This window comes from Lactuca virosa, chromosome 4 (assembly GCF_052849685.1).
Source record: "Lactuca virosa cultivar CGN04683 chromosome 4, Lactuca_virosa_CGN04683_v6, whole genome shotgun sequence".
NCBI lineage: Eukaryota > Viridiplantae > Streptophyta > Magnoliopsida > Asterales > Asteraceae > Lactuca > Lactuca virosa.
Genome location: NC_136429.1, coordinates 531604335 through 531676423, shown reverse-complemented (window position 1 = coordinate 531676423; position 72089 = coordinate 531604335). Strand labels below are relative to the sequence as shown.

Below are 72089 nucleotides of genomic sequence, written 5' to 3'. Positions count from 1 at the left end.
TGCAAACAATTGAGAACATGTAGAACTCAAATGTATAGCCAACTTAACTGGAATGGGCACAGAAATGTCAACACGATAGGTTATAAACCTCTAGTTGTGTGCTAGTGATGAAATACAGGTTTTATTCTTGATTACTTCTTGAAACCCTTTCAGGATCTTTTAGACTCCCACTGTCTCCTTGACCTATAAGACTTTCTTGCCAAATATTCAAGAGATAGTGTGGATTCTAATCAAGACAAACACTTAACACAATTGGCCTAAGTCGGTCTCTGTTTTATCCAAAACATCACAACTTACCAAATTCAAATGTACAAGAGTAGAAAACCTTTTACTCTTACATTTCACTAGTGTTAATAAACCTTCTTTAAGATGTGTCACTCAAGTTACATTTGTGGTGGGCTTGATCAGTGCACAAGAATGTGTACTCGATCCCTTAGTCCTTTACTTGACTCACACATCCATGTGAACAAATAATTAGTCTTAATTTTCCAATGCTTGAAAGTTCTCATTCATCATACTATACAACTTGCATGATTCCAAGTTTCTATCCAACTGAAACTTGAGTGATGAGAATCTTTCCTTATTTGGAAAATTTAGACACTACCATAAATGAAAGAATCAAATTCATATTTCCACTCTTGCTATTAATGGAATCATATAAGCAACAATTTTTTTTCCTTTTCACAAATGCCATTGTAAGGATATTTTAAAATAAATAAAATCAAAATTTTTTTCCTTTTATTTTAAAAACTTTGTGGAAAAACTATCCTTACAGTGCAAAAGCACATGAAAAACTTTGTTGTTATCTATTCCTAAGCAATATATCATAACTCCTAAGCAACAGCTCAAAATTCTGATCACAGAACCATGCGATCGAGATCCATCTTCGCAATCAGAATCAGCATATACTTCCTTTAAGTTTCTTCACTTTTCTTTGATTCTTAAAACATCAACATGTGACCCAGTCACATCATGTAACAAGAATCTCATAATAGAAACTTAACAGAGTTAGATAGTGGACTTTACCTGAAGTAGAGTCAATCTTCTTGACTTAATCAACCTTATGATATTTCAGTTAATAGGCTGCTTCGCAATCAATGCCCCTTCCTTTGGCAAGAGAAACATAGGGACTCTTTGGGAATGGTACATGGGACTATCGCAGACTTAGCCTTTCTCTTTACCATTTGGTCAACCTAGTTGACTATGGTCAATCCCTTTCCTTGGGAAGACAAGGTTTTTCTAGATATCCAATGTTACCATTGTCAATGTCCATGGTAGTTTGGGAAGTTGATCTACTAATCAAATTTTCTCTCCCAGTGCTACAAATTATTGCTGATTCAGCAGCACCAAGCAAATAGATAAGATCATTAAGGGTCATGTCATAGTCTGTTTCATAGTAGTCCCAAAGGAATTCACTATGTGACTTAGAAAGTGATTGAACCAACAACTTTCTCAAGAGTTTGACACCTAACTCTCCCGGCTTGTCAATATGTGACTTCATCTCCAAGATGTGATCACACATAGACCTTGCTTACCAATAGGGCTTGAGTGACCTTGAACTTGTGGGTTAGGGAGAATAATTGGAGGAGGTGGAGGAAGTGAAGTTCCAAGAGATTTGGTAGGATCATAGATGTCTGAACCAGACATCTTTTTGGGAGATATTCAAGATAATTGATCTAAAGTCCTTAATATAACACCCAATATGAAATATTAAGGCTAGGACCCAGCAAACTATTTTATAACTTGGAAGAGGGATGCCGTAATCCAAGCTATAAAATATTTGAAGGTAGGTGAATGACGATTCACCAATTTCCACCAAGATAAATGAAATGTATTATTAGGTTTTAATTGGTTTTGAAACACATAGATTCTTTTGAGATTCATTGAACTTTTCAAAGACATGTTTCAATCTCGAGTTTGCCCTTCAGATTTTGTGACTGGGATGCCGAGGATCACAAAACATGGTGTGAATAACCATGCAAATATACTTGGTACCCTTAATATTTACCCCTCAATCGATGTGCCGGTTAACCACACACGCTCCACCGATACTATGATAAACATTAAGTTACCATTTGCCTACCTTATTAAATCAAGCTAGTGTGCCGGTTAACCACACACGCTCCACTAACTGACTTAAGCAAAGTGAAAAGTGTAATTTCATGGGTTAGCACCAAATTCACATTTTCCTAAGTAACTAAGATTGGGTATTATTAAGAGTTTAGTTACTTAGTATTTATCATTAATACTTTTAATGAAGGGAGAATTATAGTCCTTGTTCTACCCGTTCGGCTAACGACCCTCCACCGGTCAAGGAAGCGGTGGGTGAGAGTGGACACCCATTAAACTGCCATTTTATAGGCAGTAACCTTATACCCCACTTATAGACCGGCTTCGTGAATGAGGCCTACTAATGGTAAGACGACTTTACTCTTATACATATATATATATATATATATATATATATATATATATATATATATATATTATTAAATTATAATATTATAAAGTATAAGGGTTGAATTTTAACTTTTAAAATTCTAAGGGCTTAACTTGGAATTAAAGTATTCATAAGTGAAAACTTTACAAATTCCAAAACTTGAGGGCAAGTTTTTGAAACTATTCAAAACTTTTCATTTCATAACTTATGAGTTTAATGGTTCGTTAAAATGAAGACTCTTCTTTTTTTATGTAACCTCTTATTCTTTAATAACACTTTTAAAGAAGTGACTCTTAAACATCCATAACTTGAGGACAAGTTATGGAGTCATAATACTATTTAATGAAAAAGATTCTTCATTTTTTTTATGTAACCTATGGAACTTTTATGAGTTTTAAGATTCATAAATGTGACCTTTTATGTAACTTGAGGACAAGTTACAAAAACACATTTTATGAACTACCTCTAGATTAATTAAGATTGAAAACAACTAAAACACAATTTTTTTTCCATTAATCTAAACTAACTCATAAATCAATGAAACATAAACACTTTTGGTAATCCATAACTTATGAAGTTAAATGCTTGTAAGCTTGTTTTATGATGAAACTTTACATGTTCCATAACTTAAGAATAAGTTATGGAATTCTTTAAAACATTAACACCAAATTTTGTAACTCCATAAAAACTTTGAATCAATTTTTTTTTAAAACCTTTTCATATCCATAACTTATGGAGGTTTCAAAACACTTAAGATCACAACTTTTAAAAAACTTTTGAGCTCCAAAATTTTATGACAAAATTTGTAACTCCTTAAAACATTTAGATCAAACTTTTAAAACTAATAAAATAATCATATCATTTTATCTTTTACTAAATTTGACCTAATTCAACTCATATAACAAATGATTCAAAATTTACAAATAATTAGTTTTTCACAAAACAAGTAATTATCTTAAAATTTGACAAACTTCATGTTTTTTTTCTTTTTTTTCAACTTTGAAAATTAAACATTTGCATGAATATAACAGAAAACAACCCATGTCTCTGATACCACTGTTGGGTTTTTGAGCATTCTAACACTTCTAAGTGTACATGCAACCCTAAATACCTTGGATCTATGTTTTCTCTATTATACATGCAAATATGAATATTCCAAGGTATTACCCTATTTAACATACAATCCTTGATACTTGGGTAATATAACAAGTTAGAATACATACCTTTTAATGAAGCTTGAAGTCTTGAACTTTAAGAGCTTAGCCCCAATAGTGTGGAAGCCTCAAGTGGAATCACAAATCACCAAAACACCTTGGAAAACCTTTAGAGAATATGGATACTTGGCTCACACTTATGAAATCGGTTATTGCCCTCTTTAGTGTATCCACACTAGCCACTAGCCTAATTTCATGAACCATAAGACCCTTTATATAGTGTGGAGGATTAGGGTTAAACCCTAATAGACATGACCTTTCATTTCCTAGGATCCATGGGTTAAAGCTCAATGGACTATCCATGAAGACTTAGCCCAACCTAAATGAACTTGGCCCACTACACATATATATCTAAGAGTCCATATTTAATTAGTTCCTTTTGATCACTTAATTAATTATAAATTAATTCTTGATCAATACTAATTAAATAATATGATTATATATTAATATATTAGAACTTATAATATAGTAATATAAATCATAAATATACTATTCTCAAAAGACTATCCATATAAATTGTGCCGGTGAAGTGCAACCCAAATGGACCATGCCGGGTCGGGTCAAGTACATACCAAATATAGTTATGGACTTAGACATTAATCCAACACCGAGTTGGACCATGATTATTCGTGGCTAAAATCCCTTTCGACACGAAGAGTTGGAGCTTCCAACTCGTCGAGTCCATAATGAAAAATACAATTAATTAGAGAATTAAGCTTATACTAGAAACGAGCGTTAAATCTGGAGGTATTGTCACACCCCCGGACCAGAACGGCGGAAACGTCCGGAGGCATCAGTAAGCAAATCCAACTTTTACATCAATATAAATGAAACCTAGCAAACCCAAACATCATACATCAATATAACAAGCTTACATTTTTTACATCATGTTCATGTTCTCAACTTTTACACAAAAGAGACATCAGTAAGCAAATCCAAAAATACATCAAAATAATCTTGAGTCGGCGATCCACAACCTTCTTATTGGTTTCCAGAGAATACAAGACGTTTGAAGAGCGTCAACATAAAATATGCTGGTGAGTTCATAAGCATTTTCGTATAAAACTTAATGATAATTTAAAAATCCAGAAAATCCAATATTTTCTTATCAAAATCGTTGTAAGTCTTGTTTCAAATCGAGTATAGTTGCATGTGTGTCTTAGTTCTTTGTTTTCAAAATTGAATAAAATCGTTTCCTCCAGAAAATCCGATATTTTCTGATGTATAAAATAGTAGTTTTTAAAACAACAACACTTGTGTGAAAAGTCTCATTTGAGGTAATTCAAAACACAGTTGATTACAAACCCGAATGTAAAATCTGGATAATAACATTTCTGATATATTCTAGTGAGTCGTTATAACCATACTAATACGACGGAGTGCCCGTTATGACGTTCTTCAGGCGTCGGTTTCGTTTTAGACATTTGTCACCCTAGACTGGCCGGTCTAGCTGTAGCGAACAACGAAGGTGCGGGGTGTCAACCCCGTATAGATCTATACACAAATTCCCGTTCCCCCTCCAGGAGACTCTGGTTATAACTCTTACAGGACTTTTAGGCATACACTATTGTATATAATATATGTACTATGAAGATTTGTCTTACTAGAATACTAACAGTTTCGAGTAAATCATTCAAACCCATTATTTGCTAAATAAATAATAATAGTTGTACTCGTTGACTAGATATTCCGTTTCGTTTTATTTGTTGAAAATAATCCGCTTTAAATATTTATCAAATCGATTCAGTATTAACAATGTTGGCAAAAATGGCCCTCCTCTCTATATATTACTTAAGTGAGACCCCATTTACCGGAAAATGTTAAGTTATGATTTGTGTAAAACTATGACTTGTGTGAAGTTATGAAAGCAACATTATGACACACAAATTTTTCTGTCATAAGGGCTCTATTTGCATATATTCTTGGTGAAATAACATATATCAAAGTTTTATACATATCCCCCTAACAGTTTTCAAATAGTCATATATGGGACACAAAGTTCCAATTTCAAATTTCTAGACCTAGTATCAACATCTCAAGGTCTATTTCAGCAACTTATATTTCTAGTTATGAAAAGCATGGATACAAGGGTGCATGTTGAACACTCCCCAAAACTTGGGAGGCTCCAGTTGTAAATTGTATTGTTCATGTAGTGATTTAAAATATTATTTGTTTTCATGGGTTCTGTGAAACCTCACGTTCACAGAGAGTTTGCATAAAAGAAAATATAATAATATTTCAACATACATATCAAACACACGTATTCATGCAATCATTCAAGAATTTAGAACAAGAGGTGACCTGTACTCTCCCCCAAAATCAATAAAAACTTAGGAAAAAGGGTGGGGTATGAAGCTCACCTTGGTTTGTTTGCTGGGTGGATTTGAAGAGTGATGAGGAAGTTTCCAACTCCAAAACTTTGGAGATTCTTAAATCTCTAGAGTATTCTAAAAATAATTTTTGTGTGTAAGTATAATGAAATCTTAGAAATAATATGAAGAATCACTAGTAAAAGGGGATGGATACTTACAAAAATTCTGGAAATATTCCTTGAAGAAATGAAGCTTAAGTCTTGAAGGAGTTTGAGAGAATTCTTATGAGTTTACTGGAGGAGGAAGTGAGAAGTGAAGTATGGGGGAAGGAGGTTCACGTATTCTAAAGGAAGGATAAGGGGTGACTTGACATTTGCATGGAAAACTGGTGGGTAAAGCTTAGTTTCTAAGGGTAATGTGTGTTTAACTGGGATTTGTATGGGAAAATGGAGGATTTAGCATCACATCATAAAGTCAAAACCCTTTTATTTGCTTAGAATCTCCTTAAAATCTTGGGTTCTATTTTATATAAATATATTAAAATAATTGATTTTGGCATAAAATAGTGATTTAAGGGGTCTAAGATAGGAAAATATGAGTTTGGTGTGATTTTCCGGCGTCAAAATGCCTTAAAATGATAAAAAAAAAAAAAAAAAAGGTCCGAAAATGGCAAAAATCCGGAGTAAAAACTCAATTTCCGGAGGCACATAAAGAATTCTGAAGCTACTCCTTAAGTTCCAGAGTGGAGGGTCAGGTCTGCGAGGTTCCGAAGGTCTTGAGAAGGATTCCGGAGTCACTTTTCAATTTCCGGAGTCATTTATGAAGTTCCGGAGTCATCCTCGGATCCGGAGTTAGGTGCGAGATCAACAGGTCCGGTCCAGCCAGGGATTTCCGAAGCGACACGAGGCTAGAAGATCCGGACTGAAGATTCCGAAGCGGGTCTATTCCGGAGTGAAGCAAGAGGGTCCGAAGCAAGGCTTCACCCTTCCGGAGCAGGTAAGATCCGAAGCAACGAGGGGGGGGAGGGGGGAGTTCCGAAAATGTGCTTCCTCTTGGCTCCTAAGAAAGCATTCTGGACAAGAGGTTCCGGACCAAGAGGGTTCTGCACCAAGAGGCCATTTTTGGGTTTTCCTCTCCGGTTTTGGGCTGTTTTCGACTGAGGAAGGTACATAGGGAGATTTGGGAGAGATTTCACATACTTGGAGAGATTTGGGAGAGATTTCATATTCTTGGAGAGATTTGGGAGAGATTTCACATACTTGGAGAGATTTGGGAGAGATTTGATATTCTTGGAGAGGTTTGGGAGAGACTTCATATTTTTGGGAGAGATTTGATATTCTTGGAGAGATTTGGGAGAGAGATATAGTGGGAGAGATTGAGAGAGACTTTGCCGGGAGCCCTTATTATTGTTTTTCTTCGGAGTGCAAGGTCCTTAGACTTAGTTTCATTCTATTTTGAGTGCCATACACCCCCGAAGGGTACTTAATAGTACTTTTTAGAGTCGTTACTTCCCTAGATCTGCTTAGGGTTTTAAATTTTGTATATAAGGGACCCTCAAGTGTTACTTTGCATTAGAACTTATAGTCATACATTAATAAACATAAATAAATCCCTAACATATAACACTAGTTGAGTTAACGAAGTTGACTTGTTGACCTTGACTTGACTTTGACTTAACCCAAAGCTTGCCGGTTGTTACATCATCCCCCGCTTGAGGGAATTTTGTCCCGAAATTTTGCTTTGAGGCCGTCTTCAAGGTTTAGCGAATAGGTGGGGGTACTTTTGCCACATTTGATCTTCACGTTCCCAGGTGAATTAAGGCCCGCGTTTGGCACCCCAACGAACTTTTACAATTGGGATGCGACTTTGCTTAGTACGTTTTACTTCTCTGTCCATGATTTCAACTGGTTCTTCCACGAACAAGAGATTTTCGTCTACCTCGATCTCTCCTAGCGTAATTACAAGGGTTTCATCTGATAAGCACTTTTTCAATTTCGATACATGAAACACGGGATGCACGTTGTTGAGTTCAGAGGGTAGCTGTACCTTATAGGCCACAGGACCGATTCGGGCAAGAAGCTCGAATGGTCCGATGTAGCGCGGGTTTAACTTTCCTCGCTTCCCGAAGCGGATCGTCCCTTTCCAGGGAGAGACTTTCAGTAACACGCGGTCTCCCACTTGGAACTCCAGCAGCTTACGTCTTTTGTCAGCGTAACTTTTCTTTCTATCTCGGGACGCTTGAAGTCGTGACCGGATCTGAACGATTTTCTTGGTTGTTTCCCGGATGATCTCAGGCCTGGTGAGAGTGCTATCTGGTAGTTGCCCTCTTGCCAGTTGGGTGTCACCCACCTTGGCCCAACAAAGGGGCGATCTACACTTCCGGCCATACAAGGCCTCGAAGGGGGCGACTCCTATGCTTGTGTGATAACTGTTGTTGTATGAAAATTCAACTAGGGGCAAGTGGGTATCCCAAGCTTTGCCAAAATCTATTACACATGCATGGAGCATGTCCTCTAGAGTCTGAATTGTTCGTTCGCTTTGGCCATCTGTCTGGGGGTGGTAAGCGGTGCTCATATCCAGTCGGGTTCCCAATGCTTTTTGGAGCGACTGCCAAAAACGAGAGGTGAACCTACTATCCCGATCTGAGATGATAGATATGGGGACTCCGTGTAGTCTTACAACCTCCTTCAGGTATATTCGCGTTAGTCTTTCCATTTTGTACGTCTCCTTTATTAGCAGGAAATGGGGGATTTTGTCCATCGGTCAACGATTACCCAGATAGCATCCAAACCGTCTGCCGTCTTGGGTAATTTGGTTATAAAATCCATTGTGATCCTCTCCCATTTCCACTCGGGTATTTCGGGTTGTTGTAGTTGACCCGAGGGCTTCTGATACTCCACTTTAACCTTGGCACAAGTGAGACACTTGCCAACGTAAGTAGCAATTTCTGCTTTCATATTCGACCACCAATAATGTTGCTTGATATCCAAGTACATCTTGTCGGAACCCGGATGGATCGAGTACTTCATTTTGTGAGCCTCATTCATTATCATGTCCTGAAATCCACCGAACTTCGGTGTCCAAATTCGGTCTATAAGGTAATAGGCTCTGTCTTCTTTGACCAACAGATTCTTTTCCATTCCTCACAATGCCTCATTGGTGACATTCCCCGGTTTCAAGGCTTCCTGCTGGGCTTCTTTGATTTGCGAGGATAGATGGTAATGGATGGTCATTGTCAACGTCTTTACTCGGCGACCCGAGTATTCTTTTCGACTTAAGTCATCGGCTACTATGTTTGCTTTCCCTGGATGATACTTGATTTCGCACTCGTAGTCGTTTAGCAATTCGACCCATCTTCGTTGCCTCATGATCAATTCTTTTTGATTCAAGATCTGCTGGAGGCTCTTGTGATCTGTGAAAATAGTGCACTTTGTACCATATAGGTAGTGCCTCCAAATCTTCAAAGCAAAGACCACAGCTCCCAGCTCGAGGCCGTGGGTGGTGTAGTTTACTTCGTGGGTCTTTAGTTGTCTTGAGGCGTACGCTATCACCTTTCCTCGCTGCATGAGTACACAACCCAATCCTTGGTTAGAAGCATCACAGTATACCACGAAGTCCTTTGTTCCTTCTGGAAAGGACAGCACTGGAGCACTGCAGAGGGCTTGTTTCAAGGTTTGGAAGGAAGCTTCTTGTTTGTCGGTCCAGTAGAAAGGCGCACTCTTCTGGGTGAGAGCGGTGAGGGGTTTGGCTATTTTGGAGAAATTTTGGATGAACCTTTGGTAATAACCGGCGAGGCCTACAAATTGTCGGATTTTGGTTGGGGTTCTTGGGATCGTCCAGTCCTCAATAGCTTTGATCTTGGCAGGGTCCACATGTATTCCCTCTTTGCTGACTATGTGACCCAAAAATTCCACTCTGCGGATCCAAAATTCGCATTTTGAGAACTTTGCGTAAAGCTTTTTCGCCCTCAATGTTCCCAAAATCTGTCGTAGGTGTTGGCTATGCTCCTACTCGCTCTTAGAATAAACGAGTATATCATCGATGAAAAAAATCACAAAGTTATCAAGAAATGGCCGGCAGACTCTATTCATCAAATCCATAAAGGCTGCTGGCACATTGGTGAGACCGAAAGGCATGACTACGAATTCGAAGTGTCCATAACGGGTTCGGAAGGCAGTCTTTGGGATATCCTCCTCTTGGACTCTTAGCTGATGGTATCCGGATCTCATATCTATCTTAGAAAAGTAACTGGCTCCTTGGAGTTGGTCGAATAGATCATCGATTCGGGGAAGTGGGTACCGATTCTTGACCGTGAGCTTATTTAATTCTCGATAATCTATGCACATTCTGAAAGACCCATCTTTCTTTTTGACAAACAGAACCGGAGCTCCCCAAGGTGAAAAGCTCGGCCTGATGAATCCCTTATCAAGAAGTTCGCTTAGTTGACTAGATAACTCTTGCATTTCGGCAGGAGCTAATATGTAGGGTGATTTGGCGATTGGAGTGGCTCCAGGTACAAGATCGATTCGGAACTCGACCTGGCGCCCGGGAGGGATTCCTGGCAAATCTTCGGGAAATACGTCAGGAAAGTCACGTACTTCAGGAATATCATTAAGGTTCTTCTCCTCCTTTGTTTTATCAATGACATAAGCAAGAAAGGCGTGATTCTTTTTATGCAAGCACTTTTGTGCTTGGATGCAAGAAATGAGTCGGAGGTTTGAACCGGGTTTATCGCCATAAACTATTAGGGTTTCGTCGTTGGGTAGGTGAAAGCGAACGGCCTTCTCGTGACACATAATTTCAGCATGGTGGGGGCTCAACCAATCCATGCCAACAATCACATCAAAGCTCCTAATATTAACAGGCATCAAACTGATTGGGAAGGAGTGTTTTATTAACATTAATGTGCACCCTACATAGACGTCATTGATTGATTCAGTTTTAACATTGTCCATCTCCACCGTATAAGTTTCGTTCAGTTTGTGAGGGTTTTGATTTAATAAGTGCTTGAATTTATGGCTTACGAAGCTTCGTTCGGCACCACTATCAAATAAAACGCACGCATAAGAGTTGTTGAGGGGAAACGTACCAGTCACCACTGTTGGATCTTGGACCGCTTCTCCTTGCCCCATGGTTAAGACTCTTCTTGCGTTCTGATTATTGTTCTTGGGGCAGTTGCGTTGAAAATGGCCGGTTTACCCGCATCCATAACATGAGCGGCTTGCTCCGACGTTGTTGTCGTTGGATTGTTTGTTTTGTTGCGGGGGCATCTTGTAATACCGGACAGTGTGTCCTTTTCAATTGCAGTTGGTGCAGTGGAAGACTTTGCATGCCCCATAGTGGTGATAGTTACACTTGTCACACTTGGGATTGGATCCCGCGTATGGCTTTGTTGGCGCAGTTGTGGTTGAGGCTGGTGCTGCTGGAGCGGTAGCAGAATGGACCGCTACTGTCTGTGGTTTCTTGGATGACCCAGAATTCTGTCGTCCTTTACGCTTGTTGTCTCGGTTCCTCTTGTTCTCTCCTTTATGTTTTCTTCCTCCCTCGGTTGTTTTGGTACCCTTCTTGTCACCATGATCATAGAGCTTTTTCGCCAGTCGCTTTGCACTGTCGTAGGTCTCGGGTTTCGAGGAAATCACGTTACCTTGAATGGGAGGCGTCAACCCCCAGATGAATCTCTCGACCTTCTTCCCTTCGGATGTAATCATACCAGGACACAGAAGGGATAGTTCATTAAACCTTGAGATGTACGCGTCAATGTCCGAATTCTGCACCGTAAGGTTCCACAATTCTTGCTCGAGCTTTTGTACCTCCCCTCGGGGGCAGTATTCAGCGATTAACATTTCTTTGAGTTCTTCCCAGGACAGAGCGTTTGCAACGGGAAGTGTCATGGCCTCGATATGACCGTTCCACCATGACAGTGCCTGGTCGATGAAAGTGCAGGCCGTGAATTTGACTTTACTTACTTCCGGGCATTCACATATCTCGAACACCGACTCTACCTTCTCGATCCATCGTTTTAAAGCTATGACTCCTCCAGTTCCGTTGAAAGTGCGTGGTCTCGCATTGGAAAAATCCTTGTAGGTACAGGCGTTTACGGGTCCTTGATTCATCCCGTGATGGGAGCTTCCTGTCCCTTGGCCTTGTCCACCACCGTTATTTCCGGCTTGGATGTGGGCTAGAGCTGCTGTCACTGCGGCTGAAACTACTGCTTGGAAGGCCGTAGAGTTCATTTCTGGCGGGGGCGGCGGTGGTGGTGTTGTGTTGTTGTTCTTTCGGATTGGTCTCCTCGGCATCTTTCTGTCATTGATCAGAAGGACAGTGAGTTTCCATTGTATTTTAATTCACGACCTTATATAATAGTATCGGTGATTTAGTCGTATATAAGCAAGTGTGGACATAGACTTAACATGCAATAATAGTAATAGAGCACATCACAGATAAGACATCGTAAGAAACATATATATCCGCTTTTCATTGATAACAACTTCTTGAGTACATGAAAATTTTACCTTATAATGACATACATTACACATAGTAAAATAAAAGCTAACACGAAAGTACATAGGGTAGTGCACAGACAGAAGTCGATACGGTAGCGAGTGAACAAATGCTAGTTGCGGCGAGTCGGTTCTGGTGGTGCAGACGATGAGGTGGACGCGCTCTGAAACTCAACTAACTTGCGTTCGGTGATCTGCACGCGCTCCTCCAAAGCGGTGTGACGCTCCTGGTACTCCCTGACCTCTGCTCGTGCAGTAGCAAGATCCTCCACGAGTCGTTCCACCGGATAGAGGTCTCGCTCTAGGTCCCGCGTGCGAGTATCTGTGATCTGCATAGCTGCTCGCATTTGCATTACTCGGTCGGCGGTCACTTGAGTTTGGGCACCGATGTCCCTAATACGCCTGACCACGACAGGGAGTGCGCGATCTGCTGGTCCCCCATGCCAAAGATCGTAGTAACCTCGGTTCATTTCAAATGGCGGTGGCTGACCCTAGCGTCGGCTCCATCTCTCGATATCATCAGTCCACGGACGTATAGGGCCATTGTAGCCCATCCTATACGGTGGTACTCTTGCCATGTAGGGAGGATCGATAACCTTGGACTCTGCGTCCGATTCCTCGTCCTCCTCAACCTCTTCCTCGTCATCTTCCTCGACTTCTTCATCAACGTCCTCTTCTTCAGACTCTGCTAGTTCTTTGGGATCCTCCATAGGCTCCTCGGGGTCTTCTTCTGGGTCTTCTTCTTAATCTTCTTCAATCCAACCTCCATTTCCTGGGTTGGGAAAGTAGGGGTCTCCAGGGTGGTGAAAGCCTGCCATGTTGTTTGTGCAAGAATAAGTGAGTACGAGAAAATAGATAGAATATCAAAATACTCCTATAGTATTTTACTTAGTTTAGGGTTGGTTGTGAAGATTTCTGGATAACAAATTTGGAAACTCTGGACTTGTTGCAACACCACTACCACTCCTGAACACATGTTAGTCATATCTCAAATAAATATAGTTGATCAGGCTATATTTATCCCAGATATGATTACATACTGTCCAGGTTTGACTGTAGTGTTCAACTTCTGAGTTATTTTGTTTTACTTCTTGTTATGATACATTCCTAGCAAGTATGTGTTCTTTTTGTCAGAGTGTTTTAGTCCCATTGTATTTATAGTTGTATATCCTGTATGGATGGATATACTAGTTCACTATAAACAATGCTCTAATACCAATCTGTCACACCCTCGGACCAGAACGGCGGAAACGTCCGGAGGCGGGTGACTTCATTGTGCAGTATCATAATAATTGTATATAAATGAAACATAGTAAACCCAATGAAACACCGTAAATTTTCAAACAATTTTTTTTAATTTTTATTTTTAAATTCACATAAATGACATCAACACGTTTTACAAAATCTCAATATATCAATTATCAAAACACATGTTCACAATTATTTGAATAAAATCCAGGATCCTCAAAGAATAACTCTTTCTCTGGTGTGTACAATCAAGTCGGCGCCTTACCACGATCCTGAGAGAACCCGAAACACATATCACATAACACGGTAAGCACGAAGCTTAGTGAGTTCCCCAAAATACCACACACAAGTAATTAGCCACTCGAGGCTATAGCTCTGTGGGACCTTCCGGTCAATGTGTCTCAGTGGAACCCTCCAGTCCCATAGCTCGTTGGACCCTCTGGTCCGGTCATAGCTCGTTGGACCTACTGGCCCGGTTATAGCTCATTGGACCCACTGGTCCGGTCATAGCTCGTTGGACCCACTGGTCCGGTCATAGCTCATTGGACCCACTGGTCCAGTCATAATATCACATAGTATAGTACACAACACAAATCCCATAGTAATATGTAACTCAAGCAAGCACATAAGACCCTCTGGTCACACCAATTTACCGCTCTAGGTAAAGTATACTGTGAAGACTCACCTCGGATAACGAACAGATCCTATAAATGCTGCTGCTACACTCCGGCTTCTATCACTAAGCCAAACCCACAAATAACCCCATTAGAATCTAAGACTAAACCTTCATATATTAAGTTTAAATATGGTCCACCAATCCGGTCCATAAATAACCCAAGCCTAATGGGCCCACTAAGGTCTAATACCAAATGGGTCCATAAAAGTCCACTAATGGCCCATCCATGGCCCAATTGTCCAAATTTGGCCCACACCCTCATATGGGCCTTACCCTAAAGCCCATCTAAATATTCTAGTCCACATGGTTGCTCTTGGATGACCCATCAGTAGTCCAGTCATCAAAGCCCAAAATAAAGGCCCAACTCAGGCCCAAGCAAAATTAGGGTTTTCTCATGAAATGACGATTAGGGTTAAGTGCTCTCACTTAACCCATTAAGTCCATTATTCCACTAAGCCATCACACAATGGAATCGGGATGAGTCACAACTTCAGTCCACTAGTCCAAACGCGGGTCCTAATAGGCCCAAACCAACAAACCCAAAATTAGGGTTTTCTAACCCAATCACAAAGCAGCCCAATCCAAAATTAAGTGCTTAGGCCCATTAGGGTTACACTAGATCGGGTACCACCCACCGTGACCCCGGGCGGTGGTGATCGGCGGCGGCTCATGGAGGCAGGCGGCGGCAGCCACCATTCCAATGGTGGTGGTTACTTTTCCAGCCAAAACATCGCTCAAACAACATAATACGACCATTACACACCCAAAACACACACTAAACGCACACACACAACCAACCACACGGTGGCAGGCAGTGATAGGGAGCGACAGCTACCACCTCACGGTGGTGGTGGTGGATTCTCTTGGTCCCCAGTAGAGCAAACACACCCATACGCTCGTAGACATGAGCTGAACACCGAATTTCACTAAACTCAGCCACTTCAGGTGGCAGATGACGACTGGAAGCACAAAAACGGCGACCTAAGTCCACCGGCGACCACAGCCGCTAATCACAATGTCGCATTCATAGCGAGAATGAAAGAGAGAGGAGGTGGGTGGCGTTATACCTACCGGCAACTTCTCATTCGCTCACACCCAGCACAGCGACTCCACAAGGCTCAACACTTCGGTCTCGATGGTTCATTCAACTGCCCAATTGCGTCTCCGGCAGTAGGGGTCGTGGTGGCGGCGATCAATGGTGAGATAGCAAGCGGTTTAAGGTGGCAGTCGGGCTTGGTGAATCGATCGGCGGTTGAGGAGTCTCACCTTGGCGGCTGAAGAAAAGATACTCTAGGGTTAAGGTTTCCCAGCGTACATCACTTGAAACGGGAAGGAAATGAGCACCGGGTCTATACCCGTGCTTATTCAAACATCCATCCATTCTTTACATATTTGACCCCTACTCCACCAAAACTTCTCAATATAAGTACCATATTTACCAATCAGCCCCCACCTTTAATAATTCGTTACAATACAAGTCCCAAAAATTACCAACCGTCCCCCGCCTCTAGAAATATTTACGAGGTGGCCCGAAAATTACACTTTAACCCTCGAAATCCATAATTTAAATCAATTTGCTCCCCAACACCAACACCCCGCTCAATATTATTTAATTCAGGACTATTATAAATTTATAAATCTCTATCTACTCATTTAATCAATAACGGGATGTTACAATTCTCCCCCACTTAAATTAGATTTCGACCTCGAAATCATTCCTCGCCATCCCTTACATGCCTGCCGACTTGAACGGCATGGGCACAAGCCCGAGCATAACTCCAGCCGTTCAATCCAACAAAGTTATCTCAGCTAATCACATCGTACATGCAACCAATAAGTTCGCTTTACTCCAAGCAAATATTACAACCGCTCCGTAGACACACGTCATTGCCTACCTCTGTCGTCTAAGACTCACTAACTTCATGCGTGATGCGGTCCTTCTCAAACTCTCCGAACCGACCCTCCCGGGTCAAGAACATCGGATGCAAACCATACCACTCAAATGAAATCCATCAGGGACCTAAAATCTCAACTCATCTATCCTTTACACAGATAGGGCCAGACTCAACTTGAGAGTCCGGTTCAACAGCAGAGTTGGAATCACTCATCTCCAATCAGATACTCAACTCATGACTTGTGATTCGCGAATCTACGCGTACATTACTCTCCAATTCCTTCCAAATTACGACAACCTCTTCCCAATTCGAGATATAATGGATCCCGACCATTATGGAGACCCGAGTCTCGCTCCTGGTCCGGCCACCAGGTTCCCAAACACTCAGTCGTCAAGGCTACTTAAGCCTCAAAACTCCTCTGTGTCATGCCCTAACCAGGGAATACTACGGATTTCCGTAGTCTTACGATACTCTCACACTGACTCGTGAATGCTACAGCTCCCTGCAGGCTAACATCACTTACTCACTCATCCGTGAATGCTACGGTTTCCCGCAGGCTTACATCACTTACTCACTCACTCTTGAATGCTACGGCTCCCCGCAGGCTTACATCACTTAATCACTCATTCGTGGATGCTACGGCCCACCGCAGGCTTACGTCACTTACTCACTCACTCATGAATGCTACGGCTCCCCGCAGGCTAACATCACTCTCTCACTCGCCATGGGCTCTCCCCATGGGCTCTCCCCATGGTTTTTCCCCGATATTACAAAGTGATTACTCTCACCTGGATCCTTCCACTCTCTTACCACCCTAAAATTTCATTATTAAGCCATTACCATATTGCGCTCATTGAACTCATGCTCCGCGATCCATCATGGATAGGTGTACCCACCCTTTTCTGACGACAATTGTCGCAACAACGCACTTTCTCTCGATACAATTCACATTCTCGAACCAACCCTGACCGATGACAATTAGTTGATGGGTTCCCACTGGAACAATAACTATTTGATACTCCACCTATCATATCATAAACTCGAGTCTCAAAATAACCCAATAACTTAGGGCATCATACTCGGACACCCCGGTACACCATCACAGAATCTCGCAGTTACTAGCTACAACCATTTATCTTATTCTCGCACAACTCATAACCTCATAATACTCTACTCACAAATTGAAACACGGAGAAATCATCAAGGACCGAGATCACGTTAACGATCATCCGAAACCCCATCCTATTACTGATCAAAACCCATGCGAAGCTACTCATAATAACTCTGAAACTAATTAACAAATCAAGTGCTGCTCCTCCCGGAGTATAGATACAATCTATACATCAAACTATCAAATCTCAACAATCGAAATTGGACCTCGACGAACCAAGCGCCTCGAACTCAACCATTGCAACCCTGAAGAGTCCTTCACCAAAATAAGATCCTTGACCAACGGCTACTCACCGTGGATACACTCGTTCTTTCCTGGACACGTACAATATGCATAATCTCGCTCTGCGCCTTGCCGCATCCACCACTAAACCCAAGTCTCATATGACCATACCACAGGTTCCTGACACCCAATCCTCTAATCCCCAAATTGAACAGAGTGATGATCCTCCCAACACAATACCACGTTCTCCCCCACTTAGGGTTCGAACCATCGCCCAATGTCATACCCAATTAACCACACTACAGACTGGCTCTCCAGATGTATCATTCCCAACTCAGGGGACGTACCACATATCACTCGATGACTTTCCGGAAAAAGACCAAATAACTCCAAGTACCCCGAACCCCATATGTAAACCTCGGAATCCTCCCCATGTGACTGCCCCCAGTCACCTTGAAGCCTCAGACCGACACACCGTCAGATACCCCACTGTCCTGCATTAAATCTGACTCAAAATCTGAAAACAATGCACTATCATGCACTTTGACTCTGACTCCTCGCGCCGCTTCCCAAATCGGGAATTATTCATAAAAGCAATAGACCTCATTCTCATTGTCGATACACAATGTAGACCACGAGGGCCACCGCCCCGATATACTCCTTTTAACCACCGGGAACTGCTAATAAAAGTACCTCTCCCCCAATAAGGCGCCTGATATGTGCATATTTAGCCATGTGTTTAGTATAGATTTTATCAATTATTAGCTAATTATTTGCATAATATGGACAAAAGGTACTTAATAACGTCTAAATTATATTTTCAGTCCAGAAGACATGCTTGGAAGCAAAGAGGAAGAAGGAGAAGCAATCAGAAGCTGGAGAATGAAGAAAGAAGAACAAACCTGGAGCTACTCGGCGAGTCCAGAAGCTACTCGGCGAGTTCCAATGAATGTTCGCGAAGTAATGTCCAGAATCCTTGCCGTACACGTCTTTCTCAAAGGAACTCGGCGAGTTGGATACCTACTCGTCGAGTTTCCCCTGTTTTGAGATAATTATAAATAGAGGATCTAATTCCGAATTGGGGGAGTTTTTTGGCATCTCTGGAGAATAACTTGCGACTGAGGAAACCCTTGGAGACCTGAAGAACCCTAATCTTTGATCTTTAGAAGACTCAAGGTGAATTAGGTTAAATTTTCCACTTATTCTTAGAAGTGAATCATGTTTAGATCAACTAAATTCGTTTTTAGCTTCTCTTTTACTGTAATCATGAGCTGAATTTTCGTAGTTTCTGTTTAGGAAAGACCAAATTACTCCTATGGTTTGATTTATACTTTGATTGATTGATTATTGGTGATTTTATTAAGTTAAGTTTGTTAAAGACCCTTATGCATTAACCATAACTATTTTCTGTTAATAGGAAGACAATTAGGCTGCATGAACATCTCTTAATTGTTAACCTCATATGATTTATGTGAACACTTCATTATATGCCTAGGATTAGTGAATATGAAACTAGGATTAATTAGAGGATGGGTAAATTAATGTGTGAGCTTGTTTGAGACACCAACAAACAAGAGGTTAGTTGAATTATTAATTTGATTAACCAATTACAAATCTTATTTAATCCAAATAATTGAACTAGGGAGTTAATTAGTTTAAACACTTGATCACTACTTGAATTGATTAATTTCCTAAGGGTTGGTAATAGCGAATGCGAATCTAATCACTATAGTTGGTAACCAATAACAATTAATTTATCACTTTATCATAAAATTAACCATAGGAGTGAATTGGTTGGACCTAAACAGAAACCCTTTTATCAAATTTGGTGAATTTTTACTTGCTTTAGTTGATTAGTTAATTACGTGTTAGGTGGTGTGTTTAAGTTTCTAGTCTTGTAAAACTAGAGAAAACCCTTTACTTTTATTACTTGTTTAGTTCAAATTAGTTATTAGTTTAATTTCCGTTCCCTGAGTTCGACACCCTACTTATTCAACTATACCACTAAAAGACAGGTTCACTGCCTTTGTGTGCTAAATCTATATTTTTAGAGTAGGAATAAAACCAGTGCATTTTACACACATCAGCGCCTCCTTGTTCTCATACATCTCAGTCCCACTAATGACTCTTTCCTGGTATAAGAATACCTCGCAGCTAACATACTGCCCAAATACTCTGGTGAAAAGGTCACCACTCTTGCTACCCCACAGGTTTACCTCCAACTCTGGACCAAAAACTCAATATCCCTTCTGCTCCTCACAGAATTAGCACACTGCAATCACAGGAAGTGACATTTCCGCTACCAGCCGACTGCGTAGATCAAATAGTAATCCTCCATGAAGTACCACCTCTACTCATCCCTGAGTCTTGCGACTCCGACTGACATCTCATTTTCCCACATCAAGGTACACTCCCTTGAAGCTCGTCAACATGGCCCTCTGGCCTCACACTCTATCATATTTGATCTCAATCAGAATAACCAGTAACACCAGAAGCACTAACCGCCACGAATCATGGTACTCGAACCACGTGATAACCTCTCATTCTGCTACTTAGAACCTCTGAAATTTTCCCCGTATCGAGTATGGGTCCTCTGCTTTCAGTAGTACGGGCCCATACTACCTGCCACATCTACCCATACTTTCCACACGGATCATCCCAGATTTCCTAAGTAGCTGCTCAGCCTCCTTAATCACCAATCCCGTCATACCTGAACTCTCTTCCACGAATACTCTCCTCTATCAGCATACTCATCTGACAAGGTCACTCCCTAGGCTCTTCCTAGGTTTCCACACTTCTCTGCCATCAGCTGCTGAAGAACTCCTTATGATGCCAGCCATCTATCTCCTGAATATCATCATATTCACTTGGTAGCTGACTCCCATCATCAAGAGTTCCACAAAGCACGGAGCAAGCAGCATTCGGGCATTGAATAATCTCCACCATCACGTAAAACCACTCTAGGTTACAGCTCCACTTGCTCTACAGACACTCAAGGTATCACCAAACTCAAGCAACCTTACCCCTCGCGGGTATCTAACTACTTCCTCAATAGGCTCCCCCAATACTCATCTAGGTATCTCTCCTAGATTACTCCTCTACTCAAGGCTCTCTCTAAAAGATTCATGTTGGATACTCTTACTCCGTACATACTCAAAGCACATCACAGATAACAACTACTAGGCTAAAGCATCACAAATCAGGCAACTCTAGCCCTAATATATGAAATACCTAGCCGATCTTCTAACATGCGTCACTAATATCTCAATAATAACTCATAACACAAATAAGTAAGGGTATTTTGGGAAATCACCGTTCGGGCTCTGGCTGATTGTACACACTGCTCTTTCTCGTTTTTCCCTTAGCAACTCTTGCTCGTTTTAGAAAATCATTTCTTTTGAAAAATTTCCTCAAATCCTCAGTTTGAGTCCAGACATACCCGAAGATGCATCCGAATCCCTCAAACCAAGGCTCTGATACCAACTTGAAACACCGTAAATTTTCAAACAATTTTTTTTTAATTTTTTTTTAAATTCACATAAATGACATCAACACGTTTTACAAAATCTCAATATATCAATTATCAAAACACATGTTCACAATTATTTGAATAAAATCCAGGATCCTCAAAGAATAACTCTTTCTCTGGTGTGTACAATCAAGCCGACGCCTTCTCGCGATCCTGAGAGAACCTGAAACACATATCACATAACACGTTAAGCACGAAGCTTAGTGAGTTCCCTAAAATACCACGCACAAGTAATTAGCCACTCGAGGCTATAGCTCTATGAGACCTTCCGGTCAATGTGTCTCAGTGGAACCCTCCAGTCCCATAGCTCGTTGGACCCTCTGGTCCGGTCATAGCTCGTTGGACCTACTGGCCCGGTCATAGCTCGTTGGACCCACTGGTCCGGTCATAGCTCATTGGACCCACTGGTCCGGTCATAATATCACATAGTATAGTACACAACACAAATCCCATAGTAATGCGTAACTCAAGCAAGCACATAAGACCCTCTGGTCACACCAATTTACCGCTCTAGGTAAAGTATAGTGAGAAGACTCACCTCGGATAGCGAACAGATCCTATAAATGCTACTGCTACACTCCGGTTTCTATCACTAAGCCAAACCCACAAATAACCCCATTAGAATCTAAGACTAAACCTTCATATATTAAGTCTAAATATGGTCCATCAATCCGGTCCATAAATAACCCAAGCCCAATGGGCCCACTAAGGTATAATACCAAATGGGTCCATAAAAGTCCACTAATGGCCCAATTTTCCAAATTGGGCCCACACCCTCATATGGGCCTTACCCTAAAGCCCATCTAAATATTCTAGTCCACATGGTTGCTCTTGGATGACCCATCAGTAGTCCAGTCATCAAAGCCCAAAATAAAGGCCCAACTCAGGCCCAAGCAAAATTAGGGTTTTCTCATGAAATGACGATTAGGGTTAAGTGCTCTCACTTAACCCATTAAGTCCATTATTCCACTAAGCCATCACACAATGGAATCGGGATGAGTCACAACTTCAGTCCACTAGTCCAAACGCGGGTCCTCATAGGCCCAAACCAACAAACCTAAAATTAGGGTTTTCTAACCCAATCACAAAGCAGCCCAATCCAAAATTAAGTGCTTAGGCCCATTAGGGTTACACTAGATCGGGCACCACCCACCGTCACCCCGGGCGGTGGTGATCGGCGGCGGCTCATGGTGGCAGGCGGCGGCAGCCACCATTCCAATGGTGGTGGTTACTTTTCCAGCCAAAACATCGCTCAAACAACATAATACGACCATTATACACCCAAAACACACACTAAACGCACACACACAGCCACCCACACGGTGGCAGGCAGTGATAGGGAGCGACAGCCACCACCTCACGGTGGTGGTGGTGGAATCTCTTGGTCCCCAGTAAAGAAAACACACCCATACGCTCGTAGACATGAGCTGAACACCGAAGTTCACTAAACTCAGCCACTTCAGGTGGCAGATGACGACTGGAAGCACAAAAACGGCGACCTAAGTCCACCGGCGACCACAGGCGCTAATCACAACGTCGCATTCACAGCGAGAATGAAAGAGAGAGGAGGTGGGTGGCGTTATACTTTCCGACAGCTTCCCATTCGCTCACACCCAACACATCGACTCCACAAGACCCAACACTTCGGTCTCGGTGGTTCATTCAAATACCCAATTGCATCTCCGGCAGTAGGGGTCGTGGTGGCGGCGATCAATGGTGAGATAGCAAGCGGTTTAAGGTGGCAGTCGGGCTTGGTGAATCGATCGGCGGCTGAGGAGTCTCACCTTGGCGGCTGAAGAAAAGATACTCCAGGGTTAAGGTTTCCCATTGTACATCACTTGAAACGGGAAGGGAATGAGCACCGGGTCTATACACGTGCTTATTCAAACATCCATCCATTCTTTACATATTTGACCCCTACTCCACCAAAACTTCTCAATATAAGTACCATATTTACCAATCAGCCCCCACCTTTAATAATTCCTTACAATACAAGTCCCAACAATTACCAACCGTCCCCTGCCTCTAGAAATATTTACAAGGTGGCCCGGAAATTACACTTTAACCCACGAAATCCATAATTTAAATCAATTTGCTCCCCAACACCAACACCCCGCTCAATATTATTTAATTCAGGACTATTATAAATTTATAAATCTTTATCTACTCATTTAATCAATAACGGGATGTTACACCCAAACATCATACATCAATATAACAAGCTTACATTGTTTTACATCATGTTCATGTTCTCAACTTTTACACAAAAGAGACATCTGTAAGCAAATCCAAAAATACATCAAAATAATCTTCAGTCCGCGATCCACAACCTGCTTATTGGTTTCCTGAGAATACATGTCGTTTGAAGAGCGTCAACATAAAATATGTTGGTGAGTTCATAAGCATTTTCGTATAAAACTTGATGATAGTTTAGAAATCCAGAAAATCCAATATTTTCTTATCAAAATCGTTGCAAGTCTTGTTTAGTTGCATGTGTGTCTTAATTCTTTGTTTTCAAAATTGAATAAAATCGTCTCCTCCAGAAATTCCGATATTTTCTGATGTATAAAATAGTAGTTTTTAAAACAACAACACTTGTGTGAAAAGTCTCATTTGAGGTAATTCAAAACACAGTTGATTATAAACCCGAATGTAAAATCTGTATAATTACATTTCTGATATATTCTAGTGTGTCGTTATAACCATACTAATACGACGGAGTGCCCGTTATGACGTTCTTCAGGCGTCGGTTTCGTTTTAGACATTTGTCATCTTAGACTGTCCGGTCTAGCTGTAGCGAACATCGAAGGTGTGGGGTGTCAACCCCGTATAGATCTATACACAAATTCCCGTTCCCCCCTCCAGGAGACTCTGGTTATAACTCTTACAGGACTTTTAGGCGTACACTATTGTATATAATATATGTACTGTGAAGATTTGTCTGACTAAAATACTAACAGTTTCGAGTAAATCATTGAAACCCATTATTTACTAAATAAATAATAATAGTTGTACTCGTTGACTAGATATTCCGTTTCGTTTTATTTGTTGAAAATAATCCGCTTTAAATATTTATCAAATCGATTTAGTATTAACAATGTTGGCAAAAATGGCCCTCCTCTCTACATATTACTTAAGTGAGACCCCATTTACCGGAAAATGTTAAGTTATGATTTGTGTAAAACTATGACTTGTGTGAAGTTATGACATCAGCTTTATGACACACAAATTTTGCTGTCATAAAGGCTCTATTTGCATATATACTTGGTGAAATAACTTATATCAAAGTTTTATACATATCCCCCTAACAGTTTGCAAATAGTCATATATGTGACACAAAGTTCCAATTTCAAATTTCTAGACCTAGTATCAACATCTCAAGGTTTATTTCAGCAACTTTTATTTCTAGTTATGAAAAGCATGGATACAAGGGTGCGTGTTGAACACTCCCCAAAACTTGGGAGGCTCCATTTGTAAATTGTATTATTCATGTAGAGATTTAAAATATTATTTGTTTTCATGGGTTCTGTGAAACCTCACGTTCACAGAGAGTTTGCATAAAAGAAAATATAATAATATTTCAACATGCATATCAAACACACGTATTCATGCAATCATTCAAGAATTTAGAACAAGAGGTGACCTGTACTCTCCCCTAAAATCAATAAAAACTTAGGAAAAAGGGTGGGGTATGAAGCTCACCTTGGTTTGTTTGCTGGGTGGATTTGAAGAGTGATGAGGAAGTTTCCAACTCCAAAACTGTGGAGATTCTTAAATCTCTAGAGTATTCTAAGAATAATTTTTGTGTGTAAGTATAATGAAATCTTAGAAATAATATGAAGAATCACTAGTAAAAGGGGATGGATACTTACAAAAATACTGGAAATATTCCTTGAAGAAATGAAGCTTAAGTCTTGAAAGAGTTTGAGAGAATTCTTATGAGTTTACTGGAGGAGGAAGTGAGAAGTGAAGTATGGGGAAGGAGGTTCACGTATTCTAAAGGAAGGATAAGGGGTGACTTGACATTTGCATGGAAAACTGGTGGGTAAAACTTAGTTTCTAAGGGTAATGTGTGTTTAACTGGGATCTGTATGGGAAAATGGAGGATTTAGCATTACATCATAAAGTCAAACCCCTTTTATTTGCTTTGAATCTCCTTAAAATCTTGGGTTCTATTTTATATAAATATATTAAAATAATTGATTTTGGCATAAAATAGTGATTTAAGGGGTCTAAGATAGGAAAATATGAATTTGGTGTGATTTTCCGGCGTCAAAATGCCTTAAAATGATAAAATAAAATAAAAGGTCCGAAAATGGCAAAAATCCGAAGTAAAAACTCAATATCCGGAGGCACATAAAGAATTTCGAAGCTAATCCTCAAGTTCCGGAGTGGAGGGTCAGGTCTGTGAGGTCCCTAAGGTCTTGAGAAGGAGTTCGGAGTCACTTTTCAAGTTCCGGAGTCATTTATGAAGTTCCGGAGTCATCCTTGGATCCGGAGTTAGGTGCGAGATCAACAGGTCCGGTCCGGCCAGGGATTTCCGAAGCGAAGCGAGGCTAGAAGATCCGGACTAAAGATTCTGAAGCGGGTCTATTCCGGAGTGAAGCAATAGGGTCCGAAGCAAGGCTTCACCCTTCCGGAGCAGGTAAGATCCGAAGCAAAAAGGGGGGGGGAGTTTCGAAAATGTGCTTCCTCTTGGCTCCTAAGAAGGCATTCTGGACAAGAGGTTCCGAACCAAGAGGGTTCCGGACCAAGAGGCCCTTTTCGGGTTTTCCTCTCCGGTTTTGGGCTGTTTTCGACTGAGGAAGGTACATAGAGAGATTTGGGAGATATTTCATATACTTGGAGAGATTTGGGAGATATTTCATATTCTTGGAGAGATTTGGGAGAGATTTCACATACTTGGAGAGATTTAGGAGAGATTTGATATTCTTGGAGAGATTTGGGTGAGACTTCATATTTTTGAGAGAGATTTGATATTCTTGGAGAGATTTGGGAGAGAGAGAGATAATGGGAGAGAGAGAGATAATGGGAGAGATTGAGAGAGACTTTGTCGGGAGCCCTTATTAATGTTTTTCTTTGGAGTGCAAGGTCCTTAGATTTAGTTTCATTCTATTTTGAGTGCCATACACCCCGAAGGGTACTTAATAGTACTTTTTAGAGTCATTACTTCCCTAGATCTACTTAGGGTTTTAAATTTTGTACATAAGGGACCCTCAAGTGTTACTTTACATTAGAACTTATAGTCATACATTAATAAACATAAATAAATCCCTAACATATAACACTAGTTGAGTTAACCGAGTTGACTTGTTGACCTTGACTTGAATTTGACTTGACCCAAAGCTTGTCGGTTGTCACAGGTATAAAGTCTTAACCTTGATGACTTCTGTTGTAGATCTAGTTTGGGTGGTATTGTTATGTTTTGGTCCCAAGATTGTGGTTCTTGTGAGTAGAAGTTACTCCTGAACCTCTGAGCCTCATATTTGGTCCTTATTGAGGTCATTAGGTAATAAATTTTGGATCTTGAGGAGTATTATCCTTTCATGCAAGAATTGGTGACCTTTTTATGATGTTAGAAAGCTTGGATTGTGGTTTGGACCCCCATTAAGCCATGCAAAGTCATAAATTCAAGAACTTTATGACTTACGACACCCCTTAAGGGTCAGATCTGTGTTTGGATGTTTGATCTTAACCATTAAGAGCTTATTATGAGTTTTGGCCCTCTGATTAGTACGTTGGGCGTATGTGGGCGTACACTCAACGTAATGCATGGATTCGTCAAGTTACGCTTCAGTGACTTGTATGTTGTGTAGCGGCGATCCATGCGTGGGGCGTACGCTTCTGGTACGCGGGACGTACTCCTGGGTAGTTCATTTCAGGCTTTTTGGGCCTTGGGCCTATTGGAGGTTGGGCCATGGATTATTGGACCAGATATGCGAAGGGTAAAATGGTCTTTTATCCATTGGAAAAATAAAATATAGATTGGACCATGGATTTTGGGAGTTGTCTTAATTTTTGATTGATGATAATGGTTATGTTCAATGTGAGGCTTCCGGTAGCAGCAGAGCGTGTGTCTCGGTTATCTCAGATTGAGGTGAGTCTCCTCACTGTGTTTGGCGGGTCGAAGGCACCAATGTCGGCTCATGAATTATTATGGTTAGGATGTTAGTTGACTGTGTGACTCTTGCATGTGTGGGTCTGATGCCAGGCGGGGCCTGATGAGTGTATTTGTAACAACGTAATTTTTCAAAACAATTTTTCATTTTCAAAACATACTTTCAACCACATAACAATCACAAAACATAATGTATCACTGTGTCATAATAAAAACATGTCCCAAGATCTCATAAACATAAATCCTCTCAGTGTGTACGAATCATGTCGGCGCCTTCCCGCGATCCTCGCTAGTAGCTGAAACACATCACACAACAACTGTAAGCATACATGCTTAGTGAGTTCCCCAAAATACCACATACCCCACATACGCCTTTCCAGGCCATACTCTACAGGATCTTCCGATCCATGTGTCTCAGGGGACTTCCGTGCCAAATCCCGGTAGACCTTCCAGTCCTACCCCTTTCGACCTTCCGGTCCGTAACCTCTTGACCTTCCGGTCCATACCATACATAACATACATAGCACATACATATCACATAACTGCATATAGCACATACATATCACATAACCGCATATAACACATGCATCTCATAGCATACAAGACCTTCCGGTCACACATAGGTACCCTTCCAGGTATATTATAGTGAGAAGACTCACCTCAATGAAGTCGGATAACTCTCGTGCTCAATTGTCCCGACTTAGCCTCCTCCTATTATTCAAATAACATTCTGATCAATATCCTCTCATGATCTCATCTCTATAACTGGGTAGAAGTCCATTCTACCCTTCCTTGAACTCTCCTGAATCAGTCCTGACCAGAACCCTAAAGTCAACAAAAGTCAACGGTCAACTTTGACCCGACTCGCCGAGTGCACTAAGGTGACTCGGCGAGTACACGCCTGCCCTCTTCGCCCCTGGTCCTCTCTTGACTCACTGAGTCAACCCTATGCTCCACAGGTCGTCACAGATCGCGAGTCGCGGGGCAACCCGACTCAACTCGTCGAGTCCTCTTATGGACTCGTCGAGTTTCCTTCATGAACTTGCTCAAACAACCTCCTGAGGTCAGATCTGCTTAACCAAATCATAGATCTAACCCTTAAGCACTCAAAAGTCACGTAAAGGTGCAACCTTTACGTACATGCAACCCATATCAAGCCTCCAATGGAGAAATAACACTAGAAATGTCAACCTAGTCTCCAATCCTCCATGAATAAGCATAAAGCAGAGTGGGAAAGGTCCTCTGGACCTCTATGGGTCCAGATCTGATGTCATAATCCCAAAGTGGACCTCATACTCCCTAGATCTTCCATAAAATGAGGGTAAAAACCCTAAAAGCAAGAAATCCCACAATATAACACGAAATGGGACAGGTTTATACCTCCAAAGATGATACCACAAGATGATTAGCTCAGATCTGGCCCCCTTCACGTTCTAGATGTGTGCTCCTATCTTCCTTCAAGCCAAACCACACAAAAAGATGAAGAAATAGCCTCCTTTTGCTCTCAACTCTCTTACTCTCTCTCTAGGGTTCCTCTGGGGTGCATTGGCCGCAAATGGAGGCCATAAAGGCCTTTAAATAGGGCTCAGGCCCCGAGGATTAGGGTTTCATTAAATAGCATGGACTCGCCGAGTCCACGTATGGACTCGCCGAGTCCATTCATTTAATACAGTCAGCAAATGTCGATCCTACTCGGCGAGTTTAAGCGTCTACTCGCCGAGTCCCTCTCTAATACTCAATAAAATACATAAAATAAGATACCTGGGGAATCCGGATGTTACAATTCTCCCCCACTAGAATCAGACTTCGCCCTCGAAGTCCTACTCGACAAACAACTCCGGATGCTGCTCCCACATCTCCAACTCCGGCTCCTAGGTCAGCTCGGACCCTTTCCGATGTTGCCACTGGACCTGCACCAGTGACACCTCCTTGTTCCTCAGAACCTTGATCTTCCGATCCTGGATCGCGATTGGCCTCTCCGCATAATTCAGGCTCGCATCCACCTGAATATCCTCCAGTGGTACTACCGCCGACTCGTCGGCTATACACTTCCTCAACTGGGACATGTGGAAGGTATCATGAATCTGGCTCAACTCCGCAGGTAGCTCTAACCGATAAGCTACCTTGCCCACCCTCGCGGTCACCCTGAATGGACCGATGTACCGGGGCCCCATCTTGCCCCTCTTCCTGAATCGGATCACTCCTTTCCAAGGAGATACTTTCAGGAGTACGAAGTCCCCCACCTGGAACTCCAACTCGGATCGTCGTCGATCCGCGTAACTCTTCTGACGACTCTGAGCCGTCAGTAGTCTCTGTCTAACATGCTGTATCTGCTCTGTCGTCCGCAGCACTATCTCAGTGCTGCCCATCACACGCTGCCCTACCTCTCCCCAACAAATGGGAGTCCGGCACCTCCTACCATACAACAACTCGAAGGGAGGCATCCCAATACTAGAATGGTGACTGTTGTTGTAGGAGAACTCAGCCAATGGTAGATACGTGTCCCAACTTCCCCCGAAGTCCAACACACATGCTCGAAGCATGTCCTCGAGCGTCTGGATCGTCCGCTCACTCTGTCCGTCCGTCTGGGGGTGGTAGGCGGTACTGAAGTGCAACCTCGTACCCAACTCCTCGTGGAACTTCTTCCAGAACCTGGAAGTGAAACGTACATCTCGATCTGACACGATCGAGATCGGTACCCCATGACGCGATACCACCTCCCTCACATACAACTCTGCCAACCTCTCGGCCGAGGAGCTCTCACTGATAGCAAGAAAATGCGCACTCTTCGTCAGCCGGTCGACGATCACCCAAATTGCATCGACACCCCTCGCGGTCCTCGGCAATTTGGTGATGAAATCCATGGAAATCTGTTCCCACTTCCACTAGGGAACCTCGAGTGGCTGCAACTTGCCATGCGGACGCTGATGCTCGGCCTTAACCTTACGACAGGTCAAGCACCTCTCGACAAACCACGCGACATCCCTCTTCATACAGGGCCACCAATAATCTTTCTTCAGGTCCAAATACATCTTTGTGGCCCCGGGATGGATCGAGAACCTCGATCTATGCGCCTCCTCCATCAAAATGGTATGTGCCCCTCCTGCATACGGCACCCAAATCCGACCCTGAAAGGTCTTCAGCCCTCGACTATCGGTAACAAACTCGAACACCTGCCCGATCACCCGCTCCCTCTTGTGGTTTTCCGGTATCACGGCCTCTGCCTGGGCCTCCCGAATGGTGTCCAACACCGGAGTCATCACAGTCAACCTCATACAAGTGCCTCGAATCGGGGCACTCTCAGCCCTACGGCTCAGTGCATCGGCTACCACATTGTCCTTGCCCGGGTGGTACAGGATCTCACAATCGTAATCCTTTACCACATCCAACCATCTCCTCTGACGCATATTCAGGTTGGGCTGATCCATCAGATACTTCAAACTCTTATGGTCCGTGTATATGGTACACCGAACCCCATACAAATAGTGACGCCTGATCTTGAGGGCAAACACCACTGCCCCCAACTCCAGATCGTGGGTGGGATATCTCGTCTCATGAGGCTTCAGCTGCCTCGATGCATAAGCTATCACATGCCCCCTCTGCATAAGCACTGCACCCAACCCCGATATCGATGCGTCACAATACACCACAAAATCCTCCATCCCTTCTGGGAGGGCTAACACAGGGGCTTCGCACAATCTCTGGCGAAGTGTCTCAAACGAGGTCTGCTGCTCCGGACCCCATGAAAAAGCAACACCCTTCCGGGTCAATCTGGTGAGAGGCACGGCAATCTTGGAGAAATCTCTGATAAATCTCCGGTAGTAGCCGGCCAATCCTAGAAAACTCCTGATCTCGGTGGGAGATCTCGGCACCTCCCAACTCATAACCGCCTCAATCTTGGCCGGATCGACCAATATCCCCTTCTGATTAACAAGATGCCCCAAGAACTGGACCTCTCGCAACCAGAACTCACACTTGGAGAATTTGGCATAAAGCCTCTCCGTCCTCAATACCCCGAGAATCTCTCTCAGATGCTCCTCGTGCTGCTCTCTAGATCTTGAATACACTAAGATATCGTTGATGAACACGATCACCGAACGATCCAACATCGGTCTACACACCCTGTTCATGAGATCCATGAACGCTGCCGGTGCATTGGTGAGCCCGAAAGGCATCACCACAAACTCGTAATGCCCATAACGAGTCCTGAATGCTGTCTTCTGGATATCCTCATCACGCACTCTCATCTGGTGATATCCAGACCTCAGATCAATCTTGGAAAACCAAGACGCTCCCTGCAACTGATCGAACAAATCGTCGATCCTCGGTAATGGATAACGGTTCTTGATCGTCAACTTGTTCAGCTCCCGGTAATCAATACACATCCGGTGTGAACCATCCTTTTTCTTGACAAAAAGGATCGGCGCTCCCCATGGCGAGCTACTTGGTCGAATAAACCCCTTCCCCAACAGCTCCTGGAGCTGCGAGGATAACTCCTGCATCTCTGGCGGCGCAAGGCGATAAGGCGCCTTGGCGATAGGCGCTGCCCCCGGAACCAAATCAATATGGAACTCTACCTGCCTCTCGGGAGGCACACCCGGCAACTCCTCGGGAAAAATATCCGGGAACTCACGCACTATCGTAACGTCATCAACCGAACTTGGCCTCCCAGTGGCCTCTCGTGTGTCCATCACATAGGCTACAAACCCGCTGCAGCCTTGCTGTAAACTCTGTCTCGCTCTGGCAGCCGAACAGAACGCTGACCCACATCGGGTACCCTCGCCGTACACCGTAAGTACCCCCCACTAGGGTCTCGTATCGTCACCAAATGTCGCTCGCAGTCTATCACAGCCCCAAATCGGCTCAACCAATCCATGCCCACTATGACACACACGTCCCCCGTCGCTATCGGGACCAGATCTTTCAGGAACTCAACGGCGAAGATCTCGAGTACACATCCTCGTATCACCTCCGTAGCATATACCGCTCGCTCATCAGCTATGGAAACTCGCAGAGGTCGACTAATCGCCTCTCGTCTGCTATTGATGTGCCGACTAAACGTTATCGACACAAAAGATCGACTCGCACCCGAGTCAAATAACACTAAGGCAGGTACAGAACTCACAAGAAAAGTACCTACGCATATCATCATATAAGCATAATATCTCAACTCAACATAAATAAATAAAGAATACATACCGGCCACAACATCGGGCGCTGCGCGGACCTCCTCCGCTGTCAACTGGAAAGCTCTCCCGCGAGCCTTCAGTGCCTCGGCCTTCACTGGCCAAACCTCGGTAACCCTAGCAGCAGGCGCAGATCCATGTGCTGATCCCTGATGTAATTGCGGGCACTCGGCCTTCCGATGGCCAGTCTGGTTGCAATGGAAGCAAACCATAAATCCCTTGGGACAATCCTTGGCGATATGCCCCTCCTTGCTACATTTGTAGCAAGCACCCGATCGACAGACTCCATCATGTCCCTTGCCGCACTTTCCGCAAGTGCGACCCTTCTGGCCTCCAGATCTCGTATCCGCGGACTTGGTCCGCTTGGCTGCCGGTTGAGACTGTGCCGGCTGCCGATCCATCCTCTGAGACTCGGCCTCCTCCCTGGCCCGAGTCTCCAACTCAATCTCCCTCTTCCGGGCATTTGCCTGGAGCTCAGCAAATGTCCGGTACGTCGAGTTCGACATGAACTCCCGAATGTCTCTCCTCAGAACGCCCAAATACCGGCTCATACGTGTCTGCTCAGTAGACACCTGCTCAGGGCAAAACACCGCCCTCTCATGAAACTTCCGTGTAACCACAGTAACCGAATCAGTACCCTGCTTGAGGGTCAAGAACTCCTGAACCAACCGTTCCCTCTCCACCGGGGGAACATACTCATCTCTAAACATAGTGGTAAACCTCTCCCAGGTCATCGCTGAGATCTCCTCAAGAGTGAAGCTCGCCGTCACGAACGTCCACCAATCCTTCGCTCCCAATCGAAGCTGGTTTAACGCGAACCGTACCCTCAGATGCTTCGGACATGAACACGTGTAGAAGCATCCCTCGATTCAACAATCCATCTCATCGCAGTGATCGGATCCTGGGTCCCATCAAACTCTGGTGGCTTCGTGTTGCTGAACTCCCGTAGCAACAACGAATCACCTTCCTGAGGTCTGGCAGCAGCCACAGCTGCGGTAGCTGCAGCAACAGCAGGCTCAGTCACCGCGGCGTACCGCTCATCGAACGTCTCAAGCAGTGTGGTCTTGATAGACCCAAACATCTCCGGAATCTCGGCCCTGATCGCCGCCGCCACCTCATCGTGGATCATCTGACGAAGCTCCTCGTCACTCACGCCACTCGGCTCAGGTCTGTGACGTGTCCCAACCATGATGTCTCTGAAATATAACATACACATATCAGAAACTCGCTCGAGTATACTCGCACTCGATAACTCAACCCTACTTGTTCGTTAGTACCCAATGGATTCTTACTTAGGGTGCGCACTGCTCTGGTGTCTTCAGTAGTACGGGCCCTATACTACCGTCCACACCGCATCAGCATTCACTCTAAGTCCTCCTCCTTGGATCCCAGATCACAAGTACACTATATCTCACTGGCATAGGCTACCCTTCGGTAGGCCCCTCATCAGCTCCTCACTGCTACCTACTCGCTCTCAAGCATCACATAGCAGCAAAATCCTTCCTAGGCTAAGGCATCACAAATCAGGCCACTCTAGTCCTAATATGAATACCTAGCCTACTCTAGCATGCATATCATATCGTATCATATCTCATAACACATAATGTAAGGGTATTTTGGGAAATCACCGTTCGGGCGCTGGCTGATCGTACACACCGCTTCCTTCTGCCTTTTCTCAAAACTTTTACTTTTTTAGAAAAATTGTTTATTTATGTAAAACTTCCTCATTTCCTCAATTTGAGTTCAGATTCATCCGAAGATGCACCCGAATCCCTCAAACCAAGGCTCTGATACCAACTTGTAACAACGTAATTTTTCAAAACAATTTTTCATTTTCAAAACATACTTTCAACCACATAATAATCACAAAACATAATGTATCACTGTGTCATAATAAAAACATGTCCCAAGATCTCATAAACATAAATCCTCTCAGTGTGTACGGATCATGCTCTACAGGCCATACTCTACAGGATCTTCCGATCCATGTGTCTCAAGGGACTTCCGTCCCAAATCCCGGTAGACCTTCCGGTCCTACCCCTTTCGACCTTCCGGTCCGTAACCTCTTGACCTTCCGGTCCATACCATACATAACATACATAGCACATACATATCACATAACTGCATATAGCACATACATATCACATAACCGCATATAACACATGCATCTCATAGCATACAAGACCTTCCGGTCACACATAGGTACCCTTCCAGGTACAGTATAGTGAGAAGACTCACCTCAATGAAGTCGGATAACTCTCGTGCTCAATTGTCCCGACTTAGCCTCCTCCTATTATTCAAATAACATTCTGATCAATATCCTCTCATGATCTCATCTCTATAACTGGGTAGAAGTCCATTCTACCCTTCCTTGAACTCTCCTGAATCAGTCCTGACCAGAACCCTAAAGTCAACAAAAGTCAACGGTCAACTTTGACCCGACTCGCCGAGTGCACTAAGGTGACTCGGCGAGTACACGCCTGCCCTCTTCGCCCCTGGTCCTCTCTTGACTCACTGAGTCAACCCTATGCTCCACAGGTCGTCACAGATCGCGAGTCGCGGGGCAACCCGACTCAACTCGTCGAGTCCTCTTATGGACTCGTCGAGTTTCCTTCATGAACTTGCTCAAACAACCTCCTGAGGTCAGATCTGCTTAACCAAATCATAGATCTAACCCTTAAGCACTCAAAAGTCACGTAAAGGTGCAACCTTTACGTACATGCAACCCATATCAAGCCTCCAATGGAGAAATAACACTAGAAATGTCAACCTAGTCTCCAATCCTCCATGAATAAGCATAAAGCAGAGTGGGAAAGGTCCTCTGGACCTCTATGGGTCCAGATCTGATGTCATAATCCCAAAGTGGACCTCATACTCCCTAGATCTTCCATAAAATGAGGGTAAAAACCCTAAAAGCAAGAAATCCCACAATATAACACGAAATGGGACAGGTTTATACCTCCAAAGATGATACCACAAGATGATTAGCTCAGATCTGGCCCCCTTCACGTTCTAGATGTGTGCTCCTATCTTCCTTCAAGCCAAACCACACAAAAAGATGAAGAAATAGCCTCCTTTTGCTCTCAACTCTCTTACTCTCTCTCTGGGGTTCCTCTGGGGTGCATTGGCCGCAAATGGAGGCCATAAAGGCCTTTAAATAGGGCTCAGGCCCCGAGGATTAGGGTTTCATTAAACAGCGTGGACTCGCCGAGTCCACGTATGGACTCGCCGAGTCCATTCATTTAATACAGTCAGCAAACGTCGATCCTACTCGGCGAGTTTAAGCGACTACTCGCCGAGTCCCTCTATAATACTCAATAAAATACATAAAATAAGATACCTGGGGAATCCGGGTGTTACAGTATTGTATGTTATTTATCTTAGTGATTTATGCATGTGTTTTATGTATCTGTATATATACCGGGTGAGACTCGATGCCAGGCGGGGTCTGATGAGTATGGTTGGGCGAGGCTCATTTCATGTTACTGATAGATCTGTTCCAAGTGGGGCCCAATGTCGAGTGGGGCCTGATGATTGTTGGGCAAGGCCCAATGTATGTATGGTATACTATTTTGGGGAATTCACTGAGCTTCGTGCTTACGATTTTTAGTTTATGTTTTAGGTACTTCCCGATCAAAGGGGAAGAGCTCGGGATGATCGCATCACACACACCATGATTTCCGCTTTATTTGACTCTGATGTATTGGAATGATTAATTAACATACTCTGATTTTCTTTTATGGCTTTATGAACACGTTTTGGTTGATGGGTTTATTGTTATGAAAACGAAATTTTTGGTTTATATTTTGGGCGTTAGAGATGCGTATAGTCATGTCGGTTTAATCGTGAAACTTCGAAGAAGCACAAATACTTCATACGAAGTCGGATCTAAGCATTCTAATATCTATGGAAGTCGTATCAACGTTTCCTACATGTTTTTGAAGATTACTTGGGCTAAAGAGTAATATATTTCTACTTTGAATTTTGTAAACAATGGTTTATATTGAATCCTATGAAACGGTAAAAATGGGATGTTACCCCCTAAATCCGAGTTCAAGGTGTTTTAATATAAAGGAAACACTGAAAGATCATGGGCTTGAGCTGCATCGCTTGTCACGTCGTGACCATATACATGTCACGTCGTGATATTGCTCCGGGTACGCGTTCTCAAATTGGCTTTTCACGTCGTGACCACCCTATGGTCATGTCGTGACATCCAATTTTTCCTAAAAAACGTGCTCTTGACCCCTTAAAGCCCTATACTTATCTAATATGGAACACAGGTGTTACATTCCAACTGCCCAACCAAGATCTTAGATGAAAAAGGAACTAGAAAACATCTTAGCAAGAGGTAAAGAAGTTTACAACTCAACAAACTAGACATAAAATAACAAGCATGAAAATCCCGCTAAATGCATAAATCTGATGATTTCGGGGTTGCCGGAGGCAGCTCCGACCTCCGCAACGATGGAACGAGACAAGGATGATGCAGGGGAGGGAATGGGGATCAAACATACCTTGGGTGTGGCTGAAATCGAGCTCAATGCGTCTTATTCCTCACAAAAACCCTAGTCAACACTCATTCCTTTTTCAATATTTTCTCTCGGGTCTGCTAACTAAAAAAGGGAGAGAAATAATTCAAATGGTCCAAGGGAAGAGTACTAAGGGTAAGGGTGAGACTTTCAAGTTCTTGCATGTCCATATCGAGTAAAAGGTCCCGACATGTTGCTGCATCCATGAACCAGACTCCAACTTTCAGCTTTTGACACATTAGGTCCCTCGGGGTTGCCATAAAAATGGATTCTACCCCATATTCGATTTAACTTAATCAAAATGGTTTCAAAAAAGTACAATTCATACCCTAGACATACATATATATAATATTTAATCAAAGTAAATTTATTATTATTATTATTATTATTATTATTATTATATATTAAACTTATCCTAAAAGATGAATAGTGAACTGGTGAACAGTTTGACAAAAATGGTCCCTTACGTATATTTTTTTAACGGGGGCATATTTTGACATTAGGTATATTCTTTGTGTATACGTGTTAGCAATCCACCGCATCTTTGTCTTTGCCCACTGTATTCAGTGTCGACGTGTTGACGACCCTCCATCAGATCGACATGTTCTGGATTCTTCTCATATTTCTGCTTCGTATCCTCCTGATCAAAACGATCTGAGTCGGTGACATTCCCCACTTCTTCTGGGTCTTCACTCCGTTGTCTCTTCTTTCTCTCCCTGCTTCTTCCGGCCAGACCCACCGATTCATCGATCTTCAACATCAGACGAACCCGTCCCCACCTCCAATTGCTTCGCTTTTCTCCGTCCCCGCCTCCAATTGCTTCGCTTTTCTGTACCGACATCGACTTAGGTGCAGAGGAAGACCGACAAACGGAGTCGTTTGACGATGCGATGTATCACTCCGCCATCGCTTATGTGTATTTCTTGTGCGACAGATGCAGAAGCGACAGGTAGGTGAGCAAGGCGGAGGGTCGGGTGGCTCCTTGACTTAGACGACAGCTGAAACACTCACACACACATAAATGTGTTGCTTCGAAATCCACCACTGTCGCTTTGCAACCCACGACCATCATCACATCAGGTTTAATTTTGGATTGATTAAAGTCCAAAATCCCCACTTCCGAACTTCTGCTTCAAATCTTACAGTCTAATAATCCATGTTTCTGTCTTAGCTATTAACATCGACACTACCAACAGAGTGTTAAGATTTATGGAGTCTTGAACAAATTGACAAGTTCCTAAGAGTTCAAGGGCCATAAATGTAACTTGACAAATTAAACAATTGAATTGTTTAATATGTGTTTATTGGACGGTGAGTGGACGGCAAAAGTATTAATTGTTTAATCGAATCCATGTGCAATTTTGTTTCGGCCGTAACATGTGAATGGAAGAAAATTCAAATGGTGGCTGGTCAAACAAAACGGCTCCTCTCTCAGTATATATATGTGCGATGTAACTCTTTGTATTTGTGCCGAGTGATATTACCATTTGTAATCTTATAGTGAGTTAATATAAAATCTAGTTGCACCCGTGGACGTAGGATTTACACCGAATCCGAACCACGTAAAATCCTTGTGTTCTTCTTGCTTTATTTCCTTCGTGTGTTTGTGTGTGTGATAGTGTTTCCGCTGCGTGTACCCGGTCCGGTTCCTAACAACTGGTATCAGAGCAAGGTTAAAGGAGGTCGTATCTTGAATTATGTTCTGTGGTTGCGGCTTAGTCTGATCTGCCACATCAGAAACAAGGTTGACCGTTTTGTGTACGACAGATTTATATTCTAGTATACAATATTATTCTTCGAGAGGGTACTGTACGATCGGTGTCGTTGTTTCGGTTTTAAAAGGCGTGATCGTGTTTTCTGTCACACAAAAAGTACTATAAAAAGATTTGTCTCTTGTTTGTCGTAATGGCTGAAGACAAGGTTGTAATCGAGAAGTTCAACGGTTCTGACTTTAGCTGGTGGAAAATGCAATTAGAAGCATTGTTATGTCAGAAAGACTTGGACATGGTACTCGGAGACAAACCGGAGAAAATGGAAAAAGCTGCTGAAGATGCGTGGAACTCAAAGGACAAGAAAGCCAAGGCGGTTATTACATTGTCTTTGACGAAGAGCGTTGCTTTCAACATCATGAATGAAACCACGGCGCGTGGTATGATGGAGGCTCTGTCAAATATGTATGAGAAACCATCGGCGGCTAACAAGGTGTTCTTGATGAAGGAGCTGTTCACTACAAGGATGAATGAGGAAGGCTTAGTTACGGTTCACATTAACAATCTAAATTCAATTTTGTCCAGATTATCATCTGTGGGAATTAAATTTGATAATGAGACTCAAGCTTCGCTGCTACTAGCTTCTCTACCTGATAGCTGGTCCGGAACAGTTACTGTTGTTACAAGTTCCGTGGGGACCAGTGGTATGACTTTTGAAGGGGTTAGAGATTTGGTTCTAGGCGAGGATATCAGACGCAAGAATCAAGGTGGATCTTCCTCTTCTGATTTATTAAATGTCGGAAGAGGTAGAGGGAATAGCAGGAATAGTGGAAGCAGTGGGAGTCGGGGAAGAAGTTCATCTAGAACTAAGAAGAATGTGAAGTGCTGGAACTGCCAGGAGGTGGGACATGTTAAGAGTCAATGTCCAAAGAAAGAATTGAACATTGCTGGTGCTGAGAGTGTGTCTGAGGATGATGCATTGATACTCAGTATGGAAAGTTCTGTAGACTCTTGGGTCATGGATTCAGGGGCTTCGTTTCACACCATCGACAACGGGGAAACGATGGTGAATCTAAAAGAAGGAGATTTTGGAAAGGTACGGTTAGCAAATGACGAGATGCTTCAAGTAACGGGCATGGGAGATATTGATTTGGTTACTTCATTGGGAACTACATGGAGCCTGAAGAATGTCAGGGTTATTCCGGAGCTGAAGAAGAAATTGATTTCTGTTGGTCAGCTGGATAAACAAGGACTGGAAGTAAGGTTTGGAAGTGGTAAATGGAGGGTGGTCAATGGTGATCTGGTGATTGCTCGTGGTATGAAGCGTGGGTCATTGTATATGGTTGAGGTACCTGCTGAGGGAAGTATGGCCATCCCGATTAAGCAAAACAAAATCTGGTTCGCTAAATCTACTGCTAAGAGAGTTCATTTTGCAAACATGAATTCTGAAGCCAAGGGGATGTTAGCTGAACGAGTTCGAAAGTCTAAACCATTCAGGGGATTCTGTGACAGTGGGAGCACGGGACGTGTTTCGGGTACAGTTACAAAGAGCCGTTGGGTTTTGAAGACTAAGACTGAAAAATTCTCTCCTGTTGAATGTTTGCAAAGTTGGGAGAGTGTTGGTGGTCCTCGCTGTATCTCTGGATCCGGTGGAGTGTCCAAACCAGTTGAGACAGAGGATGAGTTGGTGGTGGGATTAGCCACGGCTGAGTTGGAGCTAGTGGGAGCTTCAACTGGCCCTTCTAGTAATTGATGATGAGGGGCGGCTGCAACTAGAGAAATCAGACTAAGTTTTAGCTTGTTCATTGGAACTGGAAGCCTAAAAGGACTTGGTTGTTTTTTAAGATTACTGGAATAATTGAGAGTTGAATGGCGGAGAAAAGCTAAAGTTGTTCAAGCCTCCAAGTGGGAGATTGTTAAGATTTATGGAGTCTTGAACAAATTGACAAGTTCCTAAGAGTTCAAGGGCCATAAATGTAACTTGACAAATTAAACAATTGAATTGTTTAATATTTGTTTATTGGACGGTGAGTGGACGGCAAAAGTATTAATTGTTTAATGGAATCCATGTGCAATTTTGTTTCGGCCGTAACATGTGAATGAAAGAAAATTCAAATGGTGGCTGGTCAAACAAAACGGCTCCTCTCTCAGTATATATATGTGCGATGTAACTCTTTGTATTTGTGCCGAGTGATATTACCATTTGTAATCTAATAGTGAGTTAATATAAAATCTAGTTGCGCCCGTGGACGTAGGATTTACACCGAATCCGAACCACGTAAAATCCTTGTGTTCCTTCTTGCTTTATTTCCTTCGTGTGTTTGTGTGTGTGATAGTGTTTCCGCTGCGTGTACCCGGTCCGGTTCGGACGTAGGATTTACACCGAATCCGAACCACGTAAAATTCTTGTGTTCCTTCTTGCTTTATTTCATTCGTGTGTTTGTGTGTGTGATAGTTTTGCTTTATTTCCTTCGTGTGTTTGTGTGTGTGATAGCGTTTCCGCTGCGTGTACCCGGTCCGGTTCCTAACACAGAGCACCATCGAAGGAGCTCACCACCATCGCAACGGTCGTACCCTACACAAACCATAGGCTTAGCAGCTGAGTAGGATGGATCGTTTCTTTTCCAGGTGATGAATATTTAGAATTTAGTGATTTTCATTTCGATTTACGCTTTCTCCCAAAACACAAATCAAACTCTGATTTTTTTTACCCCATTCCCTACGTCGTCTTCTTCCTCCTGTTGTTGTCAATCATTAATTCATTATGTTCAGCTATTTTTATATGTTTATACCTCTTTTGATTGTAATTTTTATAATTTACTTTTTTTATCTGCTTTTATTTCATTTATCTAGAACTGTGTTGTGGTTGTCATCTATTTTATTAATTTGCAGATGATTTCAATATGATTCCCCCACTCTTAAGACCAGAAATCTAAAAGCTACTTGCACAGATATTGCAATTTCATCCCGGTATATTTTTAGGTCAATTTGGCATGCCATGTGTTCGATGAAATGTTTAAGAGAATCAAATTTATAAGTTTCTACACATGATTTGTATGTTTCTGATATTAATTATCGTATGTGTCAATAGTGGTTCGGGAATGAAGAATGAACGTATCAATGGTTAGATATCAATCCACTCTGTATCTGAAGACGAGGGTTATTGTAAAGTCTATTCAGGGCATCACTTACCAAACCCCTAATTACTTGAATGTATTATGGTCCAAGCATGTGAAAAATGAAACCTATAATTTTGAAGATTGAGGTTAGTTAATGGATATTTATCTTTTTAACTTGTACAAGAAATAGTAAAGTTCCATGTTTTTTTTTTTTTTGGCCTTTTGCAGACGATTATTGCCCATGCATATGATGATATCCAAACAACTTTTGTAGCAAATAATCGAGAGAGGTAACTATAACATTCAGGTAATTACTTTATCTTTTCAATTGATTATGAAGTTTAAAAAGTGTATTTTTATTTTTAAAGCATTTTGTACTATAGAAAAGAAGTCATGTTAAATTTACTCATGATTTCGTATACTTTCAGCTACAGTCATTACCGATCTCCAACTCTAAGTTTTCCAAATCCAAATAGAGGTAGACTTCGTTGTGGATGTATGTCAGTAGCCTATCCATGTTGTTTTTCTGTTAACATTTTGTTCAACAGGACTAAAGCAGGAAAGCAAGAGCTGTAGGTGAAGAACATGGTTCTATTTGGTTAGCCCATATATGACATGCTTCTTACTGAATGTCTAAAGTGCAAGCTTATGGCATCTTCCATTTTTCCTATAAACCACGCAAAAGTTATGTTGTTTAATATGTACGTTCTTTCACAGCATCATTTCTAACACTTTTGTTGTTTAGGCTAAATTGACCATATAAAACAGAAATTTCACAAAATGAAAATGATAAAAGGAAAAACCTTAAATCCAGATATCTCAATAGCAATTGTAGCAATTTCAAAATGTGTGTAATACTCCAATTCGAAAATGACACATGATCCGCCAACCTGTTAAATAACATAAGATAAACCACATTAACATCATTCTATAAAAACAGATGTTGCTATTTCATATATTTTTTCAATTGATTTTTTATGTGTTTTTAGGACATATCACATGTTATCAGAAAGAATAGAGAAAACTTCTTGCGTTTATTCATAATGTTAAAATTAAGTGCATTATTTTTTCTGTTTCTTGATATTTCCACATTTCTATAACATATTTTAATTGATTGTATAATATTTCATCTTTTTATTGCAGAAGTTTGGTGCAAACCAGAGTCTATTCATCTAAAAAATCAATCAAAATTTATTAGGTGATGCTAAAAGTCATCACAGATGACAGATGAATATAGAAACTCTCCGGTACACAATCGTGATCAATTCCATCTTTTCTTTGGAGTTGAGTATGACATGTGATGTGGAGCATATCATCTACCATGTCTATTTAACCAATACAAATGTTTTGTTCAGCAGGTCTCCTGAGGTGCTTAGGATTTCGCTACAAGATGAGCAACGGTTGTCGTCACTCTTTGTCTTCCGAAACTCTACCTGCAAATATGGCGATTCAATTGAGCAAAAAACAAAAGGTTAGTTTTACGGCTCATTATTTTTAATAAGGCGTTTTTACTCTATCTGCAAATTTGTTTCTTTTTAATAGATTATCGCCAACCATATTGATGCTTTAATCGATGAAGGATCTGAGTCTTTCTCATGTTATCTGCACAGGTACAATTACCAAGCACTGTGTAGCGAATTTTTTTTTCCAACAAATTTGAACCAAAATCAATAACTTTCTAACTATAATCGTCATAATAGTTTTTAGTTTCTTCCTTTACAGTTACAGAGATTAGTGTCAGAAGGCGCTCATAACCTTCCTAAAAATATATAAAAAGGTACTATTTTTCACGCCCGTAAGTAATGTGCATGATTAAATGTCGTCGCAAGATTGTTGATTTGAGGAAGTATAATTGGGTTTATTAATATAATAATATGTTTTTTAGATTATTATGGGTTGCTGACAGTTTTAACTTATTTACCCTTTCAGAAAGATTTGGGACTTAATCCAACACAAGTTAGCATACCAGTGGTGGTTGCTGCAGGGCACACAGAGAGTTACCATTTTGCCCCTTCGTTTCAAAGCTGATTGTGTCCTAGAATCCTTTACAGTGTATTCATTACTATTTGCATATGATCTGATAGTATTTACCTTTTGTATTCTTTAGTAACTGCTTTTTCTTAAAAAATGTAGCAATTTATTTCATCGATGATCTATCTTTCAGTTTCTTCATAACTGCTCTACAAGTCTTTTGTCTGATCACTATTACTATTAAGTCTATTACAGCTTCAATTTGTAGGATACTCTTACAATCAAACCTCCCAAAAAAAGCATCATTGGTGCTGAGATTAATGATGTCAACATTCGGACTGCTATGTGATATTTATATATGTTTCATTTGCAAAAAGACAAAATAGGTGTAAATATTAAGAATAAAAAAGTACTTACCACAAATGACCAAAACAATTGATCAATAATCCCTTATTACAAATCCATATCCCGCAGAGCGGGATTCCTCAACCGAACCCCGCGGAGCGGGGTTTCTCCACTAGTTATTATTATTATTATTATTATTATTATTATTATTATTATTATTTCTTTTATTATTTTTATTATTATTTCTATTGTTTTTAAACAATAAAAGAATTTCATACCGGCAATCGGCATACTACACCGACAAACAAGGAAATCACCACTAACATACAAACTACATTCCAAATTATCTTCAAATGGGCAAATCTCAGTTTTACATACTTTTGAACTGTAAGAGTATATTAGCCTTAATTTACCTCTTTTACCAGAAAAGGAAATGTCACGGTAATGATACATGATACACTGAAACCCTCATAACCCAAATATGAACAATTGTATGTACCAAAAATTTAGTCTGTGAGACCAGTCGTGACAATGAGAAAGTCGAGAACATGGAGAAGAGATGAGATGTTGGTGTTTCATATTGGACAAGAACCAAAACTAAACGAAACATTTTCATAAAAATGTTTTTTGTAAGAATTTTTATGAACTCAAACCAAAGAAAACAACACACCACAAATCAAGTTGGACCGAGCTTGTTGGCAACCGTTTTTAGGCTTTTGTCCATTTTGTCATTGGGTTATATTTTAAGAATGCGTACATACCCGTACGTAGGGACACACATTTGACCCGAAGGACTGGACCGGACTACACAAAAAACGGAACTGAGGTATTCAATTAGGTTTTGATTCTCCATTTCCCATTAAATCGATTTTCAGTTCTTCGTTTCTTGTTCGGTTCGGTCCGGATCCGAAACCAAACACATTCCTAAAGAGCACATTTATTTACAGAACAGAATCGAAAACGAACCTAATTACTCGTTTCAGTTACCGATTCTTTATTTTTCAGTAAATCGGTTCCTAAGAACATCCACAATGGTAAGTTGAATGAGGTGGCAAGTCCATGTGTAATTCAATGGATGAAACTCAACCATTATGAGATGCCACATTGGCATTCAATGGATTTGGAGTTCAATAGTCATTGAACTCTTCAATGGGAAAAAAAGGAAAGTTTTAATTCTTAAATATTTACTATAAATTACATTTTGTAACATTCTATTGAACTTTATAGAGTTCAATGCATTGTAGAGAAAAAATAATAGAGTTGTATTTTTTTTTTCAAATTCAAACTTCCCATTTTTTTTATTTTTTATATTAAAAGTTTTTTTTTAATTGTCATCGTACAATGAGTGAGATGACAAACGGGCAACAAGCTGCGCCGCTAAGCCTTTTTGAATGGTAAAGTTAATTCTTTTAAAGACTACATCCGAAGATCTAGGGGATATAACATTACTATGCATGATTCGTTGAACTCTTTTAAGAAGCTCTACCGCATCCGGTGCGAGGAAACCAAACGTATCAAATGCAAATGGTATGAACACGTGTTGATTTTCCATGCACGATTTCTCATGTTTGGTGACTTTGTCTGTAGCTGCTTTTAAAGCAGCATGTCCCGCCGTGAAACCCCCAGCCCTCAGGCCCACGAGAGGGGATACCCCTGTAAGATCAACACATGCGTGTTTCCCTCCGATCCATCCAAAAATCAAAATGTCAGCCGGTCTGAGGGTTGACCTTCCTTCTGTCGGGTCAGTCAAGAAATTAACAGGTGCCTCTTTCTTAGCAGAAACCCCGACACGTTTAAATATATCAAACAAAACATCCCTAACCATACCGTGCCTGTATTTGAACCCCGAGAGTTCTTTACAGTGAACTACATGCTATCCAAAAGAGTCCAAACATGCCTTGCGACACACTGGACATATCTCGTCAGCTGGGAATATGGGAATCATGAGTTGATATTTGAGGATAGTACGATACTCTATGGGAGACATGTGTTGGCCAAGCCCATCTATAGGGATAGCCAGAAGAAAATCTTGAGCATGTGGTGCACGTAAGCACTGGAAAACTGTTTTCCGCCAAGCCGTCATGTCGAGATGCACTTCCATATCTTGGACAATTTTACGAAAAAGGGCACTCGTCAGTGTATTCTGAGATTTAAGGGGGGCGGTGTATGGATTGTAGAATGATGATATGGATATGGCAATCCATTGAACGAAGTTCAATGCGTTGTGGATGCCCTGATAGGATCGATGCTCATCCCTACCCATAGGAACTAGGAATAACTCTGTTGTGTTGGAATGGAATTCCAAAAAAGCTTGTAAATGAAACAAAGGCGATTCAATTGTACAACACGTAAAGCGTGATCCATTATACCAAGCAAGACGTGCGTCGTATTCTTCATTACCTTCCACTAGCCGCCTATCACTTTGTGTACGCTAGCCTATCTCACTCCCGAATTTTAAGGCAAAAACAAACAATCCCTAAAAATGCCAAAATACGACACAGCGCAAATGTGAGTGTGCGCGCCTGGCACATCATTCGACCCGATTCACCACTCTCTCTCTCTCCACATCCGCCATTGAAGAAGCTTTCGATTGCTGAGAAGATTCCTCACTCGACGATCGGAAAATAATCTTTATTCGATGTGATAAATCTTTTCACATTGTTTGATTTGTGATGAATGGATCTCAAAACCCATAGAGAGGGGGATTAACTCTGTGCATTTAGGGTTTGTGGAAGCAAATAAAGATTTAGGGGATTGGGATAGTGTGTGTGTGCGCGTCTGATAGAGAGCGAGGGAGAGAAATGCCTAGCGTTGCTGTGAAATTATACAGTGTGTTTTTTAAATTGATATTGAAGCGACGGTTACAGAATCGAATCCAGAACCCTAATTTAAACGATGAGACGAATAGCTCATTTGGCGTTACGTCACGTCCTGAAGAGACGATCGTGGCTGCAAATCCTTTGTTTACCGACGGCGTTGCTACCAAAGACATCCATATAGATCCTTCTTCATGTCTCTCAATTCGTATCTTCCTTCCTGAAACGTGTCTCGTCTTGCCAGATTCCGATGTTGATAGGCTTAGGGCGAAGAGATCGGAACTTGAATCCAGATCTTTCCAAGCAATTCGGAAAATGGCATTCCTCGGCGTAACAGTTACGGTTCCGCTGATGCGTATAGTGTTTCGGCAACTCCAAGCAATCGGAGGAGTAGTTATTGCAATGGTTTTAGTACGGATGATCTGAATTTGAAATCGGAGAATGGTGTTTACAGAGGTTATTCTCCGTTCACTCACAGATGTCGGAAACTGCCTCTGATGGTTCAGTTTCATGGAGGAGGGTTTGTGGCAGGAAGCTGTGATTCAGCGGCTAATGACTTTTTTTTGTCGGAGGATTGCTAAAATGTGTGATGTGATCGTTGTAGCTGTTGGATACAGGCTTGCACCTGAGAATAGATATCCAGCTGCCTTCGAGGATGGGATAAAAGTGCTCCATTGGCTGGCGAAACAGGCAAATTTAGCAGAATGTGGCAAATCCCTAGGGAGATCACCTGATTCCAGAAAGTCAGATGTTCAAGGGCATATTGCAGATGCATTTGGGGCTTCTTTGGTTGAGCCTTGGCTAGCTGCACATGGAGATCCATCCAGGTACCTTCCTATCACCTCCTTCTGTATATGTATATGTGCTAATGTGAAAATTTTGTTATAACAAACTACAAAGCTGAAGTGACTACCAACTGTATCTTAAGAATCAAAAGCTTAACACAATTTATGAGATATGAGATTTTGATGGTTTGTAACAAGATGACACTGAAACAGATGTGTTCTTCTTGGTGTGAGTTGTGGTGCAAACATTGCTGATTACGTGGCTCGCAAATCAGTGGAATCTGCTAAACAACTTGACCCAGTGAAGGTGGTGGCTCAAGTTCTGATGTACCCTTTCTTCATTGGAAATACCCCTACACGTTCTGAGATAAAACTATCAAACTCATATTTTTTTGATAAATCCATGAGCATACTCGCATGGAAACTCTTCCTCCCTGAAGAACAGTTCAACCTAGACCACCCTGCAGCCAATCCCCTCATCACCAACAGAGGTGGGCCCCCTCTGAAGCGAATGCCCCCTACATTGACAGTTGTGGCAGAACATGATTGGATGAGAGATCGGGCGATTGCATATGCACAGGAGTTAAAGAAGGTGAATGTGGATGCACCTGTTCTTGATTACAAGGACTGTGTTCATGAATTTGCTACTCTTGACATGCTTCTTAGGACACCTGAAGCACAGGCTTGTGCAGAGGACATTGCTATATGGGTGAAGAAATATATCTCACTTAGAGGTCATGAGTTTTCATATTAGCAAAACGGATTTTTAAGGGAGGAAGAGATAGATATCATACATAGAGGCACGCATGGTTTTGTTCTGTTTTTTTTGGTAAGATCACACGATTTGATTTTCGTGAGAGTATAGATTGAGTTATGAGATATAATACCTACCTACCCATTTTGGTTCATCCCATCCATGTGCTCCATGTTGGTGGATAGATTTGGTTTCCCTTGTAAAACTAGTGTAACATTTGTACCCATGGATTATATCCACATGAATCTCTCTCTCATCTTGTGTTTATTCTTCATGTTTCACTTCCATTGTATGTCTCCAGTATTATATATGTTTGGTTCATCAGTTTGTTATTTTTCTTGTCTTCAAGGGCATAGCTTGGTTCTTGGGGTAATATATACTTGCATAAGGTCGAGGGCTTTAGTGTTAATTCCAATGTGGATTGGGCTCATTTAGGACTTGATGCAGGCCCGTGTGTCTACCCAAGTTACATTCTCTTATGCAAGCTCGTCTAAAAGTTTCAAGCAGTCATCTAATTCTAAAATCTTTTGGAAAATCTATCTAACTTTGCAAAAGCTGCAGCTAATATTGTTTTATCTATATCAAATCTAACTCAAAATGGACTAAAACGACTATAAGATCCTTGTGTAAAAGTTTCAAGCAGTGGTGTATTGATAAGGATGTATACCTACATAAATGAAGGAAAACATAATTTTACGTTAGAATTGATTAATCTTGAAACATAATTATATATTGACAAGGATGTATACATGCACAAATGAAAAGAAAAAAAAAACACTTTTACGGTATAACTGATTACATTTGAAATATAATTATGAAATGTAATCTAAACATAAACGTATCATATCAACATCTTATAAAGCTGGTTAAAAGGTCTTATCAACAACCTACCCCGATCCATACATTAAACCAAGAAAAATGTTATTCTGACAGTCCAATGTGCATCATCACACTGACACTCTAGGAGCAACGATATCTAAAGCATAATATGATATCGATCAATATAGATAAAAAAAAGTCATCTAAGGGCGTGTTCGGCAAAATTAGCTGGTAGCGGGTAGCTTCTGCAGGTGGCGGGTAGCTTGTAGCTTGTAGCGTTTTGTTAAACTCTACATGAAGTAGCATTTGGATTTGGAGCGTTTTGTTTAAACTAAACACTAGAAGCTTGTAGTGCCAAACATTACTTTCTATTCAAAATGGAGCGTTTTGTCAAATGCTAGAAGCTAGAAGCTCTCAAACACTCCCAAAAGCTCCGTGCCGAACACGCTCTAAATGTTTGTTGTATAATCAAATTAGACCAACATAGAAAAATTACATCATATGAGAGCCACTCTTAATCAAAGTCCCCAAATATGGATTCCCAAATATCCATCAACGTTTCCTCAACTTCTGATCGCTGATCCGTAATAACTACTTCGCATAATCAAATGGTTCCCTTCCACATCAATGGGGACATTTTGCTAGCGGTTGGCTAGAGTGGTGGATATCGTGGTGGGAATCGAGCAACCCTAGTTTGGTTAATGAAATGGTTGTTAGGTGTAAAAAACATAAGAAAAAGTCTATCATGATTATCAAAATCAACTTTGAGAAGCCATATGATTCTAGTTCATGGGGTTTTTTGTTTAAAATTATGATGCTTATGGACTTTGGTCCCATGTGCTTGTGAATGGAAGTCCTACCAAAGAATTCACTTTGAAATAGGCATTTGTCAGGAAGATTTGTTGTCTCTTGTTCTTTTCATTCTTGTTATGTAGGCCTAAATGTCGTGATTCATGATGTCATGGATGCAAGTTTATTTAAGCATGTTAAAGTGGGCAAGGATGAGGCGTCTACCACTCATCTTTTTTAGATGATGCACTTTTCTTGGGTATGTGGTTGAAAAGTAATGTGGAGAATATGGTTTCGGTGCTCCACTGTTTTCATAAAGCTTTGGGCCCAAGGATCAATCTCCAGAACTTGTATGACATTGGTCTGGCGTTTGGTGGTGTGCATAGATGGCGACAGATACATGCTGAGATTCAAACTCTTTCCCATTTTCTTATCTTGGAATTCCTATCGGTCAGAATATACATAGACATCATAGTTGGTATTTTCTTTTGGAAATGTTTAAAAAGAAATTAAATGGGTGGAAAGTTAAGATGTTATTAATTGGAGGTAGATACACTTTGATAAAGTCGATGCTTGATGCTCTTGGTATATATTGTTGTTCTATTTTTAAATTCTTGGTTAAAGTTTGTTGACTATTAGAATCTGCGAGGGCAAAGTTTTTATGGTGTGGTGATGTAGAGGAGAAAAAAATATTGTGGGTTATTTGGAGTCTTTCTATAGCCTCAAAACAAAAGGGTGGGTTTGGTATAGGGAGCCATGATGCTTTTAAATTTAATAGTGCTCAACTTTTGAATTGGAGGTTGGGATTTGTCAAGAATCTTAGGGCTTTGTGGGTCAAGGTGGTCAAATCCTTGCATGGTGAAGGTGGCGGATTTATGGGGGGGGGGGGGGGGGACGATGGAGTAGGGGTGATGGGAGTTTGGTCTAGTATTGTAGGTTTCATAAATAATCTAAATAACAGACAAATCATTCCTATACATACATTGAAAAAATAGTTGAAGATGGATAAAAATACTAGCTTTTGGAAGGAAGTTCGGGTGGGGGAGGTCCCTTTAAGAGATGTGTTTCCTAAGATTATTTACACTTGATATGGATCCTAACAGTGTTATTCATGATAAATGGGAAAATGGTCAATGGAAATGGAATTAGAGTATATAGACAAGAGGTACGACTATACTTGGCCAACTCTTAGTTTTGGAAAGCTTGGTGGAAGAGTTAACGTTTTCTCAAAACATGGATTGTTGGATTTGGAATATTGCAAATGGGGTGGATTTCACGGCTAGTGAAACACGACATCACTTTGATAATGTAACGTCCTAAAAGCCATAGTAATTTTTTTATTTTTATTTTTAAAGCCATTTTCATAAAAACCATAAGTCAATCAAACATTGTTTTCAAAACATAGTAACAAAATCAGAGTATCAAATACCAACTCTCAACATAAAAATCCATAGGATGATGTGTACAATCAAACATTCGCCTTCCCCCAATCCTCTGAAGTACCCAAAACATTTGAAATCCACAATTGTAAGCCAAAGTTTAATGAGTTCCTTAAAATACCCCACACAACAATACATTCAATGCATGCACACATGAGCCTTCAGTCTGTCTGGACCACCAGACACGGCCTACAATATGCCTAGACAGCTCTCCGAGCTACAGTATAACTGGACCGCCCCTTGGGGCCTACAGTATAGTTGGACCATTCCCTTGGGCCTACAGTCTGACTGGACCGCCCGAGTATCTTGGCATACAACACAAAGCAGGACTACCTCAACCCAACCACAACATGTCGACATATACACATAAACAATACAAGTAATCATATCATATTTTCCTACCCAACATAGCATAACCACATCCTATACACAAGGATATACAGATCACTATAACACAACAATATCCTATCCACCAGGATACATAGATCTCTACAAAATAAAAATATCCTACACACAATGATACATTATGTAGTATAAAGTATAGCGAGAAAACTCACTTTGTAAGCTAACAAATATTAACACCGCCCACACGAAGGCAAGAACTGTCACTACAAGCTACCTATACATCAAATAGAGGCAAATCCTCAATCTATGGCCTTAAAGCCCTCAAGTTAACTCAAAAGTCAACTTGGTCAAAATTCAAAGTCAACAGTCAAAATCTCTTAGTCGGCCGCCACGTCGTGGCCAAGCTTCTGCCACGTCGTGGTGGCCTTAGGACAAAACAGTCACGGAGACTGTTTGTCGCCACATCATTGAGACCAATCCTCCACGTCGTGGGAACTGCGTTGGCCATCCTAATGCATTAAGCTCTTAATCACTAAGGTCATTCATCCATACTTTCCAGAAGGCTTTCTTATAACCAATGGATCATAAAAATCGATGCTTTATAGACATGCATGTCCTAAGCAAGTCTTTAGCTCAAGTTAGGTCAAAATGGTGAAAAATGAGGTCAAAACCTCTAACATGGAATCAAAACCCTATAACCATTTAGATCCAGAACTTATAATCACCAAGGGACCTCAAGGATCCATAAAGTTGTCAACTTTATAGAACCTAACCATTCAAACTCTCACAAACATGGAGAAAAGAGACAAGAAATCTAGATCTAGAAGCATTACACATAAGGATTAAAACTTGAGGACTTACAAGAGTCCAAAATATGTGCAAAGATATGGTGACGAGGTTTGTTTGCTAGATCATGCACCAAGAGCTCTTTCTTCTCCTTCAAAACACCAAAAGTGCCACCAAAAGCTCTCAAAATGGAGCCTATGGTTTCTTTGAGGGTGAAAGGGAGGTGATGGAGGCTGAGGGTGTTAAACCCTAGCCATCACATCCCTTAAATATGGGCATAAACCCTGAAATTAGGGTTTTTGTAACACTGTGATTTTTCACCCAATTAAAAAAAAACATTTATTTAACAGAATACGTTGCGGAAGACTTATTATGATTATTTCAAAAACATCACCAATGTTACTTTCATGTCAAAACAAACCCATCAAAATTTAAAGTTCACAAAAACATAATGATGAAAACCCAACATGTCCAAATGGTATCATAACTAAAGATACTAAAGTAAACTATCCAATGGTTCCCATCCTCACCAAGGTATCATGCCAACTACATGTTCCAATGCACAAAAACCAACAAGCAAAGAACAAGTTTTAGCATAAACTAAGTGAGTCAATATAGTACAATGTTAAGAGAACACACATATCATAGATGAATTCACACAAAACATCCACACAGTCAAAGACTTAATTACTAGCAAGACATACAACATCACACCACATAACAAACAGAGGTTTAGCTCAATTTATTTTAGTTCTTCTTTTAGAGCTTCTTTTATTAGTTACTCTCCTCAACACGGCTGTAACTAATTTTTATTTTATTGATTCGCCGCTTAAATATTAATATATAATATTTTGTTTCTCTGCTTTACATTAATAATTACTCACCGCTCACCATCATTGTAATTATTAAAGTAATACCTCCTAATTAGGGTCTATATATTCACCGCAAAACCCCCAAGGCAAGACCCCGTTCGCTACTAATGTGACCGACAAGACCCCGTTCGCTACTAACGTGACCGGCACGACCCAATACACTAGGTGAGACACGACTCTCACCCGTAATCATTGCTCTCGTGCGTTGCGTTCGCTACTCCAACTGTGCACATACGTATACATGCGTTGTCGTTAAGGATTGGTACAAGCGGTGCCAATTCTAACAAGATACACCTCCCAAATCCCTCGTGATGTTTGTGTTTTGCATACCGCTTGACCAACATCACTCCAGCCCAGGTATACCAAGGTGTACTAGGACCATGTCCCGAGTGGTTGTCTAGAAAAACCATTCAGCGTCAAAGTTGACTTTAGCTCTTTATCCTATAGGTATCTTTCAACCCACTAGGTTGTCAAAATATCCAGATTGGGTATATACCTATGACTAGGTTACTACCATTCGGCGCGCTAGTGTGTTCCCCTTTTTAATTTAATAATAATTAATTAAATAATGAGTTACACTTTTTACCCTCTCAAGTAATCATGTAAATATTATAAATTTTCTTTTATTAACATATTACCTCTTTAAGGGTTCTTTTCATGCAAACATGTAATTTCATGTAGTTATTATATTTTATATCACACACCAATTTCACACACAACACTTCTATAAAGATGATACAACACTAGCATGCTTGTCCTAAAACATTTTAAACAAATATTTGCAAACAAGAATTAACATGTTCACATCACATAATGTTCATACACATCACTCAATCTAACATGACCCTAGCTCACATCTCACACCAAACAAAGAGGAGTCTAGCATGCAATATCCTATATACAATTACACATAAAGTATTTCAACATTATGGCACAATACATAATCATCAAAAGGGACACATACATCCTAGATAACTAGGTTCATCCTATTCCATCTAAGATATAAGATACTCCTAACAATGTACTTTTAAAACCATGAAGTTGACTCACCTTTGCCAAAGATGAAATCGCTGCAAACGTAACATTGTCTTTCCTTAAATTAACAAATACCTATACAATAAATTATATGTCTATTTAGTATAGTTTCAACAATTGATCAAAAATAAACAAACATAATATCCAATCTAAACTCGCTATTTGTTTAGATTATAGTATTTTAATTTATAAAATTATAGCCCCATGCATATTTAGATTAAGTGTAAAACACTTTAGTTTATGATTTAAGACTTATAAACATCATCCATTAAATTAATACGTGGTAATCCATTATAGGAATCAATGTTTTAAAAACTGGTTTTTTAGTTGAACCGGTATGGTGACCGGTTTCCGGTTTAACTGGTTCGACCGTCGGGTTAACCAGTTTCTATAATTTTCATTTTTTTTTTCATATTTTCATACACATACATACATATATAAATCATAAATTTGACGTTTACAACTTCAAATATTAAAAATATACATAAAAATAAGTTATAGATCAATCCAAATACATTAAAATAACACATAACTATAAGTTTTAGTGTTATACATCAATCCATATACGTCAAAAATAAAATATAATATAATATCAAAACAAAGTATAGTTTTAGATGAATACAAACACATCAAAAAAAATTATAACATTTACCATATGCTTTTATTTAGAGAAAACTAAATAAATTTGAAAAAAATCACCAAAGTTTATTATGCAAATGAGTCTTTTCTATGTGTTTTTATTCGGTTTAAGCGGTTCAACCGGTTTATTTTAACTGGTTCAACCGAGTTTTTTTCTAAAAACCGACCGGTTCAATCCGGTTCAAAAATTAACGTAAAACCGGTGATAGTTGAACCGTTCCCTCCCCGGTTCCCGATTCAAACCGGGTTTTAAAACATTGATAAAGCATTGAAGTAAGATGAAAGGTGGTATATCAAAACCATACATATGCTTTCTGTTTACTTCCTATTACGTAAACCACTTTTGACTTTTCCATACAATAATGGTTTCATCTTTTTATTACTATAGCTATTCTTAATTAAACCACTATGATAAAAAAAAACATTCCACACTTTAAGATTTATTATAACCTCAGACGAGAATTCCTTTAAGAACAAATACGATACGGCTGACATACTTGCACTAGTCTACTCAATCGTAGCCCAACCTTGAACCATGAAATCAGCTCCTAGTTGCCTCCTGAAAACAAATTTGTAGAGCACCCACCGTACAAGATAAAATCCTACACTTTGTTAATTGTTGCCCTATCGTATCATGATAAACCTCCATATAGTCACATCTAGAATCCTACGTCCAAGGGCCTCCATATGATCTATCAAACCCCGACCGTAAATTTTTCTGTGATTAGCCGTAGATTTAGATCGGCAGAACTCCATCGAGATTTCAGCAAAAACTTCTTAATAACTCCCGAAGATCATAAGTATACCACATGCATGCGTTCTCTTTTTCACTGTCTCTCACATTCAATATTTGCAACTGATCACCTTTTATCTACCTTTAATCTTCAGTTCTTTACCGTCCTTCTCCTTCCTCTTTGTAACAGCCAACAGGTGGTCATATCGGGAGAGGTAACTGGATCCTCTCTCTCTCTCTCTCTCTCTCTCTCACGACTTTATACATCTCGTTCCTTCTTCTGTTATCCCTCCCCGTGCTACCGTTTCTTTTGTGCATTATAATGATTATATTCATAAATAACGTCCGTATAGTGAGCGAGAATTCAGAAACATTTGATGTGTCCATTTAATGGCCATCGCATAAACCTTTATAACTACAAGTTTCATTTTTCTCCCATGGTCTTCGGTCTTATTCCCCTAATGGCCCCTTCCACATTCCCTTTTACAAACTCTAGCTTTTGAAACTAGTTTGCGATTGTTTTATTTTATTTAACTTACTCATCGACTTTCTTTTTCTGGTGATGACATCGTCGGAGATGAAGCCCATCAACCCTCTTTTCTCTCATTTTTATCTCATATGACAGCAAACAAAAGAGAAGGTGAAGCCTATAATTAGATGTAGGTTACGTAACCCACCTCCCTCATTAAACTACCAAAATACCCTCCATAACAATAATAGACACCGATACGTTAGTATGGAAAAGTCACTACCAAAATACCCTCCATAACAATAATAGACACCGATACGTTAGTATGGAAAAGTCAGCGTAACCATCAATTTGTTTAAATACCAATTTACATTATTGGTCCCCCATCTTCACCTTTCTTTTCAATATCTACCTTTTACTTTCATTTGAATAATTTTTAACCCTCACTTATTATTAGATATTGTTAGGCATAGTTAGGTCCTTTTCCATGTTAACAACTTTAACCCTCAAACGTTAATTAATTCATTAAAACATATAATATACCACCATAGACAAACGTAAAGCTTAATCCTACATAAGGGAAGACTCACTTCATTAACCGGAAGAATTCAGGTCGTTACAGTTTTCGCCACGTCATGGCCAATATATTGTTACGCCGTGACATACACTTAAGTTGGGCGTTTCCATCAGGTACCGCCACGTCGTGGTGCTATCATCACCAGTCGTGGCCTCCAAAAATCCATCATTTGAGCCTTAAATGCCATAACAACAAAAGAGGTATATACTTGAGATTTGGTGTTACAGATAATTTATTGCTTTATAATGGAAATTACCACACAAATTGGAATTCCTTGTTTCCTAAAAAGGTATATTTACATGTGGTGTGTGGGTTTGGACAAACTTCCTACTAAAGAGAATCTTATTCCTCCTATTTGCCAACATTATATCATATAGAAGACATTATATCATATAGAAAAGGTGGATCATGTTTTTATGTATTGTGAGATGAACAAGGCGCTTTTGGAGTAGAGTTGTAGATTGTGCGGCATTCTTATGGCTACTTTGCTCAATGTCTATGATGTATAAGCTTCGATGGAGTCCTTTCATTTAAATGGGATAAAAAAATTAATGTTGGATGCTATTATCTCCGTTACTTGGTGGTGCATCAGGAAGTTCAGAAATACGACATCTATCTATACATCTTATAATAGAATCATTTTTCCTCAAACCATATTCATTTAAAACCCCATTTTTTAACTTCCTCAAACCACATTCATTTGAAACCCCATTTTTTAACTAATGCAACTCAAAAGTTTTCTTAATTATGATTTAACACTCAAAAGTTTTATAACTTATATTATGTTTAATAAGCATTTAGTAAAAAATTTACTATAAAAAGTCAATCTTTTGGAAAGACATGCATACAAATCGTATACAAATTTCAGAAAGAAAACAAACTTAAAAGTTTTTGTGTTGGGTTGAGCTCTTATGACCACTTTTGGAGATATGCTATTATATTAGTTCTTTTAATTTGTAAGTTTGTTATACTGATTAGTTTTTATATTTTCTTCGTTTTTGGATTATTGTAATACAGTCGTTGTATATTGTGGTTTAATCGTTAATATATTGATCATATGTTATATAGGGTGATGTGGAAAATATTTAATTAAATATTTTAAATATGTTTTTTTTTGTAATTGTACTGGAGACAAAAAAACCCTAAAAATCATAAAAATGCATAAAAAATACTTAGAGATCACAAAACTTTTTTTTTAATTTTTTTATAGAAAAATCGCAGCATTTAGTATAAAATCGCTGAAAAAAAAATAAAAAATCAATTTTTTTTTATAAAAAAAATTGTTTTTTTTTCAAAAAAAATTTCAGCAATTTTATACTAAAAGCTGCGATTTTTTTCATAAAAAAAATTCAAAAAAAAGTTTTGTGATCTCTAAGTATTTTTTAGGCATTTTTTTTTATTTTTAGGGTTTTTTGTTTTCCATAGAACCTAAACCTATATATATATATATATATATATATATATATATATATATATATATATATATATATATATATATATATATATATATATATTATAATAGAGGTCGAAACACTTCAACCCAAATTCATTTAAAATGTAATATTTCAAATGTTTTTTAATAATAATTGTAATAATTTCAACATGTGTTACTTAATTGATTGATTAATAAAAATATTAATGTTTTGAAACTTCTAACTTTTAAACTTATATTATTTAATTTGTTAGTTAACTAAAATATTTTTCCTACATAAAGATAATATTTTTATGTTTGGTTACTCATATTTGTTTATCATTTTTTTTATCTTTGTTATCTAGAGTGCATGTAATTAGAAAACAAGGTGTATATAGAATGTCTACTTCAACTTTACATAGGAATCGATACCACTAGAAATGTATGTTGTTTTAACCGGTGGTAAGAGATCCACATACCCTTTTTAATTATTTTTATTAATGCTTAGTAATATCTATTTTATATTTCTATTCACCTTAATTTTTTAGGTACAAATTAAGGAAAATGATTCTCGGCGCACCAACATAAAGTCAAACGTACGCCTTGCAAAATATGTAATTAAAATTAAATATCATATTTACTAATCGACTTATTTAAAACTCTTGATGACATTTATGTATAATAATATATTGTATGACTTCATTCTTAATTTCAATGTTTAATATTTGAAAGTTCATATATGAAACCTTGGATGTTTTGGTGTAATATAAATAGTGTAATACAAAGTTTATTAGCTCAATATTGTTTATTAATAGCTCATTCAAAACAACTTCTTTCTTATTTTATCCAAAAATATTATCAGATATAAGAAAAGTAGATTATATTAATGTTATACAAAAACTTATAATATATATTGGATAGTATAAAAGTAAAAGCAAAGTTTATAAGGTATGAACTATATTAGATAGTATCAAAATATAAGTTGGTGGATTTTTATATTATTTGATAATGCGGTTAATGCCCAAAACATGACTAAAAACATAAATTTCAACATATTTCTATTTTTTCTCATAATTATTTTAACCACCTAAATGTATTCTTGCGCAACGCGCGAGGTTACGCCTAGTTTTTTTATATAAACAAATTGAGGAAAGATGTTTTATTTGATTGTATAAGCGCTTTTTCTTATAATTGGATAATGCATAGAAGAATAAACTGAAGTGCAGATGGAATTTGTGGCTCCAAAATTCGTTGCTTATTTCTTGATGTATTTTTTAGCTCTCTTTCCCCTTGTTAGAGTTCTTTTACTAATAATAAATTCAACTGTTCAATAAAAGCGACCTCCCAAAGTAATAATGCTTGAAAGGAGCCTATGTGGTGATGCTGTAGCTGAAACATCCCAAAAATTATAAGGTAAAATTTTCATTTTTAATTAAACTAGAAACACCAATTATCTTCTTTTCAATGATTCAAAAGTATTTCGAAATATAAACAATTATCAGAGTACAATCCCAAAATCAGTATAGTTGCGGAAACATGGGTGGATGCGTTGCGATCAAGTTGGGCCCTTCCCTTTCGAACCGGAAGTACCCGAAACCATAACCATAAAACTGTAAGCACAAAGCTTAGTGAGTTTCCCCCAAGTACCACATACCAAAACAAAAGAAAATAAATTCTATGGGCCAAATTATAGTCTTATATTCATTTCCTGCCATAGGCTAAACCATGGTCTTTCCATGCAGTGCCGAAGGTCAAATCCTGGTCTTACATACAAGTGCAATGGGCCAAATCCTGGTCTTTCATATCATTGCCAGGGGCTAGATCCTGGTCTTTCATACAAATGTTAGAGATCAGATCCTGGTCTTTCATGCAAGTACCACAAAGGAAACTAACATTCTACACAACAAGTAATGAGCGAAAATTGGTCCTTCCACCCACAGATCTAGTGAGGAGACTCACTTCAATCCGAGATAACCGAAACACACGCGCTGCTGCTACCAAAATCCTCACACTGAACACAACCAAAATATTCCTAATCAATATTTTAATACAATTTCCCAAAATCCAAGGTCCTAAACCATATTCTATACTTCCAATGGGTAAAAGACCATCTTACCCTTCTCATATCTGATCCAATAACCCATGACCCAAACTCCAAAGGAAGACCTCGCGAGTATGCCCTACGTACCCAACTCATACGCCCCGTGTACGACCCACTGAAGCACAAAATACAACTCGCTAAAGCTCAAGGACGGGGACTTCATGCATTACGTTGAGCGTACGCATAAGTACACCCATCGTACTCATCAGATGACTAAAACTTCATATTAAGCACTCAATGCTTAAGACCAAAATGTCCAAACTTAGATCTAACCTCTAAATAAGGTCTTAATCCATAAAGTTGCTAACTTTACTCCTTTGCATGTCTTAATGGGACCCAAAACCCGATTTTATCTATCTAAACCCATAATATGAACATCAACTTAAGCATGATTCATCAAAACCCATCAAGATGTATTTTTATGGTTCCTAATAACTCCATAATGGATAAAGTTTCCAACTTTATTGGGATAAAGAATGGTCTAACCAACCTAGATCTAGTCTTTAAGTCACAAAAGCGGCCCAAAGTGCATCTTTCCAACTTAATCCATTAAGTCCAGGTCTCAACCTTTTAGATCTAAATCAATAAGATGTTTAGATGGATAAAGTTTCCAACTTTATCCATAACAACATCACATACTTTTAAGATCTAAACCTTATGCACTAAAGTGACCAAAAGCTCAAAACACCCAAGACTAGCTAGATCTATCAAATGCATCATCAAGATTCAAACTTTATACATCTATAAGAAAGATCAAGGTGAACAAAGTCTGGATCTACAAGCTCCAATGCAACCAACACTTCTCCAATGAGCTCCTTCTTCTCCACGATGCACCAAGAACACTCCAAAGCACTTAAAAACACCTTTTTTTGCTCACAAGGCTCAAACTAGGGTTAGGGTTTCAAGGGAGGGTGTTGGAGAGGTATAGGCTGAGAATGGAATGAGTTTAAGGAAGTTAAGAAGCTTAAATAGGGCTCAAACCATGAAAACATGGTTTGGGGACTGATCGCGTACGCCCAACATACTCCAGGTACGCCCAGCGTACTCGATGTATGCCTAGTACTCCCAACGTACTCCAGGTACGCCCAGCGTACTCCATGTATGCCTAGTACGCCCAACGTACTAGACTAAGCCCCAAAACTTTCCTAACTTCAAACGGTCATAACTTATTCATTCCAAATCTGTTTTCGAAAATCTTTATATCCACGGAAAGGTATTGAGGAGCTCTACAACACTATCTAATTACTTTTAACTTAAAACACATCGAACTAAAATCCTTAATTCATAAAAGAAGTCTAAAACACCACTTTTTCGTTTTACCCTTTGACTCCAAAACACAATCAAGGGATTGGATCGCACAACCAATATTATCACCATCCAATAGTGTCTAAATCTAATTCCTTTGAAGCCCAAGGCCTTTACTTGATCCATTTATCACCCACAATCCCGAAATAAGAAACTTCTCGAAACAGGATGTACAATATCTTTGTATGGATTTTCTCCCTGAAAATATTTAGCAAAATTAGTTTAAATGAAATTGGAAGGATAAGGACATCATTCCAAAGTAGGCATTCTTGAAGGATCATCGTGTTCCAGATTATTCATCACATTCCAGATTGTATTGGACAATCCAGACCGAAGTGGTGTTTTATGTAAGGAACATACAATTCTAAAACCCTATTTTACTGCATTTTAGGCTAATTAATGTCCTACACTACAATTCTTAGGTGTTTTATACTAAAACCATACGTAATTTCGGACGAGTTCATCACATTCAGACTAGGGTTTAACATTTTGGATTGCGTTTTTTTAGTTTTAAATACTACAATAATGAAAGAACATAGTCACAGAAGCAAGAACTTACCCATAGCACCAAAATCTCTTCATCATTGGAGGACATTCTTTTGCCATTTTGGAGTGTCTTTAATTGTAACATCCGGATTCCAGGTATCTTGTTTGAAAGCATTTATACTGAGTTTTAGAGAGAGACTCGGCGAGTAGGCGCCCCGACTCGCCGAGTTGGATCGCGATATGAGTGGCCTGATTTAATGAGGGACTCGGCGAGTCCACGCTGTCAAGTGAAACCCTAATTGCTCGGGTTTAGGACCTATTTAAAGGATATTATAGCCTTCAGTTGCGGCTACCAGACCCTAGAGAGAAACCCTAAGTGAGCTAGAATGTTTGTGAGGAAGGAGAGGCCATTTTTGATCCTTGTGTTGGTGTTCTTGCAAGAAGAAGGTGACCAAGGCAAGAGGGAGCTGAAGAGGGTGCTATTCTGTAGATTTCAGAGCCCAGGGACTTCATATTTGAGGTATAGATTCAATCCTTCTTCAGTTTTGGTGTTAACCTTTGGAGTTAGGGTTTTCTAGCCCCTTTTAGAGGCTTGATTGATGAGCATTTGGTCCCTTCTCGTATTAAGGCTTTGGATCTGGATCCAAAGAGGTCCAGAGACCTTAACCCTTTGATCTTTATGATTGATATTAGGAGACATGAGCTTAGGATATCATAATGGAGGTTATTTCTTCAAAAAGAGTCTTTGGGCCTTTGCATGAGCACCAAGTTCTGAACTTTACGTGATTATCATGCTTAAGAAGGTCAGATCTATGGATTAGGGGAACAGATCTAACCTTAGGAGACCATTTGAGTTTGAGCATGGCAAGAACTCGCCGAGTCCAAGAACAGACTCAGCGAGTAGGATGAGGTTCCCCGTGAATCACACCGTTGGTGACTCGCTGAGTTGGGGAAATGACTCGGTGAGTCAGAGGGGATTTAGAGGACCTGAGATCGCGACTGAACTCGCCGAGTCAAGAGCCTGACTCGACGAGTTGGGACGGGTTGTCCCACAATTCGTGACCATAGATGATTTCAAAGAGTATAGGATTGATCCAGTGAGTCAAGAGAGGACCAGGGGCAAAGAGGGCAGGCGTGTACTCGCCGAGTCACCTTAGTGCACTCGGCGAGTCAGGTCAAGTGTGACCATTGATTTTCGTTGACTTTTAGGGTTTCGGTCAACAGTTGGACTTTTGAGTCAAGGAGGGTAAAATGGTCTTTTACCCTTCTGAGGGATCGTAGAAGGGGATTTAATCTAGCCTTTGAGAGCCATTATTTATTTGAGGATATTGTGTATGTGATTAGGCGGAGGCTAGATCAGTATATTCGTGTGCGAGGTCATCCGAGATACCCGAGGTGAGTCTTCTCACTATACTTTACCTAGAGTGGTAATTAGATTTATGTGATAGAGTACTTTGTATGCTTTTGCATGATGTGATTTCTATGTGATGTATGTTATGCATGTTACAGAGTTTGCAGAGTTAGGACCGGAAGGTCCATAGAGTTGGGACCAGAGGGTCCACAGAGTTATGGGACTGGAGGGTCCCACTGAGACACATTGACCAGAGGGTCAAACAGAGTTATAGCCTCGAGTGGTTAATATGTGTTGTGTGTGGTATTTTGGGGAACTCACTAAGCATTTATGCTTACAGTGTTGTGTTATGTGTTTCAGGTACCAGTGAGGATCGCGGAAAGGCGCCGACTTGATCAGTACACACACGAGGAGTTTTTACATTATGATCTTGGGATGTGATGTTATGATTTGACTATGTGATACGATGGTGTTTTTATAACAATTATGAATGAAAATGTGTTTTATAAAATGTGAAAAATTATTTGAAAATTTGGGTGTTACAAGTTGGTATCAGAGCCTTGGTTTGAGGGATTTGGGTGCACCTTCGGGCGTATCTGAACTCAAACTGAGGATTTGAGAGATTTTCAAATTAAAATCCACGAAATTTTCTCAAGAGTAAAAAGTTTTGAAAGAGCATAGCAGAGCAGTGTGTACGATCAGCCAGCGCCCGAACGGTGATTTCCCAAAATACCTTACAATAAGTGTTATGAGATATGTTATGCTATGATATATGATGAGTTATGATTATGCATGCTAGAGTAGACTAGGTATTCTTATTAGGACTAGAGTGGCCTGATTTGTGATGCCTTAGTCTAGGAGTTTTGCTGCTAGGAATGCTTGAGAGTGATTAGATAGCAGTGAGGAGCTTATGAGAGATCTGCTAGCGAGTAGCATATGATTAGAGAGAGTAGAGTACTTGGGACTTGGGACTCTGGGAGGAGGACTTGGGATGAATGCTGATGCGGTGTGGACAGTAGTATTGGGCCCGTACTACTGAAGGCACCGGATCAGTGCGCATCCCAAGTAAGAATCCTTAGAGTACTAAGGAACAAGTAGGATGGAGTTATCGAGTGCGAGTATACTCGAGCGAGTCCCTGATATTTTTATGTTGTATTTCAGAGACATCATGGTCGGGACACGCCACACACCAGAGAGCAGCGGTGCTAGTGATGAGGAGATCCGTATGATCATTCACGAGGAGGTGGCTGCGGCCATCAGGGCAGAGATACCAGAGATGTTTGGGTCTATCAAGACCACGCTGATAGAGACTTTCGATGAGTAATATGCTGCTCTTTCTGATGCTGCTATTGCTGCAGCCACCGCAGCTGTAGCTGTGGCTAGACCGCAGGGTGGTGATGCGTTGCTGTTCCGGGAGTTCAGCAACACAAAACCACCAGAGTTTGATGGGACGCAGGATCCGATTGCGGCGATGAGGTGGATTTCGGACATTGAGGGGTGTTTCTTTACATGCTCATGTCCGGAGCATTTGAGGGTCCGGTTCGCGCTGAACCAGCTTCGCTTGGGAGCGAAGGACTGGTGGAAGTTTGTGACGACGCATTATTCGCCTGCTGAGCTTGCTGCGGTGATCTGGGAGAGGTTTACCGCTATGTTCCGAGATGAGTACGTTCCCCAGGTGGAGAGGGAGCGTTTGGCCCAGGAGTTTCTGACCCTCAAGCAGGGTACCGAGTCTGTTACAGTGATTACGAGGATGTTCCATGAGAGGGCGATGTTCTGCCCAGAGCACGTGTCTTCCGAGCAGGCACGTATGAGCCGATATCTGAGTGTTTTGAGGAGGGACATACGAGAGTTCGTGGCGAACTCGTCGTACCGGACATTTGCCGAGCTTCAGGAAAATGCTCGAAAGAGGGAGATAGAGCTGGAGACTCAGGCTAGGGAGGAGGCGGAGTCTCAGGGGAGGGATCGGCGGCCGGCACAGTCTCAGCCGGCAGCCAAGCGGGCTAAGCCCGCCGATTCGAGATCAGAGAGCCAGAGGGGCCGCACTTGTGGCAAGTGCGGCAAGAGTCATGATGGAGTGTGCAGAGCAGGGTGTTGCTACAAATGTGGCAATGAGGGGCATATGGCCAAGGATTGCCCCAAGGGGTTTGCAGTCTGTTTTCACTGCAACCAGACCGGACACCGGAAGGCAGAGTGTCCGCAGTTACGAGGGTCAGCACAGGGAGCATCTCCGGGATCTGCCCCTGTTGCAGTGAGAGCTATTGATAGTTGGCCAGTGAAGGCCGAGGCACCGAAGGCACGAGGGAGAGCCTTCCAGTTGACCGCGGAGGAGGTCCGTGCGGCGCCCGATGTTGTGGCTGGTATGTATTCTTTCATGTAATTATTTTGATGTTGAGATATTGTGCTTATATTATGTTATGCGTAGGTAGTTTTCTTGTGAGTTCTGTACCTGCCTTGGTGTTATTTGACTCGGGTGCGAGTCGGTCTTTTGTATCTTTGGCTTTTAGTCAGCACATCAGTATTAGTCGAGAGGCGTTGAGTCGACCTCTGAGAGTTTCCATAGCCGACGAGAGGGCGGTGTATGCCACAGAGGTGATCCGAGGATGTGTACTCGAGATCTTCGGCGTTGAGTTCCCGATTGATCTAGTCCCTATTGCGATGGGGGATGTCTGTGTCATCGTGGGCATGGACTGGCTGAGCAGATTTGGAGCGGTTATCGACTGCGAGCGACAGCTAGTGACCATACGAGACCCTAGTGGGGGAGTTCTTACGGTATACGGTGAGGGTACACGCTCTGGGTCAGCGTTTTGTTCGGCCGCTAGAGCAAGGCAGAGTCTACAGCGGAGCTGCAGTGGGTTTGTGGCGTATGTGATGGATACGAGGGTTGATACAAAGAGGCCGAGATCAGTGGATGAGGTTCCGATAGTGCGTGAGTTCCCGGATGTTTTCCCTAAGGAATTGCTGGGTGTGCCTCCCGAGAGGCAGGTAGAGTTTCGTATCGATTTGGTTTCGGGGGCAGCGCCTATCGCCAAGGCACCTTATCGCCTTGCGCCGCCAGAGATGCAGGAGTTATCCTCGCAGCTTCAGGAGCTGCTGGGGAAGGGGTTTATTCGACCGAGTAGCTCGCCATGGGGAGCGCCGATCCTTTTTGTCAAGAAAAAGGATGGTTCACACCGGATGTGTATTGATTACCGGGAGTTGAACAAGTTGACGGTCAAGAACCGTTATCCATTACCGAGGATCGACGATTTGTTCGATCAGTTGCAGGGAGCGTCTTGGTTCTCCAAGATTGATCTGAGGTCTGGATATCATCAGATGAGAGTACGTGATGAGGATATCCATAAGACAGCGTTCAGGACTCGTTATGGGCATTAGGAGTTTGTGGTGATGCCTTTCGGGCTCACCAATGCACCGACAGCGTTCATGGATCTCATGAACAAGGTGTGTATTCGAGATCCAGAGAGCAGCATGAGGAGCATTTGAGAGAGATAGTCGGAGTTTTGAGATCAGAGAGGCTTTATGCCAAATTCTCCAAGTGTGATTTCTGGTTACGAGAGGTCCAGTTCCTAGGGCACCTCGTTAACCAGAATGGGATATTGGTCGATCCGGCCAAGATTGAGGCAGTGATGAGTTGGGAGGTACCGAGATCCCCCACCGAGATCAGGAGTTTCTTAGGGTTGGTTGGCTATTATCGGAGATTTATCAGGGATTTCTCCAAGATCGCCGTGCCACTCACCAGGTTGACCCGGAAGGGTGTTGCTTTTTCATGGGGCCCAGAGCAGCAGGCCTCCTTCGAGACACTTCGCCAGAGACTGTGCGAAGCCCCGGTGTTAGCCCTTCCGGAGGGGATGGAGGACTTTGTGGTGTATTGTGACACATCGATATCGGGGCTGGGAGCGGTGCTGATGTAGAGAGGGCATGTGATAGCATACACATCGAGGCAGCTGAAGCCTCACGAGACGAGGTATCCCACCCACGATCTGGAGCTGGGGGCAGTAGTGTTCGCCCTCAAGATCTGGCGTCACTACCTGTATGGGGTTCGGTGTACTATATACACGGACCATAAGAGCTTGAAGTATTTGATGGATCAGCCCAATCTAAACATGCGCCAGAGGGGATGGTTGGATGTGGTAAAGGATTACGATTGTGAGATCCTGTACCACCCGGGCAAGGCTAATGTTGTAGCTGATGCCCTAAGCCGTAGGGTGGAGAGCGCCCCGATACGAGACGTTTGTATGAGATTGACAATGATGACTCCGGTGTTGGACACCATTCGAGGGACCCAGGCTGAGGCCGTGAGACCGGAGAACCGTAAGAGAGAGTGGGTTATCGGACAGGTATCGGAGTTCGTTACCGATAGTCGAGGACTTATGACCTTTCAAGGTCGGATTTGGGTACCGTTTGTGGGCGGAACGCGTACCATCTTGATGGAGGAGGCGCATAGATCGAGGTTCTCGATCCATCCCGGGGACACTAAGATGTATTTGGACCTGAAGAGGGAGTATTGGTGGCCCTGTATGAAGAGGGATGTCGCATGGTTCGTAGAGAGGTGCTTGACCTGTCGAAAGGTTAAGGCCGAGCACCAGCGTCCGCATGGTAAGTTGCAGCCATTGGAGATTCCCGAGTGGAAGTGGGAACATATTACCATGGATTTTATCACCAAATTGCCGAGGACTGCAAGGGGTGTCGATGCAATTTGGGTGATTGTGGACAGGTTGACGAAGAGTGCTCACTTTCTTGCTATCAGCGAGAGCTCTTCTGCTGAGAGGCTGGCAGAATTGTACGTAAGGGAGGTGGTATCGCGGCATGGAGTACCGATCTCGATCGTCTCAGATCAAGATGTGCGTTTCACTTCCAGATTCTGGAAGAAATTTCATGAGGAGTTGGGTACGAGGCTGCATTTTAGTACCGCATATCACCCACAGACTGACGGGCAGAGTGAGCGGACGATTCAGACGCTCGAGGACATGCTTCGGGCATGTGTATTGGACTTCGGAGGGAGTTGGGACACGTATTTACCCTTGGCTGAGTTTTCCTATAACAACAGCCATCATTCGAGCATTGGTATGCCACCCTTTGAGCTGTTGTATGGGAGGAGGTGTCGGACTCCCATTTGCTGGGGAGAGGTAGGGCAACGTGTGATGGGTAGCACTGAAATAGTGCTTCGTACGACAGAGCAGATACAACAGGTGAGACAGAGATTATTGACGGCTCAGAGTCGTCAGAAGAGTTACGCAGGTAGGCGACGATCCGAGCTTGAGTTCCAGGAGGGAGACTTCGTACTCCTGAAGGTATCTCCTTGGAAAGGAGTGATCCGTTTCAGGAAAAGGGGCAAACTGGGGCCCCGATACATCGGTCCGTTCAGGGTGACCGCGAGAGTGGGCAAGGTAGCTTATCGGTTAGAGCTACCTGCGGAGTTGAGCCAGATTCACGATATCTTCCACGTGTCCCAGTTGAGGAAGTGTATAGCCGACGAGTCGGCGGTAGTGCCACTGGAGGATATTCAGGTAGATGCAAGCTTGAATTATGCGGAGAGGATAGTCGCGATCCGGGATCGGAAGACCAAGGTTCTGAGGAACAAGGAGGTGTCACTGGTGCAGGTCCAGTGGCAACATCGGAAGGGATCCGAGCTGACCTGGGAGCCGGAGTTGGAGATGCGGGAGCAGCATCCAGAATTGTTTGTCGAGCAGGACTTCGAGGGCGAAGTCTGATTCTAGTGGGGGAGAATTGTAACATTCGGATTCCAGGTATCTTGTTTGAAAGCATTTATACTGAGTTTTAGAGAGAGACTCGGCGAGTAGGCGCCCCGACTCGCCGAGTTGGATCGCGATATGAGTGGCCTGATTTAATGAGGGACTCGGCGAGTCCATACGTGGACTCGGCGAGTCCACGCTGTCAAGTGAAACCCTAATTGCTCGGGTTTAGGACCTATTTAAAGGCTCTTATAGCCTTCAGTTGCGGCTACCAGACCCTAGAGAGAAACCCTAAGTGAGCTAGAGTGTTTGTGAGGAAGGAGAGGCCATTTTTGATCCTTGTGTTGGTGTTCTTGCAAGAAGAAGGTGACCAAGGCAAGAGGGAGCTGAAGAGGGTGCTATTCTGTAGATTTCAGAGCCTAGGGACTTCATATTTGAGGTATAGATTCGATCCTTCTTCAGTTTTGGTGTTAACCTTTGGAGTTAGGGTTTTCTAGCCCCTTTTAGAGGCTTGATTGATGAGCATTTGGTTACTTCTCGTATTAAGGCTTTGGATCTGGATCCAAAGAGGTCCAGAGACCTTAACCCGTTGATCTTTATGATTGATATTGGGAGACATGAGCTTAGGATATCATAATGGAGGTTATTTCTTCAACAAGAGTCTTTGGGCCTTTGCATGAGCACCAAGTTCTGAACTTTACGTGATTATCATGCTTGGGAATGTCAGATCTATGGATTAGGGGAACAGATCTGACCTCAGGAGAACATTTGAGTTTGATCATGGCAAGAACTCGCCGAGTCCAAGAACAGACTCGGCGAGTAGGATGAGGTTCCCCGTGAATCACACAGTTGGTGACTCGCTGAGTTGGGGAAATGACTCGGTGAGTCAGAGGGGATTTAGAGGACCTGAGATCGCGACTGAACTCGCCGAGTCAAGAGCCTGACTCGATGAGTTGGGACGGGTTGTCCCACAATTCGTGACCATAGATGATTTCAAAGAGTATAGGATTGATCCAGTGAGTCAAGAGAGGACCAGGGGCAAAGAGGGCAGGCGTGTACTCGCCGAGTCACCTTAGTGCACTCGGCGAGTCAGGTCAAGTGTGACCATTGATTTTCGTTGACTTTTAGGGTTTCGGTCAACAGTTGGACTTTTGAGTCAAGGAGGGTAAAATGGTCTTTTACCCTTCTGAGGGATCGTAGAAGGGGATTTAATCTAGCCTTTGAGAGCCATTATTTATTTGAGGATATTGTGTATGTGATTAGGCGGAGGCTAGATCAGTATATTCGTGTGCGAGGTCATCCGAGATACCCGAGGTGAGTCTTCTCAGTATACTTTACCTAGAGTGGTAATTAGAGTTATGTGACAGAGTATTTTGTATGCTTTTGCATGATGTGATTTCTATGCATGTTACAGAGTTTGTAGAGTTAGGACCGGAAGGTCCATAGAGTTGGGACCAGAGGGTCCACAGAGTTATGGGACTGGAGGGTCCCACTGAGACACATTGACCAGGGGGTCAAACAGAGTTATAGCCTCGAGTGGCTAATATGTGTTGTGTGTGGTATTTTGGGGAACTCACTAAGCATTTATGCTTACAGTGTTGTGTTATGTGTTTCAGGTACCAGTGAGGATCGCAGAAAGGCGCCGGCTTGATCAGTACACACACGAGGAGTTTTTACATTATGATCTTGGGATGTGATGTGATGATTTGACTATGTGATACGATGGTGTTTTTATAACAATTATGAATGAAAATGTGTTTTATAAAATGTGAAAAATTATTTGAAAATTTGGGTGTTACATTAATCCTATTCTATCATGGGATGTAGTGGTCACTACATTCTGGAATGTCTTTATATATGAGATTCGACACAACCCTGGGGTAACCTTGTGTAACTGTCCGGATTCGGTTATCATTGACCCGTCCCAAACAAGTGGCTTATTTTCTAAATCTACAAAAAATGGGTTTATTTTAGTTGATACTAAAATAAAAATTGGTCATTTTTGTCAATATCCCATAAACAAAAAAGTTATTGAAACAACATAGTACAAACGTTACTAATAATTGTAATGTGTCAATTGATTGAAAAATCATCTCTTAGTTTGAACTTTGTAATTGTTTTCTTATGTAGCTTATTGCTAATTTTCCTTTAATAATATCGTGGTTGTTAAAAAAACTAACATTACAATGTGTTTTTTTAAATATAAAAAAAGGAAAATGACTTGTAAGGTTAACAAAGTATTAGAATTGTACAAAAAATACCATTGAATTTTTTTTTGTACACATATCGTCAATCAACTATAACTTTTGTACACATATGACCATTAAACTTCACCTTTGTTCAAAAAATATAAATACCAATGTTTTAAAAACTGGTTTTTAGTTGAACCGATATGGTGACCAGTTTCCGGTTTAACCGGTTCGACCGTCGGGTTAACCGGTTTCAATAGTTTTCATGTTTTCTCCTATTTTCCTATACATACATACATATATAAATCATGAATTTGATTTTTACAAGTTCAAACATTAAAAATACACATAAAAATAAGTTGTAGATGAATCCAAATACATTAAAATAACATACAACCATACGTTTTAGTGTTTGACAGCAATTCATATACGTCAAAAAGAAAATAAAGTATAATACCGAAACAAAATATAGTTTTAAATGAATACAAACACATCAAAAAACTTTATAACA

General features: G+C 41.1%; 1 long non-coding RNA gene and 1 pseudogene across 9 annotated transcripts; both read left to right on the top strand.

The window, feature by feature from the left end:
* Positions 1-41134: 41134 nt before the first annotated feature.
* Positions 41135-44016, top strand: LOC145109550 (uncharacterized). 8 transcript variants are annotated; one of them, XR_013709066.1, is made up of 12 exons: positions 41135-41149; positions 41247-41380; positions 41645-41722; positions 41844-42017; positions 42100-42178; positions 42300-42349; positions 42420-42572; positions 43015-43118; positions 43230-43342; positions 43414-43481; positions 43594-43648; positions 43801-44016. It is a non-coding gene; the product is annotated as an uncharacterized LOC145109550 (long non-coding RNA). The 8 variants fall into 8 exon arrangements; XR_013709071.1 differs by lacking the exon at positions 41135-41149 and having other exon boundaries at positions 41222-41380; positions 41645-41734; XR_013709065.1 differs by lacking the exon at positions 41135-41149 and having other exon boundaries at positions 41225-41380.
* A 2587-nt stretch (positions 44017-46603) lies between these two features.
* LOC145109549 (putative carboxylesterase 16) lies at positions 46604-48809 on the top strand (annotated as a pseudogene). Its single transcript, XR_013709063.1, has 2 exons — positions 46604-47830; positions 48002-48809. The product of XR_013709063.1 is annotated as a putative carboxylesterase 16 (transcript).
* Positions 48810-72089: the final 23280 nt, after the last annotated feature.